Source organism: Oncorhynchus gorbuscha, linkage group LG15, assembly GCF_021184085.1.
Source record: "Oncorhynchus gorbuscha isolate QuinsamMale2020 ecotype Even-year linkage group LG15, OgorEven_v1.0, whole genome shotgun sequence".
Classification (NCBI taxonomy): Eukaryota; Metazoa; Chordata; class Actinopteri; order Salmoniformes; family Salmonidae; genus Oncorhynchus; species Oncorhynchus gorbuscha.
The window spans coordinates 23,870,710-23,942,798 of NC_060187.1; the positions used below are offsets into that span (position 1 = coordinate 23,870,710).

Sequence of the window (72,089 nt, forward strand, 5' to 3'; positions counted from 1 at the left end):
TTAATTTAAAATGTTATCAAGAATATGCATATCCTTGCTTCAGATTCTGAGCTACAGGCAGTTAGATTTGGGTATGTCATTTTAGGAGAAAATTTAAAAAAAGGGTCTGATCCTTTATTCTAAAATGGGTTAAAAAAATAAAAATACTCTTCAATCTACACACAATACCCCACAATGAAAAAGTGAATAAAGGTTTTTAGACATTTTTACAAATGTATTAAAAATAAAAAACAGAAATACCTTATTTACAGAAGTATTCAGACCCTTTGCTATGAGACTCGAAATTGAGCTCAGGTGCATCCTGTTTCCATTGATCATCTTTGAGATGCTGCTACAACAAGATTGGAGTCCACCTGTGGTAAATTCAAATGATTGGAAATTATTTGGAAAGACCCAGTGATCTCCATCATTCTTAAATGGAATATTCTTGGAACCACCAAGACTCTTCCTACAGCTGGCTGCACAGCCAAACTGAGCAATCGGTGGAGAAGGGACTTGGTCAGGGAGGTGACCAAGAACCCGATGGTCACTGTGACAGAGCTCCAGAGTTTCTCTTTAGAGATGGGAGAACCTTCCAGAAAGACAACCATACTCTACAGCACTCTACCAATCAGGCCTTCATGGTAGAGTAGCCTAGTGGTTAGAGCATTGGACTAGTAACCAAAAGTTTGCAAGATCAAATCCCCTAGCTGACAAGGTGCAAATCTGTTGTTCTGCCACTGAACAAGGCAGTTAACCCAGTGTTCCTAGGCTGTCATTGAAAATAAGAATTTGTTCTTAACTGACTTGCCTAGTTAAATAAAGGTTAAATATAAAGAGTGGCCAGAAGGAAGCAACTCCTCAGTAAAAGGTGCATGACAGCCTGCTTGGAGTTTGCCAAAAGGCACCTAAAGGACTCTCAGACCATGAGAATCAAGATTCTCTGGTCTAATGAAACCAAGATTGAACTCTTTGGCCTGAATGCCAAAAGTCATGTATGAAGGAAACCTGGCACCATTCCTACGGTGAAACATGGTGGTGGCAGCATCATGCTGTGGGGATGTTTTTCAGCGGCAGGGACTGGGAACTAGTCAGGATCGAGAGAAATATGAATGGAGCAAAGTACAGAGAGATCCTTGATGAAAACCTGCTCCAGAGCAGCCTCATACTGGATTCTGTTTTTCCAAGATGCAGAGAAAGTTTGTTATCTGAAAGCCATTTACTGGTATTGGATAACTCTGCACTAAGGATCTATTCCACTGAGGCTTGGTTCTTATGGGACACAAGTAGAGCAGCATCATCTGCACACAGCAGGTAGCCTAGTGGTTAGAGTGTTGTACTAGTTACTGAAAGGTTGCTAGATCGAATCCCTGAGCTGACAAGGTAAAAATCTGTTGTTCTGACCCTGAACAAGGAAGTTTACCCACTGTTCCTAGGCCATCATTTTAAATAAGAATTTGTTCTTAACTGACTTTCCTAGTTAAATAAAGGTAAAATAAAATTCAAAATTCAAAACTATTTACAAGTGTTGAGGGCTGGGGCTGCCCGCACGCACGCACACACACACACACCCAAAACCTCACAACCTTCCACCCAGGCCGTACTGCCTTATTAAAAGCAGTGAGCAGTTTTGAGTTCAGGGTCGCTGTGAGAGTACAGAGTATAAATATCTGATGGCGGCAGCACTATCAGCCGGTCAGTTTACGGAGTGTGATCGATGATAGCCCAAGCCGACACACTCCCTACAAACATCTTAAGCGGATGCTGTTTTGCCTAATTGGGAGCTTTGCAGCACAGATCAGATTCTGCCTTTTTTGTTGCTGATGATGTCCCAGGAAACAGCCTGTGAGATTTCTGCTGGCTGCTTGCTGTCTTCATTTGTAGGCCGGTTACAGCTCTAACCTGCCAATTTGACCTACATAGTATTATACCTGAAAGATAATTATCTCCATCCCCTCCATTCTAGAGGGGTTATGAACACAGGCACACACACACACGCAAGCAAGCGGGAGTGCACACACATATGCTCTCTCTCTCACCATGGGGCTGAGCTTCTATTTTAATCCTGGCGGCTCCCTGTGAAGGGAGGAGGAAGTTCCAATTAAAATTAAAATAAGCTCTTTTAACGGTCTCTTAAATTGACAACTGAACAATGATTTTCGTATTGGTATCTGTCAAAGGTCTTGGAAAATCCTCAGTTGATAAGGCCCAACGCATCCAATTAGGACCGGAGCAGGGCCTCAGCCAGTAATGATTTCCTCCATGTCCCTGAAGATGTGGCTCGGACACTTATTGCAAATTACTGACAAAAATGCCTGCTGTATTGATGAGGGGGAGAACAGACTGTTCACCATGTTCCCATCAGGTAGAGTAGGAACTAGTTTACAGAGAAGGACTGAGGTGCTTGATGTTCGCCCCCTAGCCTCTCGCCTGTCTCACTTTCTACAGTAACTATTACTCTCTCCCCTTTGCTCTCTCTATCTCGGCCCTAGTATCTCTCTCTCTCTCTTTCACTCTCTCTCTGTGTCTGTCTTTCTGTCTGTCTGTCTGTCTGTCTGTCTGTCTGTCTGTCTGTCTGTCTGTCTGTCTGTCTGTCTGTCTGTCTGTCTGTCTGTCTGTCTGTCTGTCTGTCTGTCTGTCTGTCTGTCTGTCTGTCTGTCTGTCTGTCTGTCTGTCTGTCTGTCTGTCTGTCTGTCTGTCTGTCTGTCTGTCTGTCTGTCTGTCTGTCTGTCTCTCTCTCTCTCACTCTCTCTCACTCTCTCTCACTCTCTCTCTCTCTCTCTATATATATATATATATATATATATATATACTGCTCATAAAAAGGGAACACTAAAATAACACATCCTAGATCTGAATGAATTAAATATTCTTATTAAATACTTTTTTTCTTTACATAGTTGAATGTGCTGACAACAAAATCACACAACAATTATCAATGGAAATCAAATTTATCAACCCATGAAGGTCTGGAATTGGAGTCACACTCAAAATTAAAGTAGAAAACAACACTATAGGCTGATCCAACTTTGATGTAATGTCCTTAAAACAAGTCAAAATGAGGCTCAGTAGTGTGTGGCCTCCACGTGCCTGTATGACCTCCCTACAACGCCTGGGCATGCTCCTGTTGAGGTGGCGGATCGTCTCCTGAGGGATCTCCTACAAGACCTGGACTGAAGCATCCACCAAGTCCTGGACAGTCTGTGGTGCAGCGTGGTGTTGGTGGATGGAGCGAGACATGATGTCCCAGATGAGCTCAATTGGATTCAGGTCTGGGGAACGGGCGGGCCAGTCCATAGCATCAATGCCTTCCTCTTGCAGGAACTGCTGACACACTCCAACCACATGAGGTCTAGCATTGTCTTGCATTAGGAGGAACCCAGGGCCAACGGCACCAGCATATTGTCTCACAAGGGGCCTGAGGATCTCATCTCGGTACCTAATGGCCGTCAGGCTACCTCTGGCGAGCACATGGAGGGCTGTGCGGCCCCCCAAAGAAATGCCACCCCACACCATGACTGACCCGCCGCCAAACCGGTCATGCTGGAGGATGTTGCAGGCAGCAGAACGTTCTCCACGGCGTCTCCAGACTCTGTCACGTCTGTCACGTGCTCAGTGTGAACCTGCTTTCATCTGTGATTCTCTCAACCAGCTTCACCTGGAATGCTTTTCCAACAGTCTTGAAGGAGTTCCCACATATGCTGAGCACTTGTTGGCTGCTTTTCATTCAATCTGCAGTCCAAATCACCTCAAACCATCTCTATTGGGTTGAGGTTGGGTGATTGTGGAGGCCAGGTCATCTAATGCAGCACTCCATCCCTCTCCTTCTTGATCAAATAGTCCTTACACAGCCTGGAGGTGTGTTTTGGCTAATTTTCCTGTTGAAAAACAAATGATGGTCCCACTAAGTGCAAATCAGATGGGATGGTGTATCGCTTCAGAATGTTGTGGTAGCCATGCTGGTTAAGTGTGCCTTAAATTCTAAATAAATCACTGACAGTGTCATGAGCAAAGAACCCCCCACACCATCACACCTCCCCCTCCAAGGTCCGTTCACCTACTCTGCGTCTCACAAAGACACGGCGGTTGGGACCAAAAATCTCAAATTTGGACTCATCAGACCAAAGGACAGATTTCCACCGGTCTAATGTCCGTTGCTCGTGTTTCTTGGCCCAAGCAAGTCTCTTCTACTTTTTGGTGTCCTTTAGTAGTGGTTTCTTTGCAGCAATTCAACCATAAAGTCCTAATTCACGCAGTCTCCTCTGAACAGTTGATGTTGAGATGTATCTTTTACTTGAACTCCGTGAAGCATTTATTTGGGCTGCAATTTCTGTGGCTGGAACTCTAATGAACTTATCCACTGCAGCAGAGGTGTCTCCGGGTCTTCCTTTCTTGTGGCGATCCTCGTGAGAGACATTTTCATCACTGCAGTTGATGGTCTTGCGACTGCTCTTGAAGTAACTGTCTTAAGTCTTAAACTAATGATGGACTGTCGTTTATCTTTGCTTATTTGAGCTGTTCTTGCCATAATATGGACTTGGTCTTTTACAAAATAGGGCTATCTTCTGTATACCACCCCTACCTTGTCACAACACAACTGTTTGGTTCAAATGCATTAAGGAAAGGAATTCCACAAATTAACTTTTAACAAGGCACACCTTTAATTGAAATGCATTCCAGGTGACTACCTTATGAAGCTGGTTAAGATAATGCCAAGAGAGTGCAAAGCTGTCATCAAGGCAAAGGGAGCCTACTTTGAAGAATCTCAAATATAAAATATATTTTGATTTGTTTAACACTTTTTTGGTTACTACATGATTCCATATGTGTTATTTCATAGTTTTGATGTCTTCACTATTGTTCTAAAATTTAGAAAATAGTAAAAATAAAGAAAAACCCTGGAACGAGTAGGTGTGTCCAAACTTTTCACTGGTATTGTATATACAGTTGAAGTCAGAAGTTTACATTCATCCTAGCCAAATACATTTAAACTCTGTTTTTCACAACTCTTGACATTTAATCCTAGTAAAAATCCCATGTCTTTGGTCAGTTAGGATCCCAACTTTATTTTACAAATGTGAAATGTCAGAATAATAGTAGAAAGAATGATTTATTTCAGCTTTTATTTCTTTCATCATATTCCCAGTGGGTTAAAAGTTTACATACACTCAATTAGTATTTGTTAGCATTGCCTTTATGTTGTTTAACTTGGGTCAAACTATTTGTGTAGCCTTCCACAAGCTTCCCACAATAAGTTGGGTGGATTTTGGCCCATTCCTCCTGACAGAGATGGTGTAACTGAGTCTGGTTTGTAGGCCTCCTTGCTCACACACGCTTTTTCAGTTCTTCCCACACATTTCCTGTATGATTGAGGTCAGGGCTTTGTGACGGCCACTCCAATACCTTGACTTTGTTGTCCCAAAGCCATTTGGCTACAACTTTGGAAGTATGCTTGGTGTCATTGTCAATTTGGAAGACCCATTTGTGACCAAGCTTTAACTTCCTGACTGATGTCTTGAGATGTTGCTTCGATATATCCACATACATTTCCACCTCATGATACCATCTATTTTGTGAAGTGCACCAGTTCCTCCTGCAGCAAAGCACCCCCATAACATGATGCTGCCACCCCCGTGTTTCACGGTTGGGATGGTGTTCTTCGGCTTGCAAGCCACTCCCTTTTTCCTCCAAAGAAACAACGGCCATTATGGTCAAAGAGTTCTATTTTTGTTTCATCAGAGCAGAGGACATTTCCCCAAAAAGTACGGTCTTTGTCCCCATGTGCAGTTGCAAACTGTATTCTGGCTTTTTTATGGAGGTTTTGGAGCAGTGGCTTCTTCCTTGCTGAGCGGCCTTTCAGGTTATGTCGATACAGGACTCATTTTACTGTGGATATAGATACTTTTGTACCTGTTTCCTCCAGCATCTTCACAAGGTCCTTTGCTGTTGCTCTGGGATTGATTTGAACTTTTCCCACCAAAGTATGTTAATCTCTAGGAGACAGAATGCGTCTCCTTCCTGAGCGGTATGGCAGCTGCATGGTCCCATGGTGTTTATACTTGCGTACTATTGTTTGTACAGTTGAACGTGGTACCTTCAGATATTTGGAAATTGCTCACAAGGATAAACCAGACTTGTGGAGGTCTACATTTTTTTCTGAGATCCTGGCTGATTTCCTTTCATGTTCACATGATGTCAAGCAACGAGGCACTGAGTTTGAAGGTAGGCCTTGAAATACATCCACAGGTACACCTCCAATTGACTCAAATGATGTCAATTAGCCTATCAAAAGCTTCTAAAGCCATGACATCATTTTCTGCAATTTTCCAAGCTATTTAAAGGCACGGTCAACTTAGTGTATGTAAACTTCCGAGCCACTGGAATTGTGATACAGAGAATTATTAGTGAAATAATCTGTCTGTTAACAATTGTTTGAAAAGTTACTTGTGTCATACGCAAAGTAGATGTCCTAACCAACTTGCCAAAACTATAGTTTGTTAGCAAGTAATTTGTGGAGTGGTTGAAAAAAAATGAGTTTTAATGACTCCAACCTAAGTGTATGTAAACTTCCGACTTCAACTGTATAACATAACCGTGGCCTTGCTCATATGTGAAATCCCCTGCTGGCTTCGACCCTGCCAGACTTGTCTCTGTTGACGTGTATCTCAACCCTGCCAGACTAGTGTCTGTTTACGTGTGTCTCAACCCTGGGAAATGCTCATGCCAAAAGGAGGGCCTTGAGTGGCTCATCAATAACTTCTGCTAATGCATTTCTAACTGAATGTATCAATGTGTGTGAGATGGTGTGTTTCAACGTTGATCATATCAGGGAGCTATTGAAGGCCATTGTGCTCTTGCTAGCTAGGGGGTTATTTCTATCATTTAATCTCAGTGCTTAAGCTCCGGTAAACCAATGCTGTTTTGTTGTACTATGCTTTGCATTGTATGAAGTCCAGTCTATATCAGTCATTTCCAAAGATTTACATACTGCTTTATGCAACATCACATAAATCCGGAAATGTAATACACTAATCGTAGAGTCTTATCATTTGAACTCATTTGAATATGTATCACCTTATTAAAACCGTCATCAAATGTGCGCCAACACTTTGCTTTGGCTACTAGTAGCTAGCTCAAGCAGAATGTACGACCAAAGATACTGAAAACCTTTCATCTGTGGTGTGACTGTCAGCTAAGCTACTTACCAGCATGCCGGCAAAAGCACACTGTGTTGTGACTGGATGCCATAGTGTAAATTTGACTTTACACTATTAACCCAAATAATGAAGACATCTGAAAGCAGTGGCTTCTTTTCGTACCTGTGTTTTTTTATTCCATCCCTAAGCCCCCAACATTGAATCTGAGAACTGTCAGTGCATACAGTTGAAGTCGGAAGTTTACATACACTTAGGTTGGAGTTTTCAACCACTCCACGAATGTCTTGCTAACAAACTATAGTTTTGGAAAGTTGGTTAGGACATGTACGTTCTGCATGGCACAAGTAATTTTTCAAACAATTGCTTAGAGAAAGATTATTTCACTTATAACTCACTGTATCACAATTCCAGTGGTTCAGAAGTCTTCATACACTAAGTTGACTGTGCCTTTAAACAGCTTGGAATAATTCCAGAAAATTATGTCATGGCTTTTGATGCTTCTGATGGTTAATTGACATAATTTAAGTCAATTGGAGGTTTACCTGTGGATGTATTTCTAGGCCTACCTTCAAACTCAGTGCCTCTTTGCTTAACATCATGGGAAAATCAAAATAAATCAGCCAAGACCTCAGAAAAAAATTGTAGACCTCCACAAGTCTGGTTCATCCTTGGGAGTAATTTCCAAATGCATTAAGCTGCCACGTTCATCTGTACAAACAATAGTATGCAAGTGTAAACACCATGGCACCATGCAGCCGTCATACCGCTCAGGAAGGAGACGCGTTCTGTCTCCTAGAGATGAACGTACTTTGGTGCGAAAAGAGCAAATCAATCCCAGAACAACAGCAAAGGACCCTGTGAAGATGCTGGAGGAAACAGGTACAAAAGTATCTATATCCACAGTAAAACAAGTCCGATATCGACGTAACCTGAAAGGCAGCTCAGCAAGGAAGAAGCCACTGCTCCAGAATTGCCATAAAAAAGCCAGACTAAGGTTTGCAATTGCACATGGGGACAAAGATCAAACTTTTTGGATAAATGTCCTCTGCTCTGATGAAACAAAAATAGAACTGTTTGGCCATAATAACCATCGTTATGTTTGGAGGAAAAAGGGGGAGGCTTGCAAGCCGAAGAACACCATCTCAACTGTGAAGCACGGGGGTGGCAGCATCATGTTGTGGGGGAGCTTTGCTGCAGGAGGGACCGGTGCACTTCACAAAATAGATGGCATCATGATGAGGAAGGAAAATTATGTGGATATATTGAAGCAACATCTCAAGACATCAGTCAGGAAGTTAAAGCTTGGTCACAAATGGGTCTTCCAAATGGACAATGACCACAAGCATACTTCCAAAGTTGTGGCAAAATGCCTTAAAGGACAGCAAAGTCAAGGTATTGGAGTGGCCATCACAAAGCCCTGACCCCAGTCCTAAAGAAAATTTGTGGGCAGAACTTAAAAGTGTGTGGTAGCAAGGAGTCCTACAAACCTAACTCAGTTCCACCAGCTCTGTCAGGAGGAATGGGCCAAATTCACCCAACTTGTGGAAGGTTTGTGGAAGGCTACCCGAAAGGTTTGACCCAAGTTAAACAATTGAAAGGCAATGCTACCAATTGTGTAATTGTGTATGTAAACTTCTGAAACTTCTGAATGTGATGAAAGAAATAAAATCATTCTCTCTACTATTATTCTGACTTTTCACATTCTTAAAATAAAATAGCCATCATAACTGACCTAAGACAGGGAATTGTTACTAGGATTAAATGTCAGGAATTGTGAAAAACAGAGTTTAAATGTATTTGGCTAAGGTGTATGTTAACTTCTGACTTCAACTGTAGCTGGCACCAAGGAATGCTGTACACAAAAGGAGTTGCATTGTGTACAGTACTTGTAATTTACCCCTGAAATCCTATTTGCCTTTCCATTGTGTGGGTTGTTGTCTTATTTGAGGTAGTGTGTCATTGGAGCTAATCATGATAATTAGGTTGTCTTCCCACTATCATTAAGCTGTAATGATAGACATTTTTGAAAATTCAACATCTACTCTGTCTGCACAGTTTCCCAGGCAACCACCGGAATGATGTGATGCAAAATTAGCTTTCCCAAGGCAAAGAAGGGGGATATGCTGTGAAACTCCAACATACAGCAAGACATAGTTATTAATTTCAAATCTGCATCAATTAAGCATTTCAGGCATCCAAAAATTCCAAATACAATAATTCACAATAACGTGTGTAACCAAATATTGCATATTTCGAATTGAGTACTTGAAAAACACCAGAAAACACACTATAGAATGAGTAGATCACTACATCAACGAATTGATAGCATCATAACTCAGAACAGGAAATTAAGGAAATACAATTCTCAGCCCATTACAAGTTGTTAAATTTGAACAAACATTTCCATTTTCATTAACATTACAGGCTACATAGACAAGCTCCTGGATCTCCTTTTCAACGAGGTCACCCTTGATCCAGCGAAGCTGTGTGAGATGTCCATCCCAGGACCATTGTCTACCCAGTGAGACAGGCCTGACAAGGAGGAGGCCATAACTGGATTTGTCTTGCTCTTACATTTTGGGGGTGACTGAAGCCAAGTGGATGACTGAAGCCTGCTTGATTGAATTTGGGTACATGGCTCCCCTTCCTCTAGTTGGTTGCATTTCCTAAAGCCTAAGTAATTCACTTTTACGTGATATGATATCACATTTTATTACATTGTATAGTTTTTTAAGAACCATTCGGGCGGGAGATGAGCATTGCAAATTGTACGAATCAATGGGACAGTAAGCAATGAGTGTTCATCTTGATATATTTTTTCCGCTATGCTGGCCTATTGTAAATGATCAAATAAATGTCTGATCAATACATACAATTCTAAGCATATTGTCATTTATAATGCGAATACAGAGACACCAAGAAATTGTCCAGTACACTTATTGTTTGTTGTTTTCATGTACATTCCCTTATGCCTAAGCTTGCAAGGTTACTCACTGAACTGGATTTTGTAATTAGCTACAAAACAATATAAATACAATTGTGTATTGCTGCTGTTTTTCTGACATCCAACCGTTCATGATCAGCTCTGTTGACCAAGAGTGCATTTTGCATAATGACATGTGGCCCATTGTTTACCTTGTTACCTGGCAACGACCACAAGGGCTTTCAAAGAGCTGTCAGTCAAGGTGAGCTTACGAATATAAGCTCCCCGCCTGAAAGTTAGAGATGAGAGAAGACACCATTTTCAATTCTGAGTGTTTTAATAGTGTAAAAATATAATGGGTGATGTTTTGGTCATTCAAAGGCTATTATTACTTGGCAATAGGATGACTGTGAGGGACCTTTAAGATTAGGGAGGACGTCATTTTTTTATGAGCATGAATTTATTTATACTGAACAAAAGATTTTATACAACATGCAACAATTTCAACAATTTCAAAAAATAAATCAGTCAATTTAAATCAATTCATTAGGCTCTAATCTATGGATTTCACATGACTGGGCAGGGGGGGCACCCATGGGTGGGCCTGGGAGGTTATAGGTCCACCCACTTGGGAGACTGGCCCAACCACTGGGGAGCAAGGCCCTGCCAATCAGAATGAGTTTTTCCCCAGCAAAGAGATTTATTACAGACAGAAAAACTCCTCAGTTTCGTCAGCTGTCCAGGTGGCTGGTCTCAGATGATCCCGCAGGTGAAGAAGCCGAATGTGGAAGTCCTGGGCTGGCATGGTTATACATAGTCTGCGGTTGTGAGGCTGGTTGGACGTACTGCCAAGTTCTCAAAAAACGACGTTGGAGGCAACTTATGGTAGACAAATTAACATTACATTCCTTCTCTGGCAACAGCTCTGGTGGACATTCCTGCAGTCAACTTGACACATCTGTGGCATTGTGTTGTGTGACAAAACTGCACATTTTAGAGTGGCTTTTTATTGTGGCCACTTCTGTAATGATAATGCTGTTTAATCAGCTCCTTGATATGCCACACCTGCCAGGTGGATGGTTTATCTTGGCAAAGGAGAAATGCTCACTAACAGTGATGTAAACAAATATGTGCACAAAATAAGAGACATGCTTTTTGTGTGTATGGAAAAAATGTGAGATTTTATTTCAGCTCATTAAACATGAGACCAACACTTTACATGTTACATTTATATTTTGGTTCAGTAAATATGACAGCATATTGGATGACTGTCATTCATATTCCATTCACCCAGCTAAATGTAACATCGATAGGTTTAGGTTACTACCTGATGCCTGAATTTGCCATATACCCATCCTGTTGCTAAAACCTAGCCTACACATGAATGTTCATAATGTAGGTGCACAGGTTGAGAGACAAATTGGAGTAATTAAGGTAACAAACAGTGACACATTCAATACCACCTTGCACACTCTTGCCTGCGTCTAGCTGATCTAGGATGTAATAATTGTTCAAACAGTTCCAAATGTTCCGTTTTCTTACTAAAATAAGTGTTTCTATTGGGCAAATTCAGGTAGTTCCCGCACTGTTACCTTCTGTTTGCTTCTGTTTAAGAAACTTTTTGTCACAGAATCAGCAGAATGAATACACCCATGATAACCCGCATACACGGTTTACTTTCACCCCAATCCAATCCATATGTACAATCACGCAGTACAGTGTACAGCAAACAGTTTAGCAGTTACACCGGCGGGCCCTGGTAGCAATGAATTAATAAAACTGAAAGCTTATCTTGACTTCGAAGAATTCCAGTGTTGGCTATGCCAGCTAGCTAATATAAATAGCATTCCTCTCTGAGTCAGGTTGTTGAGTAGGCTAAATTTACTGCATTAGCTAAGTAAGTAAAAGGTAAACTAAGAAGAAGGAAAAATACAACTCTCTCTCCTGCTCTCTTTCTCTGTGCTGCTTTTCCTTAATTTTTGAAGAAATTGATTTGTTCAAAAACTGTTCAACTTTTATATTTCTCTCTCTCTACTCACCACACTTTATGGACTGCAGGGCTAGCTAGCTGTAGATTATGCTTACAGTACTGGATTCATTCTCTGATCTGATAGGTTAGAGGACATCCTCCGGACGTCGTCATAATTACTGTGTTAGTCTATGGAAGTGGATGAGAATCATGAGCCTCCTAGGTTTTTGTACCTACTGTAGAGGAGGATGGAAAATAGCTGTCCTCCAGCTAAACCATGGTGCTACTCTAGAGGGTGCTGTTGAGGCCACTGTAGACCTTCATTGTAAAACAACGTGTTTTAATCAGTTATTTGATGGCATATTTATTAGTGTAGTTTTATCTAAAATGTCAATGTTATACAAATGTTATTTGCATGAAATTTACTGAGTAGGATGGTGTGTGCGTGTGTTTGTGTGTGTGTGTTTAAGAAACACACCTCTGTTCAGTAAACCACCATCCACCAACTTTTCTTTCAATAACAGGAGTTGATAGTGAGGTAAGCAAGCACGTTCCACACAACATCCAGGAGCAACATTGATGGTCATTGTGCATTTCCTACATACTAATTCTTTGTCTGTATGGAGTGCAGCTGCAGGGATGATTACAACAGAGCTCTCTGGCCATGTCAAGTCCCTGTCAAGTCCCTCGGTCTGCGTCCCAAATGGCACCCTATACCCTAAATAGGACTCTGGTCAAAGTAGTGCACTATGTAGGGAATAGGGTGCCATTTGGGACACATGCTATGGCTCTCCCGCTCTCCCTTCATGTTGCTGTTGTGTAGCATCACGCTGTAGGCTGGGTAAGGAAGGTGTTGACCTCTGGTGACCTGCAGCTTGGCTTCCATTGGAGGAGAGAACGTTGCTTCATCCTCACTGCGTCAGGGTCAAATAATTGGTAGTTTGTAGTTTCCTGCAGCTTCAGTCAGATGTCTGCTGGTGCACTGGAGATGATGAGGTGATAAAGGAGAATTCAGGTTTGTGTTCAGGAGGAAGCTGCCGTTTGAAGAATTTCATATGTGTTGTTTGATGGTTTAAAGACCACAGAAAAAAAATCAGTTTTGAAAAATTGGACTGTTCTCTTTTCCTAATGTTTATCATTTTGTTTTGCAGCCCAGAATTAGTTGAAGTACATGATGTAATACCAAGGTTATTTTGTCTTATTTGTATTGTATATTTACAATAGCCTACATGTCCAATTGATTTAGTGAAATACAATCTGTTTGAAATTGTCCTGTGTCCTCTTTTGATTCCTACAGATTTAGGATCTTAATTTGAGGCAGTTTGCTGTAGCAGGAAATTAATCCTGTAGCAACAGGAAACATGAATTATGTGGATTATAATTAATGGACATTTTTTTAGGAGTTGCTACATTTCAAAGTGGAAATTACAAACTTCAGAAGCCTTTTAAAACCTCAAATTTACACTACAACTTTAACATTTTCTGCATTGTAGGAAAGTTCTCCAGCAATGAAGATCCTACATCGGTATGTGTCACTGACTGACACACTCTCTGACTAACACGCTTTCTGACAGGTGTGCTTAAAATTGTGAAAATTGTGCATGAGAATCTAGTCCGTCTCAATCTCTAGCCCAGGGCAGTAGAACGCCAGAGACAGAAGTCAGTCTCAATCTCTAGTCCAGGGTAGTAGAATACCAAAGACAGAAGTCAGTCTCAATCTCTAGCCCAGGGTAGTAGAATACCAAAGACAGAAGTCAGTCTCAATCTCTAGCCCAGGGTAGTAGAATACCAAAGACAGAAGTCAGTCTCAATCTCTAGCCCAGGGTAGTAGAATGCCAAAGACAGAAGTCAGTCTCAATCTCTAGCCCAGGGCAGTAGAACGCCAGAGACAGAAGTCAGTCTCAATCTCTAGCCCAGGGCAGTAGAACGCCAGAGACAGAAGTCAGTCTCAATCTCTAGCCCAGGGCAGTAGAACGCCAGAGACAGAAGTCAGTCTCAATCTCTAGCCCAGGGTAGTAGAATACCAAAGACAGAAGTCAGTCTCAATCTCTAGCCCAGGGTAGTAGAATACCAAAGACAGAAGTCAGTCTCGATCTCTAGCCCAGGGCAGTAGAACACCAGAGACAGAAGTCAGTCTCGATCTCTAGCCCAGGGCAGTAGAACGCCAGAGACAGAAGTCAGTCTCAATCCCTAGCCCAAGGCAGTGGAACGCCCTATTTAGTGCACTACTTTTGATGAGGGGGGCCAGGGACCATAGGGCTCTGGTCAAAAGTGGTGCACTCTATAGAGAAAAGGGTGCTATTTGAAAAACATAAACATAAACCCCACCAACTGATACAGAAAAATGACACTGATAATGAAGATAGGCTACTGCGCTGAGGTGTCAGGCAGGCAGCAGAGAGAAACCTCTGACAAACCAGGCAGTGTCTTAAGCGAGCATGCCCTTTGTTGTCACGCTAAAGAGACACAGACGGGCGGAGATCTGTTGTTGTTCTCACTTTCCTCTGTCTTCAACCATTCACTCTTTATTTCCCTCTTTTAGCCAGAGGTGATAAGCCTGGCCTCCTTTACTCCTCCTCGGCCGACTTGCTTCTTCCCTTCTTCCTCTGGACATTTGTTATCTCCTCTTTGGGTGCATCCTAAATAGCACCCCATTCCCTATATAGTATGCTACTTTTAACCAAAACCCTGTTGCTTAGAGCCCAAAAGTAGTGCACTATAAAGGGAATAGGGTGCCATTTGGGAGTTGGACACAGGCTCTGTTGTGTTTCAAAAGGGCAAGGCGGCTGAGCAGTCTCTGGGTTGGCTGAGCAGTTTGCCCTGCAGTGCCACGCCGTGCCACGGGCCATGCCCGCCTCAGCTGCTCCATCACCGAGGGAGTAGGCTAACGCCGTCTGACTGCACTTAGCTGTGTTTCTCTGAGACAGTCATATCAAATCAGCCTGGACACTGGGACATCACAGATCACAGATCACATGCCCCTCACTACTTTAAAGCAGTTTTGGATGCATCCCAAATGGCACCCTATTCCTTATATTCCCTATTCCCCTATGGGTCCTTTTCAAAATGTGTGCACTACATAAGGAGTAAGGTGTCATTTGGGACATAGGCTTTGTTGCCATCTTGCAACATTTTTTTCTGTTATCGAGTGATGTTGTGATTTGCTGCAGTATTTTCCATCAGCTCTGCTGCCACATTTGTGTCGGGTAACAGGGTCCTATTACAACTTATGGTCTCCCTCGATCTGGAGTTTTTTTTCTTCTTTAGGCCTCCCCCTCCCCTCCTTGGTTTTGTCCATCCTCTTCTTCATCCTTACCCCTGAATTTGAATCTTCCAGATAATAGGCTTTGACTTCTGGCTGCACGTTTATGGGTCTTTTCATGTTATCAGCTTAGCTCATAGCGTGGAGCTGCTGAACACAGAGTTCTAGTGACAGGCCAGCCAGTCAGCAAGGCCGGTCTGTCAGGCAGGAGCTCTCATACGCTAATGATTTCCCTTTAGTCTGTTTTCTGTCTCATTGGCCGTTTCCTTCAAAAACAAATTGCTCATTTAAATTCTCATGCCTGGGGCATTTTGGTCTTCAAATATTGTTGGAAAGTGAAAGGATTAGGCAAAATATGCTTTTTTTAAATGTTAATATATTTTCTGGTTCACTTTCTCCTCTGAGGCCAATTAGGGAGTTTCTGCTGGCTGTATTAATGTCAAACTGACATCCCCCTGCTATAATTACACAGAGCTTGAAACCTAACTTTCACTGGCTGGGAGATGAGGAGCACACCTTGCAGTGACACACATTCTCTCTGCCAGCTTTTGATCATTTAATCATTGCTTGCTTTCTTTCCCTCTTTTCTCCCCCCCACTTCCTTCTACTCGCTGGATGATTTCACCTTTATTCTCTCTCTCTCTCTGTGTGTTGCAAAATGCAGTGTTATTTCATTATTCACAGTTGTGTTTTGCCTGGGCTTATTAGTGACATCGTCTCTCCACTTTGCTTCTGCCTGGTGAGGAGGAACCGATAGTCCCTTCAGGTGCAGATACCATATGTACATTGTTTACTTACTTTATTCACAATTTACATTGTGTTTGTGTTTTCCCCTTGTTTTTACAACAGCAGCCAGCATGGAGTGAGCGTGCTGTCAGTGAGTTGAGGGATGGGGAACGTGTGGAGCGATGACCCGCCGATCCTCCCTCATTGTGCTGGCATTGTGTGTCAGGAGAAGGGAGGCTTGTAATGATGGTTAACACTTCTTTTCCAGGAATATGAATGCTCCCACAATGCACCCCTGTACAGCTACAGGATGGCAGCTCCATTAGTGATGTGTTGATGCTCTATCCTCTCCTCTCTCCATCCCTGCCAGTTGCCATGGCTCCACATACACAGCCAAATACGCATTGAATCAAATGTAGACATATCTATCCAGATTGGTGACTTCATTAAGGAGTTAGGGTCATCTTAGTCAAACAAGGTATAAATGCGCTAACTACCACTGAGAATTATGGGATTCTGCTATTAGACACTAATTGGACAACTGGACCCGGCTAATAAAGAAGAAGAAGCTATGTTAAGTTATATTCATTTGTTTTATGTCTGTTTTAATTTAGACAGTTTTTGAGCAGACGTCAGTTTGTCCAATATTTGTATTTATTTTGTCATTTATATTGAATATATAAATACATAAAGACTATGGCTGGAATTCACTCACACTCACCATAGCAATCTTTAAGCAGTACTGTTAATTTCTGCATTAAATATTTACTTGAACAGCTTAAACAGCATTGCTATGGTTATAAAGTAATTTGTTATTAGTTAATTTACAAGTAATTACACATTACTGTAATTTATAAGTGCATATAAATCAATGATGTAGAGCCCTCAAATTCAACTCTGGACCTCAAAACCTTTTCTAATGCTTGTTTTCATTGTTCCAATCTCATCAGGGTCCAGGACACGAAGTAGGGACAATTAATTATCAGGTAGAACAGAAACCCATCAGGCGCCGAACCTCGTAGAGTAAGAGTTTAATTACCCTGGTGTAGAAAATAATTTGAAGACAGTTTTTTTCTTATGGATAATGGAAACCTGTCCAGTTCTTTGTATGTTTCCCAGAGAGCAGTGCAGGCTGTGAAGGCAACACAACACACTGAGAGCAGTGCAGGCTGTGAAGGCGACACAACACACTGAGAGCAGTGCAGGCTGTGAAGGCGACACAACACACTGAGAGCAGTGCAGGCAGTGAAGGCGACACAACACACTGAGAGCAGTGAAGGCGACACAACACACTGAGAGCAGTGCAGGCTGTGAAGGCGACACAACACACTGAGAGCAGTGCAGGCTGTGAAGGCAACACAACACACTGAGAGCAGTGCAGGCTGTGAAGGCAACACAACACACTGAGAGCAGTGCAGGCTGTGAAGGCAACACAACACACTGAGAGCAGTGCAGGCTGTGAAGGCAACACAACACACTGAGAGCAGTGCAGGCTGTGAAGGCAACACAACACACTGAGAGCAGTGCAGGCTGTGAAGGCAACACAACACACTGAGAGCAGTGCAGGCTGTGAAGGCAACACAACACACTGAGAGCAGTGCAGGCTGTGAAGGCGACACAACACACTGAGAGCAGTGCAGGCTGTGAAGGCGACACAACACACTGAGAGCAGTGCAGGCTGTGAAGGCGACACAACACACTGAGAGCAGTGAAGGCGACACAACACACTGAGAGCAGTGCAGGCTGTGAAGGCGACACAACACACTGAGAGCAGTGCAGGCTGTGAAGGCGACACAACACACTGAGAGCAGTGCAGGCTGTGAAGGCAACACAACACACTGAGAGCAGTGCAGGCAGTGAAGGCGAAACAACAAACTGAGAGCAGTGCAGGCTGTGAAGGCGACACAACACACTGAGAGCAGTGCAGGCAGTGAAGGCAACACAACACACTGAGAGCAGTGCAGGCAGTGAAGGCGAAACAACAAACTGAGAGCAGTGCAGGCTGTGAAGGCGACACAACATACTGAGAGCAGTGCAGGCTGTGAAGGCAACACAACACACTGAGAGCAGTGCAGGCAGTGAAGGCGAAACAACAAACTGAGAGCAGTGCAGGCTGTGAAGGCGACACAACACACTGAGAGCAGTGCAGGCAGTGAAGGCAAAACAACAAACTGAGAGCAGTGCAGGCTGTGAAGGCGACACAACACACTGAGAGCAGTGCAGGCTGTGAAGGCGAAACAACAAACTGAGAGCAGTGCAGGCTGTGAAGGCGACACAACAGACTGAGAGCAGTGCAGGCTGTGAAGGCAACACAACACACTGAGAGCAGTGCAGGCAGTGAAGGCGAAACAACAAACTGAGAGCAGTGCAGGCTGTGAAGGCGACACAACACACTGAGAGCAGTGCAGGCAGTGAAGGCGAAACAACAAACTGAGAGCAGTGCAGGCTGTGAAGGCGACACAACACACTGAGAGCAGTGCAGGCTGTGAAGGCGACACAACACACTGAGAGCAGTGCAGGCGACACAACACACTGAGAGCAGTGCAGGCTGTGAAGGCACAACACACTGAGAGCAGTGCAGGCTGTGAAGGCGACACAACACACTGAGAGCAGTGCAGGCTGTGAAGGCGACACAACACACTGAGAGCAGTGCAGGCTGTGAAGGCGACACAACACACTGAGAGCAGTGCAGGCTGTGAAGGCAACACAACACACTGAGAGCAGTGCAGGCAGTGAAGGCAACACAACAGACGGAGAGCAGTGCAGGCTGTGAAGGCAACACAACACACTGAGAGCAGTGAAGGCGACACAACACACTGAGAGCAGTACAGGCTGTGAAGGCAACACCACACACTGAGAGCAGTGCAGGCTGTGAAGGCAACACAACACAGAGCAGTGCAGGCTGTGGAGGCATCACAACACACTGAGAGCAGCTTAAAAGATTGAACATCCCATCGGCAAAGCTGTTTAACATCTTCCGGCGCCGACAGAGATGGCCGCCTCGCTTCGCGTTCCTAGGAAACTATGCAGTTTTTTGTTTTTTTACGTGCTATTCCTTACATTAATACCCCAGGTCATCTTAGGTTTCATTACATACAGTCGAGAAGAACTACTGAATATAAGATCAGCGTCAACTCACCATCAGTACGACGAAGAATATGTTTTCCGCGACGCGGATCCTGTGTTCTGCCTTACAAACAGGACAACGGAATGGATCGCATGCAGCGACCCAAAAAAACGACTCCAAAAAAGAGGGAAACGTAGCGGTCTTCTGGTCAGACTCAGGACACGGGCACATCGCGCACCACTCCCTAGCATTCTTCTTGCCAATGTCCAGTCTCTTGACAACAAGGTTGATGGAATCCGAGCAAGGGTAGCATTCCAGAGGGACATCAGAGACTGTAACGTCCTCTGCTTCACGGAAACATGGCTCACTGGGAAGACGCTATCCGGGGCGGTGCAGCCAACGGGTTTCTCCACGCATCGCGCCGACAGAAACAAACATCTTTCTGGTAAGAAGAGTGGCGGGGGCGTATGCCTCATGACTAACGAGACATGGTGTGATGAAAGAAACATACAGGAACTCAAATCCTTCTGTTCACCTGATTTAGAATTCCTCATCACAGCCGTATACATCCCCCCCCAAGCAGACACATCGATGGCTCTGAACGAACTTTATTTAACTCTTTGCAAACTGGAATTCATTTATCCGGAGGCTGCATTCATTGTAGCTGGGGATTTTAACAAAGCTAATCTGAAAACAAGACTCCCTAAATTTTATCAGCATATCGATTGCGCAACCAGGGGTGGTAAAACCTTGGATCATTGTTACTCTAACTTCCGCGACGCATATAAGGCCCTGCCCCGCCCCCCTTTGGGAAAATCTGACCACGACTCCATTTTGTTGATCCCTGCCTACAGCCAGAAACTTAAACAAGGGGCTCCCACGCTGAGGTCTGTCCAACGCTGGTCCGACCAAGCTGACTCCACACTCCAAGACTGCTTCCATCACGTGGACTGGGACATGTTTTGTATTGCGTCAGATAAAAATATTGACGAATACGCTGATTCGGTGTGCGAGTTCATTAGAACGTGCGTTGAAGATGTCGTTCCCATAGCAACGATTAAAACATTCCCAAACCAGAAACCGTGGATTGATGGCAGCATTCGCGTGAAACTGAATGCGCGAACCACTGCTTTTAATCAGGGCAAGGTGTCTGGTAACATGACCGAATATAAACAATGCAGCTATTCCCTCCGCAAGGCTATTAAACAAGCTAAGCGTCAGTACATAGACAAAGTAGAATCTCAATTCAACGGCTCAGACACAAGAGGCATGTGGCAGGGTCTACAGTCAATCACGGACTACAAGAAGAAACCCAGCCCAGTCACGGACCAGGATGTCTTGCTCCCAGGCAGACTAAATAACTTTTTTGCCCGCTTTGAGGACAATACAGTGCCACTGACACGGCCTGCAACGAAAACATGCGGTCTCTCCTTCACTGCAGCCGAGGTGAGTAACACATTTAAACGTGTTAACCCTCGCAAGGCTGCAGGCCCAGACGGCATCCCCAGCCGCGCCCTCAGAGCATGCGCAGACCAGCTGGCCGGTGTGTTTACGGACATATTCAATCAATCCCTATACCAGTCTGCTGTTCCCACATGTTTCAAGAGGGCCACCATTGTTCCTGTTCCCAAGAAAGCTAAGGTAACTGAGCTAAACGACTACCGCCCCGTAGCACTCACTTCCGTCATCATGATTTGCTTTGAGAGACTAGTCAAGGACCATATCACCTCCACCCTACCTGACACCCTAGACCCACTCCAATTTGCTTACCGCCCAAATAGGTCCACAGACGACGCAATCACAACCACACTGCACACTGCCCTAACCCACCTGGACAAGAGGAATACCTATGTGAGAATGCTGTTCATCGACTACAGCTCGGCATTCAACACCATAGTACCCTCCAAGCTCGTCATCAAGCTCGAGACCCTTGGTCTCGACCCCGCCCTGTGCAACTGGGTCCTGGACTTCCTGACTGGCCGCCCCCAGGTGGTGAGGGTAGGCAACAACATCTCCTCCCCGCTGTTCCTCAACACGGGGGCCCCACAAGGGTGCGTTCTGAGCCCTCTCCTGTACTCCCTGTTCACCCACGACTGCGTGGCCACGCACGCCTCCAACTCAATCATCAAGTTTGCGGACGACACAACAGTGGTAGGCTTGATTACCAACAACTACGAGATGGCCTACAGGGAGGAGGTGAGGGCCCTCGGAGTGTGGTGTCAGGAAAATAACCTCACACTCAACGTCAACAAAACTAAGGAGATGATTGTGGACTTCAGGAAACAGCAGAGGGAACACCCCCCTATCCACATCGATGGAACAGTAGTGGAGAGGGTAGCAAGTTTTAAGTTCCTCGGCATACACATCACAGACAAACTGAATTGGTCCACTCACACTGACAGCGTCGTGAAGAAGGCGCAGCAGCGCCTCTTCAACCTCAGGAGGCTGAAGAAATTTGGCTTGTCACCAAAAGCACTCACAAACTTCTACAGATGCACAATCGAGAGCATCCTGGCGGGCTGTATCACCGCCTAGTACGGCAACTGCTCCGCCCTCAACCCTAAGGCTCTCCAGAGGGTAGTGAGGTCTGCACAACGCATCACCGGGGGCAAACAACCTGCCCTCCAGGACACTTACACCACCCGATGTTACAGGAAGGCCATAAAGATCATCAAGGACATCAACCACCCGAGCCACTGCCTGTTCACCCCGCTATCATCCAGAAGGCGAGGTCAGTACAGGTGCATCAAAGCTGGGACCGAGAGACTGAAAAACAGCTTCTATCTCAAGGCCATCAGACTCTTAAACAGCCAGCACTAACATTGAGTGGCTGCTGCCACACTGTCATTGACACTGACCCAACTCCAGCCAATTTAATAATGGGAATTGATGGGAAATTATGTAAATATATCACTAGCCACTTTAAACAATGCTATCTTATATAATGTTACTTACCCTACATTATTCATCCCATATGCATACGTATATACTGTACTCTATATCATCGACCGCATCCTTATGTAATACATGTATCACTAGCCACTTTAACTATGCCACTTTGTTTACTTTGTCTACATACTCACCTCATATGTATATACTGTACTCGATACCATCTACTGTATGCTGCCCTGTACCATCACTCATTCACATATCCTTATGTACATATTCTTTATCCCCTTACACTGTGTATAAGACAGTAGTTTTGGAATTGTTAGTTAGATTACTTGTTGGTTATCACTGCATTGTCGGAACTAGAAGCACAAGCATTTCGCTACACTCGCATTAACATCTGCTAACCATGTGTATGTGACAACTAAAATTTGATTTGATTTGTTATGACCATTAGAATACATTTGACTGTTCGGAACACAAAACAGCTACGCTTTCTATTCGAGTAAAGTATGGTCCGAATATACAGTACCAGTCAAATGTTTGGACACACCTACTGATTCCTGAGTTTTTCTTTATTTTTAAAATGTTCTACATTGTAGAATAATGGTGAAGACTATGAAACTATGAAATAACACATATGGAATCATTTAGTAACCAAAAAAGTGTTAAACAAAATATATTTATATTTGAGATTCTTCAAAGTTGCCACCCTTTGCCTTGATGCCAGCTTTGCATAATCTTGGCATTCTCTCAACCAGCTTCATAAGGTAGTCATCTTGGTTTTTTATGTAACTTAGTGCGGAGATCCAAGCGGGATCAAATTCGACAACATCTGGTGAAATCGGAGCACGCCAAATTCAAAATACAAAATTGTAATATTAAACATTCATGAAAATACAAGTGTCATACATGATTCTTTAGCTTAGAATCAAACTGCATTGTCAGATCTCAAAAAGACTTTACGGCAAAAGCATAGCATTCGATTGTCTGAGGACAGTGCCTCACATTAGCATATTTTCCAAACCAGCACAGGCGTCACAAAATAACAAATAGCAATACAGTAAATCACTTACTTTTGAAGATCGTCCTATGTTTGCAATCCCAAGGGTCCCAGCTACACAATGAATGGTCGTTTTGTTTGATAAAGTCGTTCTTTATATCCCAAAAACGCTGTTTAGTTGGCACCATTGAATTCAATAATCCAGTCCTTCAACATGCATACAAAGGATTCCAAAAAGTTACCAGCAAAGAGTCAAACTATGTTTTTTATTAATCCTCAGGTTGTCTAATATCTAAATAAATGATAATATTTCAATAGCAAAGGAAAAGAACGAAGAGCGCGCCCACGTTCATGCCCTGGCGCTCAATTTGGAAAGACTACAAATACTTCTTCAATTTTCAAAAAACACGCCTAAAACATTGTATAAAGACTGTTGACATCTACTGGTAGCTATAGGAACTGCAATCTGGGAGAAGGAAATTAGATCTTTCAATAGCATTGCATTGAAAGTCATTCGGAGCTCAAATTTCTGTTTTTCCAGATTGATTTTCCCAGGTTTTCACCTGCTATATCAGTTATCTTAAACTGACAGACATTATTTTAACAGTTTTAAGAAACTTCAGAGTGTCTTCTATCCAATTCATGCATATCCTAGCTTCTGGGCCTGAGTAACAGGCAGTTCACTTAGGGCACATCAGACAGGCAGAAATTCAGGAAACTAGCCTTACTCGCAGAGAGGTTACGCTTGCTTTAACTAGGCAAGTCAGTTAAGATTAGTATTTACAATGACAGCCTAGTGGTTTAACTGCCTTGTGCAGGGGTAGAACAACAGATTTTTACCTTGTCAGTTTGGGGATTTGATCTAGCAACCTTCTGGTTACTGGCCCAACACTCTAACCACTAGGCTACCTGCTGCCCAGTTAATTGAATGCATTTCAATTAACAAGTGTGCCTTGTTAAATGTTATTTTATGGAAAGTCTTTCATTCTTAATATGATTGAGCCAGTCAGTTGTGTTGTGACAAGGTGAAGATGATATACAGAAGATAGCCCTATTTGGTAAAATACCAAATCCATATTATGGCAAGAACAGCTCAAATAAGCAAAGAGAAACAAGAATCCATCATTACTTTAAGACATGAAGGTCAGTCAATCCAGAAATTTCAAGAACTTTGAATGTTTCTTCAAGTGCAGTCGCAAAACCCATCAAAGTGCTAAGATGAAACTGGCTGACATAAGGACCGCCAAAGGAAAGGAAGACCCAGAGTTACCTCTGCTGCAGAGGACAAGTTCATTAGTTACCAGCCTCAGAAATAGGCAAAAGCCCAAATAAATACTTCACAGAGTTCAAGTAACAGATACATCTCAACATCAACTGTTCAGAGACTGCGTCAATCAGACCTTCATGGTAAAATTGCTGCAAAGAAACCACTACTAAAGGACACCAATAAGTAGAAGACACTTGTTTGTTTCAAGAAACATGAGCAATGGACATCAGACCGGTGAAAATCTGTCCTTTGGTCTGATGAGTCCAAATTTGAGAATTTTGGTTTCAACTGCCATGTCTTTGTGAGAAGCAGAGTAGGTGAACAGATTATATCTGCATGTGTGGTTCCCACCAGGATGCATGGAGTCGGAGGTGTGATGGTGTGGGGGTGCTTTGCTGGTGACACTGTCTGATTTATTTCGAATTCAAGGCACACTTCACCAGCGTGGCTACCACAGCATTCTGCAGCAGTACGCTATTCCATCTAGTTTATGCTTACTGGGACAATCATTTGTTTTTCAACAGGACAATAACCCAAAACACATGTCAAAGCTGTGCACTGGATCAGATGACCTGGCCTCCACAATCACCTGAACTCATTCCAAGTGAGATGGTTTGGGATGAGTTGGACCGCAGAGTGAAGGAAAAGCAGCCATCAAGTGGTCAGCTTATGTGGGAACTCCTTCAAGACTGTTGGAAAATCATTCCTCATGAAGCTGGTTGAGAGAATGCCAAGAGTGTGCAAAGCTGTCATCAAGGAAAAGGTTGGCTACTTGAAAAATCTAAAATGAAAAATATATTCTGCAGGGGCAGTACTGAGTAGCTTGGATGAAAAGGTGCCCAGAGGTGCCCAGAGTAAACTGCCTGCTCCTCAGTCCCAGTTGGTAATATATGCATATTATTAGTAGTATTGGATAGAAAACACTCTGACATTTCTAAAACTGTTTGAATGATGTCTGTGAGTATAACAGAACTCATATGGCAGGCAAAAACCTGAGAACAAATCCAAACAGGAAGTGGGAAATCTGAGGTAGGTTGATTTTCAACTCAGCCCCTATTGAATACACCGTGGGATATTGGTAAAGTTGCACTTCCTAAGGCTTCCACTAGATGTATACCGTCTTTAGAAACTTGTTTGAGGCTTCTACTGTGAGGTGGAGCCGAATTAGAGGGGAATGAGTCAGGTGTCTGTCAGAGTGCCACAGGCTGGTCACGCGCATTTCACATGAGAGGGAGCTGAGTTCCTTTGCTTTTATGAAGACAAAGGAATTCTTCGGTTGGAACCTTATTGATCATTTATGTTGAATACATCCTAAAGATTGATTCCATACATCGTTTGACATGTTTCTAAAGGACTGTAAATGGAACTTTTTGACATTTCGTCTGCAACTAGTGAATGTGCTTTGTGAGTTTTGATTTGTTTACCAAATGCGCTAAGAAAGGTAGCAATTTTGAAATAAATGAAAGATATTATTTAACAAATCAAACATTTATTGTGGAACTAGGATTCCTGGGAGTGTATTCTGATGAAGATCATCAAAGGTAAGTGAATATTTATAATGATATTTCTAACTTCTGTTGACTCCAACATGGCGGATATAATATAAATGTTTTCTGAGTGCCGTACTCAGATTATTGTATGGTTTACTGTTTCTGTAAAGCTTTTTTGAAATCTGACACAGGGGTTGCATTAAGGAGACGTATATCTATAATTCCATGTGTAACACTTGTATTTTCATCAACATTTATTATGAGTATTTCTGTAAACTGATGTGGCTATGCAAAATCACTGGATGTTTTTGGAACTACTGAACTTAACGCGCTAATGTAAACTCAGATTTTTTAATATGAACTTTATCAAACAAAACATACATGTATTGTGTGACATGAAGTCCTATGAGTGTCATCTGATGAAGATCATCAAAGGTTAGTGATTAATTTTATCTCTATTTGTACTTTTTGTGACTCCTATCTTTGGTTTGAAAATGGCTGTGTTTTTCTGTGGCTTGGTGGTGACCTAACATAATCGTTTGTGGTGCTTTCGCTGTAAAGCTTTTTTGAAATCAGACACTGCGGCTTGATTATCTAGAATTTTATCGTTAAAATGGTGTAAAATACTTGTATGCTTGAGGAATTTTAATTATGAGAGTTTTGTTGTTTTGAATTTGGCGCCCTGCACTTTCACTGGCTGTTGTCATATCGATCCCGTTAACGGGATTGCAGCCCTTAGAAGTTTTAACACTTTTTTGGGTTACTACATTATTCCATATTTGTTATTTTATAGTTTTTATTTCTTCACTATTATTCTACAATGTAGAAAATAGTAAAAATAAAAAACTCTTGAATGAGTAGCTGTGTCTAAACTTTTGACTGGTACTGTAATTGGTCTCGGTAACATGTAGCCTATTCTTTGTTGTCATTATAGGACATATATACACGATTACCTATAGAACTACTTGCTGAGTGAATTCCATCATGTCTAAGCACTAGCATCCAGGTTGAATGTCTCAACTGGTTTTGAAAAAGCAGATTGTTGCTATTGGTGTCTGTCTATATGACAGCAGTTGAGACAAATTTCTGGTAAACTAGACAATCTTTCTGTCAAGCTCTAACACCAATCTAGATAATAACCCACAGGGAACATTTTAAATTTGACTAAACCTATGTTGGACAATATCAAGCTGCCATTTGGTGGCTTAGGTGAAAAAAATCACCTGCTTTGACGAAGTGTGCATATGTGGCCCTCCAGCAATCCTTAATCTCCTCAACCCACACCACCTCCTCCTTGTCCTTCGCTCCTCCTCCTCTGTCATACTTGCCTTTCTCCTCTCGTTTGCGTTGTTTGATCCTATTGCTTGGACTTCAGGTAATAGGAAATGGCACTGACCCCTTCTGATCCCCACGATTACCTTTGTGAAGCGTGAACGTGCTATGGAATCACACATCAGGAGGCGTGCAGTAATTATTTTGCGATGCCATCAGCATGGATCAATCAAGCGGGGAGGCCAGTAGTGGGATGGCGCTCGCAGCCATGGCCGGGGCCAGCCGAGGCCCTCTCTGACTGACAGCTTACGTAATTAAGTGATTGTATAGACCCCTCCGACTGTTCTAACAACCTTGTCAGGCGGCAGGCCCAGGCTGCTGTGGCTGTGGAAATGATGCAGGGCGGAAAGGAGGGACGGGGGCTAAACTCACTCAAATCAATGTGCCCTCCACTGCTTGAGCGTCTCTGACCATTGAACATCTTGTACCTCAAGACTGGATGGATGAGGAAAACTAACCAAGAGGAAAAGGGTAAGAACATGGCCCACATGTATTTTGATTAGAGGGACAGTGACGGTGTCCGAAACAAAAACTGTCAAGGCAAAACTGTTGGAGCAAACACTCACGCGCACACACAAGTAATCCACAAACACACACACTCAGGAGGCACACAGCTTTAACATTTTATTTTGGAATCGGATTTAAAATGTGCATGATGTCTGTTTCATACATGAGCCTAGTTACAGCACAGTATCTCTTCCCTGTCTTATAATCTCTGTTCCATGTGTGCCTTAGATTAATACTGGGCCGCTCTTCAAATTAAACTTGAATGCCACATGTTTTATTACACAGTACATTCAGGCAGAGAAAAGACTGGTAGGCCACAGCATGAAGAAACATATAATATTGGGATTTGGAAAGAACCCATTGTAAATGTCACATTGCACTGAAAGCTCAATACCTTTAATACCATAGCTCCTAAGATAGGATTTCATGTTGAATTTTGCGGCACATAACAATTTCATGTTAGCTTTTTCCAACCTGCTCAAATGGAGGATGTACTGCATATTTTATAAAAAGACAGGTAATTTGTCTATAGTGTGGTTACCGTGATAATCTGCCCACTAATAATACTTGTATAAATTAGTAATTGGTGTGTGGATGTCTGCCAAGCCAAAAACTAGCTCAGCTCACGGTCACACAATACCCACAGATCCACATTAGACAGTGTTCCTTCCAATCGGCTGTAAAGCCCACAAACAAGTTCATGTTTTAATGAGAATCAGGGGTCAAAAACATTAATGAGGAAATAAAAAGGCTGTAAAAGTCTTTAGAGATTTATTGACCGACCCTTGACCTTTCCCCCTCTGTTGGTAATTGGCCCATCTGAAAGTAATGTCTCTGACATCTAGTCAATGTCACAACAACACTAACCACACAACTGTCACATCATCCCCTCCTTCATGTCAAGATGATGTCATGAGTTGGCACTGAGAGATTGTTTTATAAAGGAAACACTCATTAAATAATCAAGTTGTGCTGGAAATGTAATCTATTTCAACTGTCATCAAGTAGTCATAGAGTGCCACTTACTTTATGCCACTTAACTATTACAAGTATTATTAATCACTTCATTCACGAATTAACCCTACACTACTTCTAACTACTTCTAATTACTGTAAGATTACAGTAGCACTCACTGGTGGTAGCAATTAAATTGTTATTTTCCATAATACTATCACACCCACACCCAAACATGTATCATCATCAAGCTATCAGGTCTCCTGTAAATCTGATCGACAGATGTATCTTTGAGGTCTCAATCTGTCCACTGTCAGTTTGCTTTATGATTATAGTATTGTATCCAAGGGACACACTTGTGTTACATATTATCCTGTTAAGAGTGTGTTGTGGCTACTCCAGCTACTTATTCAAGTTCGTAGAGCTATTTGAATATCATGTTAGTACTTGTGTATTTATTTTTCTATAACTTTTACAATGCATATCTTATCACAATATCCATGCTTATTTCAAACATTATTTTCATAGTCTCTTTACACTCCAAATAAAAATGTAAGAAGACATATACATTAACTTATGTGTGTGCTGCTGAAAATCAAAACATTATAGGAAATCATTTAACCTGGCAACAGAAAATGGGTGTTAAAACTTGAATCAGTATAAAATGTCACTCTGTTCACAGGATTGATCCATTTCACTTTTCATTTTGGGAGACAATTAAATTAAATGTATATGTATTAACCTAATGAATTGTTTCAGTCCCATAGGTATCATTCACTAGTTGCGTTTCAGTTTAAATAAAATATGTGGGCCAAAGGTGGAAGAGTCAATTTGGTGAGTAGGCCTATTTGATATCTAAATGTTGAGCTAATTTCTGCTGGAGGGATTGAAGCTGTTTATTAAAAATAATCTGTTTGACTTTTCTAATAGAGTGGCCTATACTTTAACATAATGCAGATGGTTAAAGGCATCATTTGTAATTTGACCCTGCATGTAAAGTGTGATATTGGTGACTGGACATTGATCAACTGGAAGTGAGTTAATAGAAAAGATAGGCTACATAATGTATCATCATACACACACCTAATGTATACTGTCATGTGAATTGTTAAAGGTACAATATGTCATTTCAACAGTCTGACCTTTCCACTTTATTTGGGAAAGGGAAAGGAAAGGGGGATACCTATGCCATTGTACAACTTCATGCCTTCAACTGAAATGTGTCTTCTGCATTTAACCCAACCCCTCTGAATCAGAGAGGTGCGGGGGCTGCCTTTGGTAAAGGCTACTGAGGGGGCTGGGGAAACGCAAGCCCTCTAAATAAATTATAACAAAACATTGTACGCTAAGATAATACAGTTATATGAAGGTTGTACTCTCAAAGTACACCTTTCCCTAAAATCTAAGGGTAATGTGTCTATAATTTAAATGACAATTGGATAGGGGGAAATCTTACAGATTGTCAACACACACATGTTTGTAGATCATTTGTTTGAGTTTGAAGCAATATTCACAACATAGCTAGTCTACTGTAAATTTAAAACGTATTCCTATAACCGACATTATGAAAGTATGCAATCAAAATGTTTGCTTTAGTTAGTTGGCCTGGCTTTGGTTGACCTTATGTGCCTGCATTGATTGACCGCCTAATGTGTCTTGCCTCTGTATAAAGGCTGCAACTGGCCAAAGCAAAGGTCGACCGATCGGCAGTGGACTGGAGTGACAGCTTCGACGCGGAGCAGCGAGGTAATCAATACGGTGCAAACTACTATTTCACTGTCCGATCATCGACCATCAGTCGCGGCTAATAAGATGATACCTTAACTGGTAGTATTCAATTTGTTCCTGCTGCGACCTTAAACCTAATAAAGCGATTGATTATTGCTCAAAGAGCCGTTTCAATTAGTTGGCTGTTAATGAACATGCAATGTCCACTTTAACAGACTGACTGGCATGCTTCACCATCGCTTTGATCGTCTGTAGTGATTTGTACTTTAGAGAAAGGTAAATAGAAAAATTAATTGCGTATAGATTGTTCCCTCTCCCACATTGTGGTGGATTTAGACACGCGAACTATGTGTTCTGGCACATCATTCCTATTCTAATCTTGTTTTGACATAATGTTATCTATTTTGGACTTACCTATAAACTGAAATCAAGGTAACTTAAACCTGAGTTAGGCTAATAAGAATTTTCTTGTTTATTTTCTCACCTGTAGCCTAAATGTACGCTTGATAGATAGACCTGTGTCTACCATTCTTCATAAAAGTTTGTACAGGCCTACCACGGTTTAAAACAATTTAATATTGTTATTAAAATCGATAAATCACAACAGAAGCTTCGTTAATGATCGCATTTTATCAACTTGAAATTCACCTGACATATAGCTTTATTGTGCATAATAATCTAGTAGGATATCTTTGTCGCCGCCTTGTGTGGAGAATTCGTCTGATCAAGCCTGAGCTGTCTGTGGTGCACCAGAGGAGCGCATTCCAAAAGAGCCCCTCAAGGAATCACTTTTGATATTCTATTTAATAAAAATATGTGTAAATATTACATTTTACTTTCCACATCTTTCCATTTTATTTGAGACATCTCGTAAATTTGTCATGGTAAATTATTGTTAATTCCACCTACACAACATGTTTAATTGTGTCTTGGAAAAAATATATGCAACATCTATAAAAGGTATATAATATAGGTTGTAATTATAGGCTATTCAACCACAGATCACCATTGCATGTCTATGTTTATATGAATGAATAGCCAGCAACAAAATATCACATACTGAATATAGCAATAGAAAATATGTAGCCTAATATGGGACTTGGATTGGATAGAAATAGCTTAAAATATTGAAAATGTTAATAAGAGCTTAGTTTCCAAAGATGTCCATTTTGTCGATAACCTGTCTGTGTCGGTGAACAACGTTAACTGATTTCCATCGAACACCGTCTTTGCCATTATCGATAATATTCATAAGCCGAGCAATTCATCAATTCCCTCAAAGTTTAAGCCGTTTCAGGATGAAATGAATAAATGTATGATATTAATTGGCCTAATTAATTAAGAAAGACATTCATTGATTTTACGAATCATTAATGTTTGTAACAGTGTACTTTTTACAACTTACGTGCTCGATGTTTTTTTAATTAGACCTAAGAACTCTCACAATAAATCACCTTGTAGCTTCGAATGAAATAACAAAAGTATAATCATATGTTGGTTTAAAATGTCTATATCCAAATATTCCTAATAAAATACAATTAACAAATAACAACGAGTAAAATCAATGATAATTCAATGTTCTCAGTTTAATTGAATTTGAAGTCAGAAAACGGATATCAAAGGACTACCAACCTAGGATGACTAGTCCCACGCCAGTGTGTCAGTGGAACCCGACCCAAAGACCAAATCTCAGCTTGATCCGTTGCAGAATAACGTTTCTAACAGGTATAGTACCGCCGCCGCCAGCTCGGGAAAACACCATCACCATCATCACACTACAAACCTGCTGTAGTGAGAGAGAAAGGGAGAGGAAGAGTGAGGAGAGAATCTGCAGGAAAAAAATGCCAATGTTGATATCTCCTCCTCAGACCCAGGTGTAGCGTGTGTCGCACAATCAGGAAAAATACCAAAACAAGAAATTCAGGAATCTTTTAGAGCACCAATAAACCGCATAGAATAGACTAGAAATATATAGAGCCTGTACCCACAGCATGCCATTCTGTCAAAGAAAACTAATTCCAGAAAGGAACGTAACGTTACCATCTGTCCTTCAATTCCTCATCAGAAAGTAGTACAATTATAATACTTTTGATCCTTCATTAGTGCCTCATAATTACTGTACTAATTAGAGTGGAGAGCTGTGTGCTGTCATGACAGTTACCACTCCTCCCATTTAACAAGATATGTAATGCTAAATCTCATCACTCCTGTCTCCGTTCACATCCCTGCAATGTATTACCGCTGGTACAATCCATACATGATAGGCTAGACATGGTTTAGGATTATAGAAAACCTAGCAATGCAATACACAATTGATCAAATATGATTACAAATAATAAGGAAAATAGGCTAAACCAAAATGTGGTTTGGCAAATGCACAATATTCACCCCACAATTTCCCTAAATGACGCAACTCTGTTAACAAAGCCTGACACAAAAAAAAGACAACCAAAGATCATTCTATGTAACGGAGATAAACCACTGACATACTAGAAACGTCAAGCATGTTACAATTTAGCAGAAAGATATTGCAATGCTATTTCGAAAGTGTTGAATCCATTCTTGCAGTTAGAAAGTGTAAGATAAAAGCAAATCAACACGTGCATAAAACAAACTCTGTATAAAAACAGACTGATGCAAGTGAATTTCCAGTGCTGCGTTTTAGTTTCTTCCTATGTAACACTCCTTTAAAACACAACAATTTAGTTTTTTTTTCCTGCTTACATGAAGAAGGCTTATGTCAAGGCACAGTCCTATAGGCGACGCATGGCTCAAACGAGCATCAAGAATTCAATGGCTGGCTCGAGATTGTCAAGATGAAGAAACAACTCCCTGATTGGTGAGGTGCGGGGCACGTCACGCTGTAACCAATGACAGGAGAGGAAGAGAGAAACGCGGAGAGCGTTATGATAAGGAGAAAATATTAATTCCCCTCGCGGTGGGCCGTGACGTCAGTATAGGAAGTCAATGTAGAGCAACACTAGAACGATTACAAGCAAAGGGGGAGCGTGATGTCCAGGAGTTATCCCTCCGAATCTCCACACCTCAACTTAGAGAGAAAGTTCAATAGCCATAACAAAAGGACGTGGACTACACAGACAGACCCACTGCTCATTTACAATCGAATGTAACAACATCTTCTTGGACCGTATTTTTTTCTTACCATTTTATAGAAATATAAAACGTGGATTTTGGCTTTGTTTATTTTCCCTACCATTTCAACTCATAAATTCGTTTGACTTTTAGGTGTACATGTGCCTCGGTTTGTGTTCTATTATAATTTTCATCGGTTTTGAATAAAATGGAGCATATAACCGGTGTCCTAATGTTGTTATGAAGACTTAAATATCCATCTCTTTTGCTTTTCTTACTATGGAATCCTCCAGCGGCTCTAACTTTGGAATAGACACTATTTTATCCAACCCTACTAATTCTGTTAACCCTGCGCTAATGAACGGAGATTTCCGCCTCGGTGACAGCAGGACAGCGGATTTCAGTCGGAGCCAGGTCACCCCGTCCCCGTCATGTTCGGACATAGATACGGTGGGAACGGCCCCCTCTTCCCCAATCTCCGTCACCATGGAGCACGCCGAGCCGCATCTGCTCCAAGACAGCTTACCGCACCACCACCACCACCACCACCACCACCTGCAGCCAGGGAGTTTGCAGCTATCGCCCCAGCCACAGCAGCTAGGGGCTGGAGCCGGTTGTGCCCCCAGGACTGCCACCTCTTCGTTTTTAATCAAAGACATTTTAGGCGACAGTAAACCTCTAGCAGCGTGCGCACCTTACAGCACCAGCGTACAGTCACCCCATCACATCCCCAAACCAGAGAGTGCCAGGGACAGTGGGGACGGCTTCAGGGCCAAGTTGGAACAAGATGAAAACAGGAGCAAGTTGGACAAAAGAGAGGATATGGAAATGAAATGCAACGGTAAGTGAATATTTAGGATACATTTACATGGAAATATGTTTTTATGGTATAGTTATTGGATGGAGTAAATTAGGTTTTAGTGTACACAAAACCTTTTTTTATTGGGTAGGCTGTCATAGTATAAGCTAATGGTGTGTAGCATACATTCAAAGCATATTTGTGTTGAATTGTCTGTGCATAAAAAAAGTTGATAGCAGCCTGTAGAAATATTTTCCTGGAAGATAACCATCAAATTGAATAGGCCAACTGCGCAAATAATAGTCTAACAACAATAATGTGTTGGTAGTAGCCTACGGTTATTTGTAAACTAATACATATCTATTGTACAGCATAACTGCCTTGAATGTAGACCACGTTGAAAACTAATTCCAGAAAGGAATATAATATAATATATAATATTATCTGTCCTTCAATTCCACATCAGAAAGTAGTATAATTATAATACTTTTGCATTTTCTGTCCATAAATAAGTTGATAGCAGCCTATAAAATATGTTTCTGGAAGATAACCATCAAATTGACTAGGCCAACTGCGCAAATAATAGTCTAACAACAATAATGACAACAATAAGAATAAGACTATGGACATCTTAAATTCAAATTAATGGTGTAGGCTAGTTGGTTATATGTTGGTAGTAGCCTGCAGTTATTTGTAAACTAATACATATCTATTGTGCAATATAACTACCTTGAATGTAGATCATGTTGTGTGTTTATTTGAATTTTTTACGACATTTATCAAAGGCTGTCTTATTAGACAATGATATTTAAGAGTTGATTTTCATTTTCCCTTTTTAATTTAGCATAACAGAACCGAAAACAGATGTAAGGCTGGCTAGATATGTTCCCCGTGCGCAAAACTCCCTAGTGGGTCAATTAGAGAGATTATTGTTCTTCCTAGAGGGGGGATCACAAGCGGGCAGAAACTGCTACAAATATAGATGGATTGACACATCGATTTCCCAGTTTTACTGCTAAAAACTTAAGTTGACAAATACAGTCCGAATTTCTTATAGGCTGTTGATTTTCCCCCTAGCTGTCTGACAGGTGCAGTCAGTGACTGCAGTGCTTCAGTTTCAACTGGACTGCTAATCTTTATGAAATAATAGGCTATTGTGAGAGGTTCAACGTTTAAAACCACTTGTTTAATTCGATTGGTTTATATTTTTCCTTGTTAGAATACGTAGAGGCCTATTTGACCTTATTTTGATTCAGGACTAATAGACTATGTATTTGTTGCGAATTTAATTTTCATTGAACCATTAAGGCTTTAATTATTTAAAAACTGAAATGATTGTCCACTAATGAATATGTTCTATAATTTTTCACATTCAGGAACAAAAGAAGAGAATGAACGGGAAATTTCAAGTAGCAGAGATAGTCCTCAATCACGGTCAAAAAAACCTCGCAAAGCACGGACGGCCTTTTCAGACCACCAACTCAACCAGTTAGAGCGAAGCTTCGAGCGCCAAAAATACCTCAGCGTGCAGGATCGCATGGACCTCGCGGCAGCACTCAACCTGACCGACACACAAGTAAAAACCTGGTACCAAAACCGACGGTATGTCACACCTACTTCAAAGCATCATTATCTTCATCATTTAATTTAAATGTAATTTAATTTCTACAATTTCTATTATTATTGGGCTATTTTAATTAGCCTATTATTATTTTTTGTTATGCCTATTTGATGGTTTTTGTTGGTGGTGACTTTGGTATTATTATTTACATTAATATAATACTATTATAACATTGTAATAACAGTAGTAGGCCTATGCAATTTCAGACCATAATAACACGATTTAAGGTGGATGCATGTGTTGTTTAGTTAATTTCGTTCCTAATTAATAGTGCAGTTTGGTGTATTTTTATATTTCACGTGTACTGCCTTTTCATGCAGACCCATAACGTGCATGGATTGAAGTTAATTAGGCCTACTGAACAGACAGAGTAGAATAGAATAACTTAAGAACAGATCAAGGGGAATAATTAAACAGGCCTAATGAAAATGGCTGTCATGGAACAGACAAGGATATATTTACAAGATGAACCCACACCGTTTTATTCCATGGTATTGGTTATTGAAATACACGTCACACTGGGACTATTAAAGTCTGTCTGAACAACACATGATGTTGGCAATGCACAATTTGCCTCTCTGGCGTCATTGTTAAGATTTCCCCAATATGTCAGCCAAGATTAGTGTTAGCAGCGCCCACCTAGTAAGACAAAGACACAACCCAATATAATGACGAAATATGTTATGACTACAATCATTTTTTCGATCCTGCAGTTATCGTTCTCGTTGAATGTAGCAGCCTATAGTACAACAACCCATACGTTTTTATAAATTATTTAGGTATAATATAACATCTTCAAGTAAATCTGCCAATGTTCACAGCATACTTGGTTAGTTTATGCAGAGTCCTAACGAGAAGGACCAATGAGCGAGTAATGACCTGAAATTAATCTATGATCTTATCAACCAAATATAGGCATTGCACTGTACACTTGAAATACATTTTCTGGATGTAGCTACAGGTCCTTTGCCTGGGCTAATTAAAGGCATAACCACCGATTCATGCTGCAAATAATTAGGCCTCACCAATTAAGGGCCCGTTTGGGGAATTCTCGGAGCCTGAACCGGTTAAATAATTGATTTGTTGTATTTTGATCTGATTTCAGGACGAAGTGGAAAAGACAGACAGCGGTCGGATTAGAGCTACTGGCTGAAGCCGGAAATTATTCCGCCTTACAAAGAATGTTCCCGTCGCCCTATTTCTACCACCCGAGCTTGTTGGGTACCATGGACAGCACGACAGCAGCCGCCGCAGCCGCAGCAATGTACAGTAGTATGTACCGGACTCCGCAGCAACCACATCCCGGTCTCCAGAGACCCCTTGTCCCGAGAGTACTCATCCATGGCCTTGGGCCGGGGGGCCAACCGGCATTGAACCCGCTGGGTAACCCCATGCCCGGCACGCAGCATCAGCGGTAGAAACTAGAACAAGACGATTCCTGTCAGAAAAACTGTTTTAACCACATTTGATGTGAGTAAATGCGTTGACCGATGAACAATACATTTGAAGATGACAATATATGACAGACAATTTTACAGAAGGAGAAGGAGGTAATATTTAATGACTGAGAGACAGTTCTGACGTAACCACGAACTGTCTGCAGCATCGAGTCGAGGCCATGACAGAAAAAGGACTGTTCATATGTATGATTGTTTGTTTTTTGTACAAATTCACTTATACTAGCAAATAAACTTATAAAGTTTATTAGATGGAGAAAAGGGTTGAATAAAGACGGAATGATACTAAAATGAATATTCTTGGATACTTCTATTGGGTCAGACGTCCGGGGCTGCCAGTCTGAACTTGGAACTGCATTGCCATCCAAACATTCAAAACCCCATGTGGCATTAAAATGTCTGCAGGCTAAAAGCGTATGGTGTTAATATGAGATAGGCCTACAAAGACAAAATAATATGTTTATATTTTGATAACGTGCAGTCAATTAGGTTATCAAGGAGCCAAAACGACAACTCCTCGATAATATTCGTTTTAATTTTTCATAATGAACATACATCAAATTTTCATTTTTTTATCTAAAGCCTAATCTTAATCTCGAATCCCTATAAATTTAAAAGTCACCTACAGATTCAAAGTTATGAGTACATTTTTATTTCATCGAACTGTACCCTTGTGGCCTAAATGCAAATGCAGCAGGCTGTTATCTCTCCCTCTCTCTATGATGGTGAGAATTAATGGTTTGATTAGCTGTGATGCTGGGTTGCTGCGGTGGGAACCGGGAAGGTGGTCCTCGCGCAGCAGCTGTTCTATGGGAGCACAACGCTCGAGACAAGCGCTCCGGACAGACAGCAAGCGGGAGGGTTCTCAGCGTGAGCGATCAAAAAGTCCACCAACACTAAAACTATACTTTAAAAAAACAACAACACATCGCTGCGCATTATCCGTTGTTCATGGTCCTTATTTTAGCCACCGTTATCCGTTGGCTTCACGGTGAAAAGATAACATTTTAATACATTTTCTCGAAGAAAAAAATAACGTTTAGCCTACCTAATCCAGATTCAGATGTATGATCATGCCTAGTAAGCGAACCCATTTGACTTATACGAACCAGGAAGGGCAGTGATTTATGAGATATAAACAAAACAATATTAGAGCTACTGCGCAAAATATCAGAGCCTAACCTTTTTCCTTAGTTTATTGCAGTGGGTTATATCAGGGTCACACAGTGTTTATTGGTAGTCTAAAACACATCTATTTGATGCAAAAGTATACACCTCACACACATGGTCATGGGCTTACAAAAACGATGTTACCTGTACCATGTCAGATATAGAGCTGAAACGTATTCCATTTTGAGTTTGCTTCCCAATATTATACTTTATATACATCACAGAAGACTGAAATATAGCACAACTGTTTGACATAGAAACACCAGATGTTGTTGTTGAAATCATGTTAATTAATTACGAAATTATGAAAAATATCAATAACATTCAACCCATGAGGCTACTAGGTCATTTGACTGCATGATAGGACTACAACATAATTCAGTTGGCCACAGTCTTTTGCACCTGTCTTGGGTCTTGGATACTCTTACGATTCTCTATCTAGGACAGCGTGTATGTTGCTATCTGTGACAGAGCTAAACCAATGCCACGCGGGACTATAATTAAATGAACATTAGAATAGTTTCTTTTTTAAGTATATTCACGTCCTCTGGAGAATAGTGGTGAGGGGGCGCTTTCATGTGAATTGACTCTCGAATGGAAGCGCCTCGGGGCACGTTTGTTTGCGCTTCCCTAATTGGTGAATCGTTTGCTGATTTCTGTGTTATTAAATTCCTGTTCAAGCCAAGTTGACCTCTGCTGGTCTCAACAGTGACAAGGGAACGCTATAGGCTGCTTTACGCAGGCTGTAGCCCTATCGCAGTTTCTTCTCAGTTTATCAACGAAAGAAGATTATAACCTGGCCTTTTGTCTTTATGGTCAGGCTATGAATATCCAGATAAAACTTAAACGGCAAAACAAAAGGTAGCTATTCAAAGCAACGTTGAAAAAATAACGAAAAGCAATAGGCTGTACATCGAAGGGCACTGAAATATACGGATCATGTGTCCCATAAACCAATATTTTTTTTTGTCATATTTCCTGCAGCGTTATTTGCTAAATCATGAATTGGTATTCTCAATAGACTGGAAGAGCCGGCGATTGGTGAAGTTCATCACAAGAAACATCAAACGTTCTTTCCATTCGAGGATAGAAAAACGGCATAGTTCAGTCGTCCACCATTAGATTTCGTAATTAAAAGCTAACATACAGATAAAACAATGTATGCTCCCTCAGGCGAGGGACTAAGGAGGTATTCGCACAGCCACCGCATGGCAAATCATTTATTAAGGGGTTGGATTGAATAGCATAGTGAAGAGCAGTGATTTTTATTGGTGCATATCATCATTATTACTATTGCAACATTTGGATGAGTTAGGCTAGTATTAGGGTTTACATTTCCCTTTTCGTATAATTTATTTGGAAATAGGGAAAATAGAACATGTATTAGGAACACATATATTGCATCGAATTACGCAAAGTACATTTACATTGTTTAAAAAAACTTTAGGACTAATTGATCATTGTTATTGTATCTTGCCCTACGTGTGCTCTGCTGTTTCAGCTATATGCACATCAACAGTATTGCAAACAGCACCCATGTCCAATTTAGCACCAATAAGGAGACATTTTATTGTATGCATGGATTCTAAACATGATTTATTTATCGCTCTGTGCACAGAATGGGAGTGCCATTCTAATTCCCTAATAATAAGACGTTCACCCCTATCTGAATCAATAGCCTGTTTCCTCTCATAGCCTATACTTAGCCATTGCCCCCTTTTTCTCATGTCGGATCATGCAATTGTGATTATCCTAACATTGACCAAATATTCATAATTTACAACAAATAGCAAGACATAGTCAACCACTTATGCTGGCCTGACTAAAATATAAATCAATGTTGATTAAAATGCTTCCTTTTTCGCATTATTATTAAATTGACCTACACATGTTCACAAGAACTTGAGTATAACATCCCTAGTGGCCATGCAGACAAAATACAAAGTTTGCAGCAATAAATGAACTTGGCGAAGTTCCCCGTGTCGCCAAGAAAAAAAGTTTCAAAGATAAATCTGTACGCTCAACATTTGTATGGCTCAAGTAATTTTGCTCTGTTGAAACATTCAGTTTTATTATTCATCTAAAAGCATTGCACCCGAGGCCGTACACCCATATGAAATCAGCTGCACAGGGGCATTATAAGCCAAACAGAACTGCATTGCATATTAATACCAATTATGATATCCACATAAATAATTGGAGTATTAGCTGATTTATAACCTATAGTCGTGGTAATTTCGTTCATGTAGCTTTTGACAAAGGTAGCCTGGACACTTTTCTTGAGAACGTATTGTTGAGAAGGCCAAGCGGTTGGTTTGTTGGTTGGAGAGGGCCAAGGGAACGGGTGTTACAAATTAAACGAAGATGTTCAGGCCTTTCATTGCCATGAAACACATTGGTCAGAACAGAACAGACGGGTTACAGAAGGCTGGTTTGTTCTCGTTGCCTCCAGGAACCAACAGCGAAGGCCCTCTTTAATTGCTGCTGTATTTGCCAACTGATGTAATGGCGGGGATATCTTAGTCATTATCTTAATGAGGTAACACTTACGCTCTCTTCGGCCCTCTCATTACCACGCCACGTGCGTCACTCTCTTAACACGAATATCACCAGAACGTTTTTATCCCAAATAATACAAACACTTCTCCAATAATTAGGCGCCCGAGACGAGCGAGGTGACTTAGTTGGATCTTGGATCGTGGTGTGGTTGGCATTGACTATTTACGCGCACAGTTCAACAAACAGACTAGGAATGGATTGTGTGGTGATTTTTTAAAAACTTGTCCTGTTTTTTTGTGTCCTCCCTCAATTATCGTTGGTTGGATCCTTAATCTTGCCCGGTGGTGATGGCTGGGTGTCAAAGTGATGAATGTAAGATGATGGGTTGTCAACATGTGCGTTTTCAAAGCTGGTGGATTTGGGAAAATAGTAATAACAAGGTTAGATTCAGGCGAAGTGTGAATTGGGATTTATGCAAAGAGGCTGTTATTGTTGGCAGTCGCTGTGGTGTAGGACCAGGGCCAGCTCTAGCCTTTTGGGGTCCCTAAACTAGATTTTGTTGGGCCTCCCCCTCCTGGCAAAACATTTTAGTGGCCCCCCTTTTGACAGCGGAGAAAAACATTTACTTTTTAATTTAATTTCCTGCAGTTCTGCACATTTTGCCATGGGGCAGAGAGAGAAAAAATGTGCAGTTTACAGAAAATCTACAATTCTACCATTTTTGTCATGGGGTGGAGAGATGTTTCGTAGTTTTAAAGCTAATTTCCTGCAATTCTACACATTTTGAAATTATTTATGCTATCTTAATATGATATCTGGGTGAGAATGACTAACAAAATCAATGGGGGCCCCTGGAGGTTAAGGTCCCTGGGCATATTGCCTGCAGGTCTGGTTCGTATTGGGCCATGATTACTACAAGTTTAGATCGTTGGCTAGACTAACTACCAACCTAATTTAAAAAAAAACTTACATGGCTAATTTAGTGACATGACAAGAGAAAAACTGCTAATGCACAACCAAATGTCAAAATTGCACCCGGTGTATTCTACTATTGTTACTCTCGACAATAAATTGAGATCCCGACTGAGTCCCCCCCCCCCCCCAAATAAAAAAAAACAATAAAAACAATAATTGGACTTTGGGCCCCCTGGCGGCCGGGCCTAAGCGAAAGCTTATGTTGCTTATGCCTGGAACCGGCCCTGTGTAGGACCTGTTGCATACACTCAAACCATATAGGCCTACTGCTATAGGTGTGAAATGAACCAATATTGTCCAAGTGAATAATGCAAATATTCAGTTTTTGTGTATAGGGTATGTAGCCAATATAATCATAAGTGGCAAGAATCTGCACATTGTAGGTTATGTCATTTGAAATATGATTTAGGCTGCGGAGGGAATATTTAGGCTACTGTTCAACAGGTGCAGTTAGACACACACCAGACATCCAGTACATCTTAATCATGTGTGTTCCTTTGCCATTGTTAATCTATGATATTACCAATATTGATGTTTTCAGAAACTCCAACATTGTCAAATTGTGTCAGACTGATAAGCATTGTTGAAAAAAATACATCTCCAAATGTTTTTTTCTATGGACTACTTTACAATGTAACCTTAGTCAGAAAGGAATAAAAGATTGATTAGGAGCAGCGGTATATCTATACCTGAGCTTTCCCTGTCAGCTTCGTTCAATTAGGCCTGAATTTGATTGTGCTTCGGCTAATACAAATTGACAAGCAGGTGTTTTAAGTGCAACATAATAAGGTGCGTTTCAGTCTATTAGTGTGCTATTAGATTTCCACCCCCATCAAGCAGTCCTTCCATCAGAAACGGATTGGTTGGAAATATAATAGGCTCAAATTTAGTTGAAGCCTGCTTGTAATATGACCTTCTGCTGAAACTGTACAGTTTGTCACATTGAGTCAAGTAGATTTTTAAGTAGACTACAATACAGTCAATTGTAATTCGTATTTAAATGGGTACATATCATAATTACATGGAACTTGTTTATCTGCAGATGGCATATAGCCTACTGAATATGAGTGCGTTAGTGTCTTCACTATGGTCATAGACATGTAACACACAGGTTGCAACTTAGTCTCATGAGCTATACGTTCCATTTCAATGCTTTGAGAAAGCACGTAAGTCCTCCTCCAGCCCATAAACACAACCTAGTTTCCTGATCTATTCGTTCCATTTCAACGTTTTTCAACATCAATAGGTCTTCCCCAAATCAGTATGGACGTCTCTGACAGTCCTGTTCAATGACGCTGTAGCCAAGTCCTATCATGAGGCTTGAATGGCCTCACTCATCATTTCAGCACATTTCTTTCTTTCTTTCTTTCTTTCTTTCTTTCTTTCCTTCTTTCCTTCTTTCTTTCTTTCCTTCTTTCCTTCTTTCCTTCTTTCCTTCTTTCCTTCTTTCCTTCTTTCCTTCTTTCCTTCTTTCCTTCTTTCCTTCTTTCCTTCTTTCCTTCCTTCCTTCCTTCCTTCCTTCCTTCCTTCCTTCCTTCCTTCCTTCCTTCCTTCCTTCCTTCCTTCCTTCCTTCCTTCCTTCCTTCCTTCCTTCCTTCCTTCTTTCCTTCCTTCCTTCCTTCCTTCCTTCCTTCCTTCCTTCCTCTCTCTATCTCTCGCGCGCGCGTGCTCATGACAGCTGATGGTGGTGAATCTCTGCTACCTTTCATGTTTTCAAACCCAACCATGCTGTCACATGCGACCGGATGAAGGGGGAAGAGACGAAGAGAAAAAAGTCTGTCAGCAGTGATGTCAAAAGCTTCAATTTTCTCCGGAGCAATTAAGGGTTTCATCACAGCGGAGTGATGTCAGGATTCATTACAGCTCAACAACAGCTAATTGGTTCAAGGTTAAAGAAACGGATCTGACAGCATTATATTTTAAGTGACAGACTCAGTTTCTGGTGCTGGCATTTTCACAGAGCACCGCACTGGCATTAAGAAAGAGTGGGAGGGTGGGATGGAGGGAGGAGAAGGGGGTTGAGAAGCAATTGAAATTACTGCACATTAGGAGTGTGATCGGTTAGAACTAACATACGGTATCTACGTAGCTCTCAAAGGGAAACTGCACAGGGACTGGTGGCTGGGTCCTCTAACGGGAAAAATGACTAATACTGTAGCATGAATCATGCACCACTTTCATGGCCAAGTAGCCTACAAGCTAGATTTACATTGGATGGATGCATGACTACTAACTACCATCTCACATGTGAATTAGAATCCAGAGCAGTTTGACCATGTGTCTGGTGTCTTTCTATCCTATTCGCCCAGAGAATCTTGTCACTCGACCTGCTATCACTGTTGGCCATCTACCCATGTCATCCAAAATGTCAAACTTTTGACTCATCTGTCCATATAACATTCTTCCAGGATTATTGAAGATCATCCAGGTTCTTCCACTTGCTTTTTTGGCAAACACGAGTCGACTTCTTAGAAAGACATGGGTCCCGTTTTGTCTGATGAAAACACTGCATACCAAACACTGCATTCCATAGTAAGAACCTCATACCAATGGTCAAGCATAGTGGTGGTAGTGTGATGGTTTGGGGATGCTTTGCTGCCTCAGGACCTGAATGATTGCCATCCTTGAAGGAACCATGAATTCTGCTCTGTATCAGAGAATTCTACAAGAGAATATCAGGCCATCCACCCAGCTTGGTCATGCAGCAAGACAATAATCCAAAGCAAACAAGCAAGTCTACATCAGAATATCTGAAAAGCAACACATTTTAAGTTTTGGAATGGCCTAGAAAAGTCCAGACCTAAACCCAATTGAGATGTTGTGGCAGGACCTGTTAAAGTAGAAGAGTATGCAATTTGGGGTGCATACATTGTTACAATGTTCCTTGCCTCTTTCCTTCTTTCCTCATCAGCCTTATTATTATTATTATTATTATTAGCTCAGCGCTATCAGCCAGACAATATCATTTAGATTTTTCTTTAAATTAGGGGGCCCCAATCTGAGAAGAGAAATGGAATGTTATTGAGTGAAATTAATTATAGATTGGATCATCCATAATGTGGAGCTGCAGGAACCGTTTCTTTCAAGTGAGCAGTTGTCTACCCTTTGCCTTTCTTTCTTTTCTTTCACTCTCCTCTTAAATGGAAAACCTGATCCTTTGAACTGATTGTTTGTTTAACTGCTATAGCAGGTTCCCCAAGGTCTGATCAAGTGTTGATCTAAGATTGGATTTCAAATCGCCTAATGAGAAACTCTTTGGATAATTAGTGGTAGCTGGAATGCTTGTGGATAATTTGAGTACTTCGCCACCGCACAGCGGTACGAAGAGGAGGGTGGGAGGGAGACGGGGATGATGATGAAAGAAGAGAGAGATCAGGGTTAATGAACATTATCACGTTGACTTGCTCTCTACCTTTCTGTTTTTATCCTTTGTTCTTCCCAGGGCTGCGTCATTATTGGTGTAACAGAACAATTAGCTGTATAGTTCATAGCGGGGATAGATGGAGGGAGGGAGGGAGTGGAGGGGGAGAAGGGGGAGAAGGGAGGGCTGTTGTTGGGACTGTGGTGTCTGCTGGGGAGGTCCAGCAGGGAATGAGGAGATGACAGTGGGCCTATGGAGAGACGGGGACTCTCTCTCCCTCTCCCGCTTATCTCCCTCTCCACCATCTCTCTCTACTCTCCTCCATCTTCCCTGTCTCCCCCCTCTGTTCTCACTCAACAGTCAGCAGGAGACTATAAACAAGAGCTGTGTCCAGTTTAGACAATCATACAAGTCCTGACTGGTCCCCTTACTCCCCTATAAACCGCCTGTAATAAACTGTGGCTGCTATTTTGCTTCCATGATTGATCCATCAGGACTGTGTGAAGATGGGTGAAGACTACTACCCTTGACTTGTGTGGCTAAATTCAATTTTTTTATCAGGTTTATAGCACAAAGAAAGGATCCGCATTGAGAGGTTTGTTTGTTTCTACATAGTGTTATACAACATTATTAGCCATTAATTCAGAGGGTAACGGCACCATTCCGTCATGATGCATGAGTTGGTGATGCTGCAAGATTTTCTGTTTTGTTCAATGTGAAAAACGACAACCCCATGTTGTTTATCTCATTTCTATCCCGTCATTGTCTGTTTTCAGGCTGGAACCAAAGTAGTGAGAGAGATGCCCTTTACTGAAACTAGCCTGTTTTGTGTTAGATTTAATTACATAAAAAATGACGGTTGACTCCAGTCTCCAGTCCAGATCCATTTCTGGCAAGGACAGAGTGACAAAGCCTGGCTATTAAGTGCAATGAAGGTGTGAAGAGATGGGTGATAAGACGTTAGCAGATACCTGTGAGGTATACAAGCCTGGGCCTGCCACATGGTGAAAAGTGATTCGCGGCTAGCTGGGCTAAAGCATTATTGGCCATGTCCACTTCCCACTCCTACTGCTGCTGTGGGCATCAGGACGGAAAACAAGTTGTTGATTAGTGCTGTATTGCCAGCTTGCAGCTTTTTCATGACATGCAACAATCAAGGCCTGTAAAGACTAGCAGAGAGACGGTTTCTTTTAATAAACTCACTCATATAAGCTTTGCACGTCGAAGACACACACACACACACACACACACACACACACACACACACACACACACACACACACACACACACACACACACACACACACACACACACACACACACACACACACACACACACACACACACACACACACACACACACACACACACACACACACACACACACACACACACACACACACACACACACACACACACACTAGGATATGGGCAGAAAGAATGGTACATCCAATGAAGGACCAGGGTTTACAGACTTCAGAGTTTATGTGGAGCCATAGCTCTGCCCCTTGAGAGGCTCCTGCCTCCTAATACAAGGCACAGTAGTAAACTTGATCCTCATTATGGTTCAATGTACTAGTAAACACCAGAGCATTTGTTCCTATTTCTCCCAGCCAGTGGGAAAGAGGACTTACCTCCAATAGACTAGCCTGGAAACAAAACTGGTCTGTCTCTCTGTAAACTATGGGGATGCTCTTTTTATTATGAGGTTTATTATCTTCTCTGTAGCCACACACACAAAGCAATCCCCCTCAGTTGAAGCGATTTGCTGTTCACAATACGTCAGCTTAACCAGCCAGGTCAGGTCAAGTTGACTCAAAGAATAGAGACTTTAGTGTCCCACCCACCCAAGACTGCACAACTAGATTGCATCCCAAATGGCATCCTATTTCCTACATACTACCCTACTTCTGTAAAGTAATGCACTATACAGGGAATAGTGCCATTTGGGACACAATATGTACAGCTTTAAGGCTCACTGTGGTGGATACCAAGCCAATGCACAAAGTGTCACAGAGACAAAGCACCTCTTGCTCAGTGTGGAGTAAACATCTCATCAAGTGGCTGGTTGCTCATTATGTGCTTCAGCTTATGTCCTTCCTCTTTGTGTTTTTTTGTTCATAGCTTTTTTATAACGTTAAATGTAGATGTTACTTTTCCATAGGCAACATCATTGTTTAATGAGATTTCCCTATTATTCACCATTCAAGTCTAGCAGTTTTTTTGCATTGTCCAAATGGGGTCCCAACTGTGTCAACACTTACACCTATCACACAAGGATACTCAGTCATAGATATTCTATGCCAGAACACTCATATACCATCATTGGTACACAAACACATACTTTATGGATGCGCACACATGCTCACGCAAGCCTACTCAGACACGGATCCTCGCGGCAAACTACCCACAATGGCGTCGGTTGAGCGGGATGCAGGGAAGGAAGACGAACATCTGATTTGTCACATTTGAAACGCTAATGTTTAAACCAAAAGGAAGAGCACACAGTAATGTGTTCATTCATCTGCATAAACACCACCTGTCCCGTCGCAGACAGATCCTCAAGCACTAGAAAGTTTACAGGCAGCCTGTGCAGAGCCAATCAGAGTGGGCCCAGCTGTGGTTTCACGAAACCACATGGTTTTCAAGTGTCAGAACGCACTGTGAGGACTGCTGGTGGTGCTGGAGAGAGAATATTTTCATTTCATGTCATCCACCAACGTGCAGCGAGTTGAAGAGGCTACACGATAACAAAAAGAAAACAGGGCGCGCTGCGCATCACGATTGACATCCACCAGGTAATTTATGCTGCCCCTTTATTTTATTTAGTCACTCCAGCGGCTTCAGTATAGACGCTGAGGAGTTGTTCTTGAAGGGTAATTTGGAGAGCATTTGGCATATTGGAGCCACTCTTCGCTCCAGAAATTCCCTCATTTGTCTCAGACACAAGCATTCAATGACGAAGTTATCAAAATCCCCAACAGCATTGATCAGTTTGCCTTTCTTTTATAATGTTATCTCTGGAACAGCTCTTTAATGCCAAAGACCTTGTTTATGTTGTTGTTGTTGTTTGTCTTATACTGAGGCTGGAATAACACTTTGCCAGTTTTCTTTCTTAACTTCATTTCCAGGAGTTGAATATGTGAATATGCCGTGTTTGGAATGAAAAGTAGAGCTTGACTCACGACAAACGCTCTTCAATACTCCTCACCAACACAGAATGAGGAGCAGATACTTTTGCACAGGGGACTTTCAGGATGGCTGAACTCTTCCTTTCTGTAAAACTGATGAATAGCTGGGTTGCCAGCTTGAAAGCAGGACCCAAGATAGTTAGGAAATCTCATGGTCTCCTTTACATGAACAAAATATGAATGCATATGCTGAAATTAAATCTCTTAACACGTTTCCCCATTTCTAAGGGAAGTTGTATATTGTCCATCATTTTCTGTGTTGTTTTCAAGTGATCAAATATAAATAAATAAAAATAAACATCCAAAGTTTTTCCCTATCTAGCTACAGTATCTCTGCTATTGTCGACTCCAGATCAGGCATTTTGGGGCACTGCATCCATTGCCTCTGGGTTCTGCACTTTGTTTTTCTGCCCTTCAAAGACATCACATCAATTACCCATTGCCTTTGATAATAATAATCCAACTAGGACAATCATCTTTTTGTTGTCATACAAGTGTTGTTAAGATAATAGGTCTCTTTCAAGCTGTCTACTTTCAAGGGTAGTGGCTTTTAAAGGTAGAAATTGCGGCGGGCTAAGTAAGTCATCCTCCCGTCGCTGCAGAAATCATACGAGTGATCCGACAAGGAAGAAAGAGAACAATTAGAGATCATTTGGCAAAGAAGCTTTCCATTGCTTTCACTCTAGACCCCTTTGTCTTTTGTGACCCGTTCTTTAAGAGCAAGGGGGGCGGGGGACTCGCAGAGAACCAGGATAGGGGCCTCAGTCACAGCCTCATGGCCTCGTCTTTCATCTAGCATCACAGTGAGAGCAGCACAAGTGCCAGTGTCTGCCAAGCCAGCCACTTTAATCAACTTAATGCAACAGATGCTGACGGTGGTGGCGGCTCGGGAGGCCCCAGGTCAGATTCAAAGAGGCCCACCGATGGATGGCGATGATGACACTGAGTGGATGCTTTTACTTTTCACTGCATAGGCTCTGTCTGTGGCTAGGGAGTACATGTAGTAAGAGTCAGGGATGGAGGGATATAAGGATGGAGGGATGGGGGAGATGAGGGTTGGGTCGTTGGACATGCAGTCAGACAACAGTCAGACAACCTGTCAGCCAGGCCAGGCCATGCTGGTCCCTTATCCTCGTCTGTACAAGGGGATACACAGTCCTTCTGATATGAAGTGTTGGTGATGGACCTTTGTTTAGTTCAAAGGTTTATACCTCTTTATTCCAAAATCTCTTTGTTGAGCCTTGGGCTTGAAATATGTATCACTGTCCCTTTCATTCCAGCCCTCTGAGGGAAAAGTCTAAGCTTGAAGTTTCTCTCCGAGAGTCGGTTTGAAATGGAGAGTCCATCCACACAGTGTCATAATCTGGCTAACCTGATTCCCAGTTTTAGGAAGAGGTGGGAAGGGAAAGGCCAGAAGTGATGCCTGACCTTCGGATATGGAGATACACCAGACCTTTACCACACGATGATACTATGGCTGGTACCATTATTGGACATATGCATTATTATATTGTTGTTCGCTTTTTTGCTATTTTGATGTATTGCTGAATGTTTTTTCTCCATTTAAGCTTCATGCTGAACTTAGTTTATGCACTCCAGCATATTTAGCATTTATCTTTCAACTCAACCCTTTCCATTTATACAGACATTTGTGTCAGATAGTGCATCAGTGTGGTTAAGTGTGTGGTGATGTGGTGAGGTGAAGTGCACCATGTTTTGTAAACTGTTCAAATCTAGGCCAGTGTCGGGATCGTTTTTAAGGATTTGAAGTTTGATCCCGCCTTCTCAGAAATCTTAGTTTAATGTAACATTCTGTGCTAACGGAAAATGCAAGAATATTAAAACATTTCACAACCACATACAATGGAAATCACTTTTCTGCCTACCATACCTTCAAAAGCCCACGGCAAAAATCCCTGAGCTGTGTAACGTGACATCGGCATCTCTTAGAAAACTCTTCTAATTGAGTCATAGAGAGCTAATGGTGTTTCTGCCTGTCTGTATCTCCTGTTGTATATTAGACAGACAATTGAATCGAGCGGTGTTAGCTGCCATAGGAGAGGACAGAGAGACATGCAGAGACACGCTGCTCCCAGGCATGACATTGTTTTGGACGTAGCAAAGTGCTGAGCTCTGCACCTGACCGAACACAGAGACAAGGAGACACTCGACCCCTGAAGGAACTGGGAACTAGCTACCCAGACAGACTAGTGAGAGGACTCCCCTTCCCTTATCCAGTAATAACATAAACACGACCGCACTGAGCCGAACCAAGCCAAGCCAAGCTGGCCTGGATCCACATTCACCTTACCTTCTCGAATAACATAGTGTAATCATCCAGAGAGGGACCAAGACCTTGATATTCTAACACAGGGGGAGATCTTTTCTCTACTTACACAGTTCTCATCTATTGTATATCAGTACAGTTCTTTAACAACAACATCAACTAAAAGGTAAAGACATGTGTCTTATTAATAATGAATCATTCATATTTTTTTGCACTTCAGCTTTATAAAGTCATATTTTCTATTCTCTTGAACTGGCATTTAGTTTTGTTGTTCCTGGAACAACACAATTGAAGGTTTGTTTTCATCTTTAGCTAGGTCTTCTTTGGGGAGTTTCTCTCACAGGGGTCAAACCACAGATTAATAGGGCTGGGTAATGAGTTCCCTGGAGTAAGTGTCTGGGTCTACACCTCCACCCCCCCCCTTTCCTCATCCTCCTCTCCAGTATCTCCTTCTATCCTCCTGTGATGGATGAATGGATGGTGGCAAGTATCATTCACACTCACACATTTCAAAGAAAAATGGATAGGATGCTCCTTCTGTGGAGACATCAGCTATACTACTGCTGTATTTGCTCAGAGGCTGCATTGTTTTTCTTTCTATTTGTGTTTGTTGTCATCCATGTTGAACTGTCACAGCTGTCGCTCTCTTGTTGTTCGGTGTTTCAAATACTGCATCCCAAATGGCACTATATTCCCTATTTAGTACACTACATAGGGGAAGGGTGCCATTTGTGACACAAAGTAGGAAGTACGAGCAACAGGAAGGAATGTGAAGTTGCTCCTTTGTTTTTCTCAGGTACTTAAAGCAGCAGCTTAGTGTAGTTCCATATCTGGTAGATTCCCACCAAGTCTTTGATGTAATCAAAGCCCTTGATGCTCAGACCAGAACGTTGAGATGAATATGAAACCCATCAAGAGCAATATGAATGACAAGGCATTACGCTTGCAGATTGATAAGGCCTAATGGAAGTACAGCATTATGCAATGATACAAGGCTCTATTCCTGGAGGAGCAATAGTCTTCCAGGAATCTTCTATGCAGGAACACTAAATATGTTCTTTTGAAAGTGTAAAGGCCATGCTGAGGTTGTACTGTGAAATCTTCGACAGGCTATTGATGATGATGGAGATTGGGATGCTCAGTAAGGCTGACTGAAGTTAGTGCTTCTCTCTTTTTAGACTGGGAGAGCTTGGCCCATTATGAGATAGCTATATAATGGAGAATTGTAGATCAGTAAGCAAGTAAGCTACACAAATAATGTATTGAAAAAAAGGTTACGGTAGCCTCAAGGAATTTCAGTGATCCTGTTTAACACTTGACCATGGACTAATTTATATAATGGACCAAGTAAACACCCGCTTTCTGCCCCATTGCACTATACTTGGATTGATCAGCAAAATACTTCACACATAAATTATGATTCAAATGTAAAAAGTCACCCACACAGTAATGGTAACTTAACATGTAAAAATCTCTCTGGCGAGCAATGCTGTCCTCTGAGATATGTCTAGAATCCTAAACAGTGTAAGATTAAGAGGTTTGGAGAATGAGGTTATAATCAGAGATGTGGAGTAGACTCCCGTGGTCAGACATCTTTGTCCGGCATCATTAGCTGACCTTCCACGTGTAGTGAATAACCACAGGGAGCAGGACAGATAGGCCGGTCTTCACAGGAGATACAGGAGACAGATACTGGAAGGTGATTGCTTTATGCTAAACCATGGCGAGATGCTAATGACCTCTGTGCTTTTGCATTAATGGGGATTGGGCAGAAAGGCTGCAGACTACGCCACCTGTCCGTCATAATGTATGTGTCCCAAATAGTACTTTATTCCCTATGTAGTGCACTGTGGGCCCTAGTTAAAAGTAGTGCACGACAAAGGGAATAGGGTGCCGTTTAGGACACAGACATTACCTTGCAGTAGAGGTAGAGGTCTATGGAGAGGTTTCTACAGCGCTTAGACAGTTTAACCAGGGAATGGGTGGCGATTGGTACTCTGTAGAGGGAGAGTTAAGACAAACCAGTATATTAATGAATATAGCGTTGATCACAGATGTTTAAAGTCATCGGTTCATCATCATATTAGAACTGAAACAACTCTTTGTCATGTCATTGTTTCTACCCTTCCTTCTGTCTCATCCATTTATGTGAACCATGGAACTTTTTGATCTTTGTGACAGGGCCCTTGGTCTTGTCATTCCTCTCTCATGCAATGGCTACTAAAATGTTCAGTAGATAGTTCAGTAGATAGGAATAACTTAACACTACCCCTCACACAATAGACTGTTCTTAATTCTGCCATGTTCACCTCATTGAAAGACCCAATATATGTCCTGCAGAGATGCAAAGCCTTCTGTATAATAGCTTATGACCCTTTTTTCTGTGTGTGAAGGGAGATAGCTGATTGTCAATGGATCATTGGAGCCCATCACCTTTCTCTCCCGTTGAACCCCTGATAAAGAGAATGGAGCCCATCACCTTTCTCTCCCGTTGAACCCCTGATAAAGAGAATGGAGCCCATCACCTTTCTCTCCCGTTGAACACCAGATAAAGGGATTAGAGCCCATCACCTTTCTCTCCTGTTGAACCCTTGATAAAGAGAATGGAGCCCATCATCTTTCTCCTGTTGAACCCCTGATAAAGAGAATGGAGCCCATCACCTTTCTCTCTTGTTGAACACCTGATAAAGAGAATGGAGCCCATCACCTTTCTCTCCTGTTGAACCCCTGATAAAGAGAATGGAGCCCATCATCTTTCTCTCCTGTTGAACCCCTGATAAAGAGAATGGAGCCCATCACCTTTCTCTCCTGTTGAAATCCTGATAAAGAGAATGCAAATCAAGGTAGATACTGTATATTAATGGTCATCTCCCTCGCACTTTGAAACTGGCACCCAACATTCTAATAAATTGTTTGTCTTCTGCTCCGAGCTGATCTCTTCATTATACGACTCTTGGAGGACTCATCATTTCTCATTTCTTTCTGACTCATAATTTGAACGATGAAGCCCAATCTCGGTGCAATATTTTCAAGTGTCATAAGAGCAAATAGCACGGCACTATGGGCTTTAAGGTATTCTGATTCGAATCACTTCACTTATCCAATTTATGGTCCACTTTCTCTTATGGTGTCACGTTCGTTATAATAAGTGGACCAAAGCACAGCGTGATCTGGGTTCCACATCTTTTTTTATTAAGAAGTGAAACTCACAGCAAAACCAAAACAATAAATCTCAAACGAAATGTGACGCTAACAGTAGTGCTAACAGGCAACTATCCATAGTCAAGATCCCACAAAGCACCAAGGGGCAATGGCTGCGTAAATATGATCCCCAATCAGAGACAACAATAAACAGCTGCCTCTGATTGAGAACCATACCAGGCCAACATAGATGTATAAATCACCTAGATAACCCACCCTAGTCACACCCCGACCTAACCAACATAGAGAATAAAAAGTTCTCCATGGTCAGGGCTTGACATATGGTCATATACTCCAAACTGTTCTGAGGGATTGAGTCTATTTAAAAACCGGCTAAACATTACTTAATCGGCCAAATATCATTTGTGAAAATATCAATTTAACATGCATTTAATAAAATGTTAATGGTGCTGGTACCAAGAACGATAATGATTAGATATTTGGGTATTACTAAAGTTTTAAAATGAGCTCTGTTTTACTTGTTTTTTTGTAATCATTTAGAATATGCTACTGTTTTTTTTCACTTGTGTAACCTTAAAGGCAGATAAGCTATATTGTCTGTGCATCATTTCGTTTCACACTTTCCAATCAAGTGGGGTCACAACTTGTGTGTATGGGTTGACCAAGGTTCGGCCCTACCGATGTTGATGTCAACACGGCTCTGTCCCTGTGCTTGAGTGTGTGTTGTTTGTGTTGTTGTGTGTGTGTGTGTGTGTGTGTGTGTGTGTGTGTGTGTGTGTGTGTGTGTGTGTGTGTGTGTGTGTGTGTGTGTGTGTGTGTGTGTGTGTGTGTGTGTGTGTGTCTGTGTGGAACCATCAGGCCCTAAGGGCGGTTGTGCCCGATGTGCCCTCTCATTCAGGGGGTTCAACGGCCAAGGCTTTCTGGGTGCATGGATCTGATGTACACACAATTCAAGGAGCGTTGCAGAAGAGAAGGTTTTTTTAACCATTTCTTCAGCTAGGTTTTTACTCAGATGTGTTCAGTGTGGACCCACTGTATTAGAGTGATGTGAAGTGTTTCAAACACACTACACATATGCTAGTTACAGTACTTCTTTTCAATGTATTTTTCTCATTGCAAGGATACCCACAAATTCATTGATTAAACTACATTTGTTGGACTGTGGATTGTAATCATATTTTATATTTTTGTTAGAGACAGACTGGCGGTAGAGAGGACGTCTTCCCGGGTCTCTCTTCATACTTCTCTCTATCCCTCCATCTTCCATTCTCTCCACGTCTCAGTGGAAGACAGTAGCAGCAGTTAAATGACCGTCGTGTGATTCCTGCATCGTTAGCAGACCAGTCCAGACCCCGGCCTGAAGGAAAGTGTCGCCTTTGAATTCTACTGCCGAGACACAGGCAGGCTGAGATTGAAAGACTCATGCCCCCTTTCTCCTCCTTCTCAACTCCTCTCAACTTGCCCCTTGAAGTTTTATTTTTTTCTCCTATGGTGAAAAGAGAGAGCAGGATCGTGCTTTAAAAAAAAGTTGTGTTTTTTTAATCTGGGGAATGAGTGCTTCACCATGGAGCGGGCTCAACAGAGAGTGCCAAGCAGGGCCGCAGAGTGTATTAATATTTAAATTCCTGTCCAGATAATCAATAGAAAGGGGTACTTCTGTGTGCTGTTACCCTCAGACGGGAGGCGATAATAGGGAGAAAACCTGCTGATTAGCCTCCTTAGAAGCTTTCTGCTCTGTGTAGTACTCAATACTTTAGCAGTGATTATAACCTATTGAGGCAGAAAACTTGATCGAATATAACCTCTTTTGAATTCCTTGTTCCCTCAATGGTGTGTCCAAAAGAGCATTCAGCGGTTCAAGAAACAAAATCACCGCCTGTCTAAATGATTCTCATTTCGTCATTGCATATGGTGTGCAAGAAGAAAATACAGCACCTTTTATGTGGTAGCATAATGCTTTGATATGGGTTCCATTGCCATAACGGGCACCAATAGAGAACTTATATTTTACTCTTCTTTTCAGTGTACATAAAAAAATCCCAGCTTAGTCCTTTTTGTCTTTTGAATGCTTTGAACTCTTTTCAGCCTTTAGGGGGACTTTTTGTGCTTTGGACTGTGGTGTGCATTCACTGTAAAAGCACTCAATGACGCAATAAGACCACAAGCAAAACTGTGAGTGTCTTAAGCGGGACCACACATCTAAAGCATTTGCATAATTTAAGGAGAAAAAAGAAAAAGAAAAAAAACCCAACCCTCTTCATTTAAGATTTGAAGAATTGAGGCAACGTTGCATACCTCTCTCGACCTATAGGGTTAACCGCTCCTTCGACGGTCAAACTCTGACCACAAACTTTTGGTCCAAAACATCTTGGTGTTTCACATTTTTTAGAACGCTAGTTTGATTCAAAATAAGCCATCAATTTATATACATTATCCAAGATATGAAATGCATTAAAATGATTGAACATCTTAATAAATCCTAAATGTTTGAGAGAGAAAAGGGTCAGGATTTCGGAGTTTTCGGTCTTTGTCTTGGCTTAGTTAAGGAGTCGTAGATAAAGAAAGATGGAGGGGGCCCTATGCTTGAGTCTGGGGATAATATCTTGTTTGAAGGGCCAGTGGAAAGAAAAGCAGAAGGAGCTGAAGTAGTGGTGGTAAGGATCTTGAAAGAGATGCAAGGCCAATTCTGAACTGCTCAGTTCATTTTCCACCTGACTGGCTGGCGTAATCCATTGCGGCCAGCTGCTAACAAGATTGGGTCTGAAGTTTACCTCCACAATGACATAATCAGATTAAATGCCACAAAGATCAAATAATGACCTGGCTTCAGGGCAAGTTCACCAGGCCCTTGATTGCAATGTGTGGTCCTTGAGATTTATTAAAGAATTAAGTGTGGGTTGTCTCAGAAATGGTATAATGAAATCACCATAGTGGTGGTAAACTACAGTATCTCAATTTGTTGAGGTTGGCTCATGTGGTTGGGGCATCCAAAATATCTGACTAAACTAATTTGCTTTTTCCAAATCGGTAATAGATGTTTAGGATGGGAAAAAGTCTTGAAGTAATTTCTGCACAACAATTTAGAGTGATCAAGCCGTTAAATGTGGGGAAGTGTCTGGGGAAGTAGAAAAAGCACATTTGGCAATGTTCCTATAGACGAGCGGTATGCTAGCTGTCTCAGATTGTGATTTAATGATTTTGATTTTTTTCCTTGTGATTTCATCTCTCTCTCTCTCTCTCTCTCTCTCTCTCTCTCTCTCTCTCTCTCTCTCTCTCTCTCTCTCTCTCTCTCTCTCTCTCTCTCTCTCTCTCTCTCTCTCTCTCTCTCTCTCTCTCTCTCTCTCTCTCTCTCTCTCTCTCTCTCTCTCTCTCTCTCTCTCTCTCTCTCTCTCTCTCTCTCTCTCTCTCTCTCTCTCTCTCTGCCTGCCTGCACAGCCCTGTGCTTAAATTGAGTAAGGGGATTATAAGGAGAGGCATAATAATGTGATTGTCTCCCAGCAGATGGTGCGCACTGCTTCACCTTTGAGAGAAGTTAATTAAGCCCACCATATTGTGTCTATCCAGGGGAAAAATGTAGATGAATATTGAGCAATCGAACTTTGTGTCTCCTTTTCAAGCCTCCGTGCAGGGACAGAGGAGGCCATTGAGGCAGAATTATGTACAGAATTAAATTAATCCACGTCCTGCCTCCCAACTCCCTACAACTCCTTTCCCACATCTCCACGGTGCAGCGCAACAGGACTCAGGGAAGTTCAGCCTCCACTAAATGGACCACACCACGGAGTCTGCCAAATTAAATTAATCTAGAAATTATATTTGTGTTATATATATGTGTTATATATATTTCCACACTATGAGGTTGGAATAATACTGTGAAATTATGAAAATTATGATAATGCCCCTTTACTGTAAGAGCTGTTTGAAAAGGTCACCTGACATTTCAGCCTGTTTTAGTGGAATTTTTGGCCTGCCTGGTGACATCACCAGGCGGTAAGCTAGTTAATAGGCCAATAAGAAAGAGGGCTCCAAATCTCGCTGCAAAATAACAGCTAGTTTTACCCTCCCCACTCAGACCACTCCCAGGCAGTCCTAGCAAAATTCTTGCTTGAGTAATTGCTTTGCTAGGAAGCCATTTTTGTTGACTTTTGACCTTTTTGATTGAAAACAATCACAGTAAGGTAGCCAGAAATGCTTTAATATTGGTAGGAGGGGGGTTTGAATCGTTCGAAAGGGCTCTCACTCTGTCGCCGCCGTCAACAAAGTACTTTGTAAGTACCTGGCATTAAACAGAATTTTCACGCTAATATTTATTTGAAATATTGTATGTAAAGAATGAAAATACAAATAAAGATAGACTTCCGTTGACAATATCAACCAAAACCACAACGACGAGTAACAAGAAAAATAGCCATTTCATGTATTCTAAAAAATATCAAAGAAAAAGTGTGCCTTAGATTTCTGGAAAGAGACCGGTTCAGGGGAGCGCCGGTCGGATTACAAAACCAAGTGGAGTCAGAATTACAAAATAGTGTTCAAAGTGCACAACATGGAGGGGAAAGCCAGCTGGGCGCAATATAAAAGTAGGGGTTAAGCTTATTGTAAACTCCCTCTGCTACGTTCCAAAGGTAGATGTTACATATGATTAGAGAGCCCTACTCTGTGGCGGTCTCAGCGAGGTACTTCCGTTCCAGTTGAGCATTGCTAATTTTCTTAAACCCTTGACCACAGCTACGGCTACTTGTGGCTCTACTTTTTCACTCTATCCTTTTTTTCTTCTTCTTCTTGATCTGTTTTGGGACTGGAGGATGAGGATATTATGGTAAAACTCTTGAGTCGTTTCCTCAAATATTTAATCCTGCTTAGCCGCACACAACATGTGTAAGGAAATTCCAATTTGTTACGAATTCTCACGTTTATGTGGTAATTGAAAAGGAGTAAAACCATTTTTTCCCCTAAACTTAAAGGTTATTCAATCAATTCTTCACAGTTGACTAATGATATTTTTTACAACTGCACTTTCCTGCAAAGTCCTTCAGAGTTTTGGTAATTTTGAAAATATGCCTATCAATTACTCTGTTTTCCAGTTTTTTTGTTGATATCCCGCCTAAAATAGAGAAGTCAAACAGGTTATTGTGGGTGTGTGTAAGGGGGATTGATGTTAACCAAGTCACTCGTTCTCTTCATTGAATGCTACTCATCCCTTTGAATGTGTTTAAGGAAAGCTGCTTGGCTCTTGGTCTATCTGTCTGTTTGTGTGCACAGTCTATTGAGACCCACAGTGGAGGTGTCATAATACCCATAAAACCTAGCGGTCAAAGAGGGAAACGGTTCTAATTGTTTTTCCACCATTCATTTTTCCCATAGGGAATTTAAAAAACATAAATTAAGGGCTGTGTATCGCATAGGCTTACCCTGTGATGTTTTGATAACCATGTAAATCTCTCTCGGACAAGGTGAATAGTGGAAAACAATAGGAACCATTTTTTTGTTTGATCACTAGGTTTTATGGGTATTATTACTTATACTGTGGCACTATACTCCATAAAAATGGCCTCCTGGCAGAGATTGAATTATTCCAGACATAAACATATCTTTGGAATCTATTTTCCATAACACTTTAAGAGGATAGTCCCAAATATATGATTTGTAGAATTCAGTAGATGTTCAACTGTCAACATAGTTTAAATGAACTAACCCTATCCTTAGCTCTGCTCTGTTAGTTTTATAAATGATTTTAATCTCTTTTATGTTAATACCTATTAATACCTATCTATGAACTAAAGCTGCCTATTTTCAGTGTCTTTTTAGCTTGCTAGGTTCCTTCAGGAATGTGTAGTTAGCTATCACAAGTGGGGTGAATGTGACCTTTCCATGTTTGAACATTACAACATATGCTGTCTTACCTAAACCACATAATTCAGTCCAATTAAAACATGGTATCACACAAAACGTGATTATTTCATTTTATTACCAGTAAATACATAGTTTATACCAGAACACTTCAGTAATTGTAGGGAAGACAAAAAAGGAGTACAGACAGTAACGCTTGACCAGCTGTCTAGCAAATGTTATTGTCCCTCTTTTCTTTTTTAGCTATGGGCATAAAATACACATGAAATGAAGAGCAAAGGCCGGGGGAGCATAGAGGGCTAGGCTAGATGGTGAGATAGATAGGCTAGATCTCAGCAATGACCATCCTATTTGAGTCATTGAGTCACGCTCTCCTCAGTCCCAACCCTCATTAAAACATAGAAGGTGAAGAGGTCTACAGGGTGGCCGTCCCAGGTTAGACATCATGCTGCTCTGTCAGCAGTAAATTGACAACATGGAGTTATCCAAATCTCTAATTGAAGTTCTGTTATCTTCAGTTACTCTGGCTAATGATAGAGGAGAAACTTGAAGGCTGGTCTCTTGGCTGTATAGTTTTAATGAGACCCCCTTTTCCTTTAAAGACCACAAAATGCCACCAATTTAAGTTCTGCCAATTTCCTCAACTTCTCTCTTGAGAAGCACCCATGGAGAGGATGACATCACATTGGTGGCCGGTAGCAGATCAAGACTGCAGACTCAGACGGCTGCAGCTAAAAAGGACCCCAGCATGGGGGACCCTCCTCCCTCTGTGAAGGAAGAGAACACTAGATGAAAATCATCCAGGAATAATGGCTTTCTGTCATGTGTTCATCTCATCATGATGTTCAAACTTTTTATTAAAATAAAAAATAGTAACTTTATATGGCCACCATAACACTTAGTTTGAGAGGAGACATGCGTCCCAAATGGCACCATATTCCCTATATAGTGCACTACTGTTGTACAGTGCTCTGTTAAAAGTAGAGCACAATAAAGGGAATAGAGTGCCATTTTGGATGCAGACAGGATTGTATAGAAGACAGGAGAAGATAGGAGAAGACTAAATATGATATATGCCACTTAACAGACGTTTTTATCCTAACTTCACTTGATTTTGCAACAACAGGGCTGTTGGTAAAAAGGCCATATTTTTTGTTGCACTACAATCTCATTCTGTATCCTGTGCATACTGCCTCTCTCTCTCTCTCTCTCTCTCTCTCTCTCTCTCTCTCTCTCTCTCTCTCTCTCTCTCTCTCTCTCTCTCTCTCTCTCTCTCTCTCGTTGCTCTCTCTCTCTCTCTCTCTGCTCTCTCTCTCGTTGCTCTCTCTCTCTCTCTCTCTCTCTCTCTCTCTCTCTCTCTCTCTCTCTCTCTCTCTCTCTCTCTCTCTCTCTCTCTCTCTCTCTCTCTCTCTCTCTCTCTCTCTCTCTCTCTCTCTCTCTCTCTCTCCAACCCCCTGTCTATCTCCAAAAATGAACATTTTGCAGAAAAAGTAAGCAGCTCTTTAAATACAAAAAGCATGATGTTGGACAGCTGGACCGATTTGATTTATGTTGGATTCAAGAGAGCAATTAAAATACATTTTGCACACATCACCAGGGTGGGGTTCACTTCATTACTTACATTTATTATAAATGCAAATTTTAATTAATATTTTGTGTGGTGGTCTAAAAAACTCTCCTGTTCAGAAATAAAAGAGGCATTGCATTGTGGGAATTGGCTTTGCCATGTTAGCATGTTAGCGTATTAAGGCTGCTTCGGTATTCACCCATGACAGCTGTTCTTCTACCCAAAGCTCTTCTCGCTCTCCACTACTGAAACAATAGGACCGAGGAGAACTTCCCTGAACACTGCCCAACTGTCTAGCCAAAGCACCATGAGGGGATGAGGTGAGGGATAAATCCCAAATGGCATCCTATCGCCTAATGGCACCAAACACAAATACACACACAAATACAAACACACACTCACTCACTCACTCACTCACTCACTCACTCACTCACTCACTCACTCACTCACTCACTCACTCACTCACTCACTCACTCACACACACCTTTACACTCATCTTATGCTGCTTATCTTATTATCTATCCTGATGTCTAGTCAGTTTACCCTGCCTTCAAATACCTCATACTCCTGCACATTGATCTGGTACTGGTATTTCCTGTATATAGCTCAATTATTGTGTATTTTATTCCTCTTGTGTTACTAGTTTTCTTTTTCTATTATTTTTTAACTCTGCATTGTTGACAAGGGCTCGTAAGCAAGCATATCATGGTTAAGTCTACACCCATTGTATTTGGTGCATGTGATAAATAACATTTTATTTGATATTGTAACTTGCAGTATTCATGTTTGTGAATTTATATTTGCCCAACAAACAGTACTTAGAGGACTGTTTTGTTGGCAGCCATGTTTTGAGAATCAGAGGACCCCTGGTTTTGATATTATATATTTCTGTTGTTCAAAGTGCTCCTGAGTAGTCAGATGGGGGTGTCATGACATTGGCCTGGGGGATAGGTTTGTGACAGTCATAAATACCTCTTCCCCCTTTTTCCTCTCTCTACCCTACTGAGGTTACATTTGCAAAACCCTTGGTTAACATAGAGATTCTGGGAACATCAGTAGGTGGGGGGAAATGAACTATATTATGGTAATCCGACCAGTTGAACATATGCGGTGGTACTTAAGGAATATGATGTCAGTTCAGTTGTCATCTGAGAAATTCTCATCAATGATAAGATGACATAAACTCTACAGTGGAAAGTCTACACATCAGAGTTATTGTATTCACATGGAATTGTTGTTCAATTTACATTTTTGAATATGAAATTATTTGTGAGGGGATGAAATGTGATTTTAGCTTCTAATATGTGAGATGTGGGTTTTCATAAGATAGGGCTGCTCACTCAGTGGCCCGCCCACGTGAAGAGACAGAGGTTGTAAACTATGAAACACACCCCTTTTCTCCCTTCCTATATAAAGCCTTGACGACAATAGAACTTCTGTTCCGGGGATGTAGGACGATGGTCCTATGTCAGAATGGTTCAGATAATAACTGCAGAACGAAGCCAACATCAGTGTGAGCTTTGGTTGCGAATGGTATGAACTTTAAACTCGTATTCACTACAGAAGTGATATCTCCTTGCCGTTGAGTTAGCAACCGCAGCTGCAAATGCAGGTTAGGAAGGAACAGACAGAGTAGTCCCGTCTACCACACAACGACGTTACTACAATGTATCCAATTGACCACCAGAGACATTCTTCAAAGGACTTGGTTGGGCAACACGGCCTTCCATCTACCACCAACCTACCAAAGCGCAGCTCAGGGTAAATATTTACTGCATTTTCCTTTTCCAAATGGGCAGTAATTTAGAATGCATAAGATACTGTATTTACGATAGCACAGCTTCTTCCCGTTGTTCCTCAGTCTTCCCGCTCTTTCACTCAAACCCAGCCCCTTTTCTTTTGTGTAACAAGCTGTCATATCAGTCCCGCCCACTAGGGACATTTTCCTTTATGACATAATTTGTAATCAAGTTATGATTAATTGTGTGTATGTGTAATTCTGTGTGATTAGTAAGGTATTTAGTAAATAAATAATTAAACCCAATTTTGTATTGCTGATTCAACTTGTTAGCCAGGGTTCGTGCAGATAAAATAATTTACAACTTTCAGATGAGACTGAATTAAGATGACGATTGATATTGATTGATATTGATGTAAAATATTAAAATATAAGAGTTTATTCGGAAGATAACAGCTCTATAAATATTATTTTGTGGTGCCCGACTCTCTAGTTAATTACATTTACATGATTAAGCTCAATCAGGTGATATTATTTACGGAGAAATTATTTTATAGAATAGCATAGAATAGTCATATCACTTAATCTGGCATAGCCAAAGATACGACAGGGGGATATTGTAATACAATGTTTTTGAATTACATAATGTAGTATTTTAAGGTTGGGAAGTTGTAGATAAATAGAATAAATGCAGAGCTATTTGGCTTTCAGATCACAACCTCCCTTATCGCACTTCTCCCTGTCTCCCCTTTTTGCAGAAATGGCAAGAGAAGTGCACATTTGTAGCTTGCAGGTTGTAGTGGACTGGGGGTACAGATTGAAGCTATGATATATGACATGTGTTGCAAGCAGTCTGTGTATGTTTCTCAGGGACCTGTCACAGCTCCAGCCTATGCTGCTAAAGACTCGGTTATACTCAGCATAGTTTAATCCTCCATTTAAAATGGGGTGTATGGGCTAACATGCAGTGCCTGATATTATTCTTGCAATAATCACAACCTTTTTTCAAATTAAAGTTGAATCTCGGTTCTTTATAAATTCAGTTCCAAATACTAAACGAGTTAAAGGACAAATGTAGTCGCTTTTATCTCAATATCAAATCTCCAGGTAACAATTAAGTACCTTACTGTAATAGTTGTCCATTAAAATGGTCAACATTTAAAAATAAAAAAAACATTTCTAAAGAAATAATTTTGCTAGGACTGTCTGTGAGTGGTCTGATTGGGGAGAGGGAAGGCACCAAAGCTGTGGATGGGCATAATGGGAGGGATATGTAATCTGAAAACTAGCTCTTATTGGCAGAGATATTTGTTATTGGTTTACTAATACCGCCTGGTGATGTCACCAGGCTAGCCAAAACTCCACCCATGCAAAACCTGCTGATTAGAAGGTCCTGTGGTGATTGTATTTTCAACCAGCAACTATTAGGAAATAACAATTATCACATTTTTTCACACTATTACAGTGTTAGTTTCATTAGCTGTGGTACAATATGATACAAAACAAAGGAAAAATCGTATGTTTATTGCATCGGGCCTTTTAACATTGGTCAGTAGTAATGTTATATTGATATAATTAATCTCTGGGTAACAATTAAATACCTTATTGTAATAGTTTTCCATTAAAAGTGACAAATGTATTTTTAGCAAAACAATATTTCTCAAGCAAGAATTTGCTAGGACTTTCTGGGAGTGGTCTCAGTGGAGAGGGGAAAATGTAAAACTAGCTGTTATTGGCGGAGAGGTTTGGACTCTCTTTGTTATTGCACTATTAACCAATTTACCACCAGGTGATGTCCCCAGCCGCCCATGTAAACAGGCTGATTAGAAGGTCCTGTGTAGATTGTATTTTCAACCAGCAACTATCAGAAAATAACACTGATTAAATGTTTTCTGACTTTTACAGTGTTAGTTTCATCAGCTGTTGTACAATATTTTTATTTTTACTAGGCAAGTCAGTTAAGAAGAAATTCTTATTTTCAATGACAGCCTAGGAACAGTGGGTTAACTGCCTGTTCAGGGGCAGAATCACAGATTTGTACCTTGTCAGCTCAGGGATTTGAACTTGCAACCTTTCAGTTACTAGTCCAATGCTGTAACCACTAGGCTACCCTGCTGCCCCAATATATATGATACAATACACAAGAAAAACATAATTTTGACTCCACTGGGCCTTTAAAATGTTATAAATATATTTTTATTTACCTATTTGCATATACATTTTCTACTTTGAAATAATTTAGCTGAAAACATAAGGATATCACCATATACATATATAGCTGTACTCTCGAGTGCATTAGCCATACACAATTAAGCAGCCTAATTCTTCTCTGTTACATGTTAAGCAGGTTCTGATTGTCCTCCAGGTTGCTAGCCCTCTGATCCCATCTGATGGCTGATGATTGGGTTTGTGTTAGTCATCCAAGGTCGTGTCATTGCTAGGAGCCTCGTTGAGCTTAAACCTTGTCCAACTAACTCTAACTCAACAGTTAAATGCACATGCACACACATTAAACAGCAGATTATTTTTTAATTTTTTATTTTACCTTTATTTAACCAGGCAAGTCAGTTAAGAACACATTCTTATTTTCAAGATGAGTGAGTCTTGGAGTCGCTTTGGAAAGTGTACACACACACACACACACACACACACACACACACACACACACACACACACACACACACACACACACACACACACACACACACACACACACACACACACACACACACACACACACACACACACACACACACACACACACACACACACACACACACACACACACACACACTCTCAAACAGTGGTTCCTTCCTCATAGGCTCAGATGTGATGAATTCCAGAACTTCTGCGAAATAAACAAAGATTTTACAGCACACCATCTCTTCCCCTGGTGCTGCCAGCCTAGCCTAACCTATATTTTCTAGCGACACCCGGGTCCTGGCTATTTATAAAAAGCAAGTCGGGGCCTTTCTCTGTTATGGCACGGCAAGTTGAAAGGAAGGGAGAGGGGGGCACAGTCTGAAGGTGTCTGACGTGACTCTGAGGGTACAACGGGCTGTGTCCCAAATGACACTCTATTTCCTTTGTAGTGCACAACTTTTTATGGGGCCCTGGTCAAAAATAGCACTCTATATAGGGAATAGGGTATTTTTTGGGGATGCACACAACCTGTATACATGACATTCTACCAGGCTATCTCCCTCCATGTTGGCACGGCAACCTCTAGGCTGGGGGGTTATGGGGATAAGAGGTTTGTGGGTTAGTGGTGGAACTGGATGAGGGCATAAGGCTCTAGATCTCCTCTGCACCACCATAGACTCAGGTCCATCTTGGAGGAGTAGCTACAGTAAACAGAGATCTAGCAGAGCGTCTTCTTCCTTTCTCCAGAGCCCCGGGCCCGCTGATGCTGAGTAAGACCAAGCAGCAGTAGGATGCCCTGGCTCTAATACTCTCAGACAGTAAATGTCATCTGAATTTAAATTACACTAGGCCTGCTCGCTCTCATAACCATGAGAGGCTTCTTTCTTAACCTATATTGGGATGCCAACATGGCCAGAGGAGCCTGTGGGGGGGAAATGTTTTTGCTCTTCAGCCAACCAGGGAGGAGGGCTCTGATGGAGTTCCAAATACACCATATTCCCTACATACTGCACTACTTTTGACCAGAGCCCTATGGGAATAGGGTGCTGTTTGGAATGCAACCTCTGAAAGCGACCAGCTCAGTATTTCTGGTGGCAGATCTGGAAACGTGCGAAGGATCCATCAGGCAGGCATACAAGGTGGCTAATTTAGTAGGATTCAATTAGGATGATCATTAGCGTTGTGGACAGATGTGTCATACACCCTCCCCTCTCCTCTCCTCTCCTCTCCTGGCCAGTGGAGCGTCTCAGTATTCATTAGAGTAGGGAAGAGATGATGGAACAGACTAGGCTGGCTGTGCTGTTATGCTTCATACCCACAGCAGCTGTGTCAACATCACAATTAACTTTCATTTAGAAGAACATCGGTTACACTGATAACAACACTGTTTGGCTGTATGGGAGAAATGTGCATTTTGTGTTCACATAATTGGAGAACTATGTACATAGACAAAAATAAAATATATGTCATACATTTACGTAGATGACAAATATAAAGGTACAGTATATTATACAAATCTCATTCAGACATTTGTAAAGAGCATAGTCCATAGTCCAAAACGAACAAATAGAAAAGATGTACTAAAATATTACGATATGTACAACTGCATTCAAATCAAATGTTATTTGTCACATGCTTTGTAAACAACAGCTGTAGAGTAACTGTGAAATGCTTACTTATGGCCCTTCCCAACAATGCAGAGAGAAAATGTAAAAAAAAAAATACATATGTACAACACCACTACACTTATATTACAAATGATGTAGACATGTTGTAAAATAGCACAGTCTAAAGTCTAACAGTGTCAATGTGTTGACCTTTATTACCCATTTCCTGAGGTGTTTCTTCTTCTCTGGTGTTTTTAGCCTCTCCTCCATTCTCCTCCACTCTTCACCTTGCCATGACTTATCCCTGGTATGTCACACTATTTTGTAGTAACCCAGATAACATGGATTCCATGAATGCCTAGAAAGCCAACAACTGTTGTGTAAACTGCCTTTTCTATCTGAGTAGGGGAAGAGTCCCACTTCAGATTGTAAATAAAACACAGGTACATTTTCAGGCCTTACATCCACTTAAAAATGCCATAAAATATGTTATGATTCATTGCCAATATCAGGGCCTGTTATAAGGGAAGGGTTGTAAATGTCTCAGTTTTACAGTGCTTATTGGCTATTGTATGTGGTATGATGAATTAACCATCACGTTTGGCATTAGCACCAAAATACAAACCAGCTACTCGATGTCGGTGTTAGGGTTCGATTTGGCATAATGTAAAGTTTGAAGATAAGCTCCAATTTGAAAATGATTCTGGAGCAGTCAGAGATGGGAGAGGAAATGGTATTAGATGTCAGCAGCATGGAATCACCTTTAGCTGAATGAACAGTAATAAGCTGAATGACCTTTTCTCACTGACTACTCACTCGTCCAAGGCATTTACAGAGGGAATCTGCAGAAGTATAGTAGATGCATTTCTCAATGTCAACTGTCTGTTTGTAATAGATAAACAATAGCTGACGTGGAGTTAAGGGCAGATGTTTCGTCAAGCGTTTCAGACATGGATGTCTAAATGAGCAAGTTTCTCTTATGGTGCATTCATTCAGTGTGGGGGACATTTCTCAAGTCTGGATTTATTTTATCACAGGCCATCCACATCAGATGCCATTCCTACACAAATAAAACTTTAATTCCTCCATCTGTGCTCGCAGGAGATGGAGAGAAACGTCTCTCCTCATAATGCTCCTCAGTAATAGCAATGTGGAGTGGGAAAGAGCGGAACATTTATTAAGCTATTTATAAATGGAGCTGGAATATAGGAGCGTCAGATGGGATTCTATTCCTATTCCATGTGTTCCAGCGGTGTTTCACAATGTTCTACAGGAAGGCCATATTATAACCTATAAACATCAAAAAAATATTTCAAGAAGGCTTCCCGAAGCGGTTGTGTTCAGGAAAATGCATTCGTGACACCCTTTGGTTTGAATTCCAAAATGTATTTGCTTAAGCCTTGTCTCTGGAGGTATTCACATCTGTCCTAGAGTTCCCCATCCTACGAAAATTGTGGCGCTAGAAATGTCAAGATGGATCTGAACTCCCTGTCTCCTCCCCCCATCCTAACCCCCTCTAAAACCACTTATCCATGCTGAAGTGCACTCGGTCCGTAACTAGATGTAAAAGCTGTTGTTTTGCTCCTGCCGTTTGGAAGAAGAGAAGCCGCGATGTCCGAAGCATTGAGTGTAAAGCTCACTTCTCCTTGTATTTGTAATTTTCTGTGCAAATATGTGTTTTGCTTACAGAAGGGGAAAATGTTCTTTGGCGATCCAAGCATGAAGTGGAAAAAATATGATTCTGATGGAGCATGAGTGGTCAGTTAGAGATGTGTGTGTTTTCCTTTCCCCATTTAGACTACTGTGTCCTCAGGTCATTTCTTTATTCTGTTGACTTCCCTTCCTCCGTCTTCCTTCCTCCACACCACGCCATGATTTCTGATCACGTTAAGGTCTTCTTTGTGAGCAGACACATAAGGAAGACTAAATAAATGTGGTATTGGATATCAACACAATAGTTGGCTCACTTTATCTTTGCGTCTTTGACATGGATTCCTTATGCTTTTTTTGGGAGGGGATTGGACAGATCCATACTTTACAAAGTATTTGCAAATTGACCGCCCAGGGTGGAAAGGATGATGCCAGCACGTAATGGAGAGCTATAGTGTTGTCATCGTACATATGTTTTATGTAGCATACAATCTGGTGACTCCAATGGCACTTGATATGTTCCTGTATGTACAGTATGTAGGTGGCGTATAATCTTCTTTGCCAGTGTGGATGCAATGCAAACACTCAAACACAATGCAAACACTCGAATTGCTGCAAAGAAACGACAACTAAAGAACACCAATAATAAGAAGAGACTTGCTCGGCCAAGATACTCGAGCAATGGACATTAGACCGGTGGAAATTTGTACTTTGGTCTGAATGAGATTTTTGGTTCTAACCACCGTGTCTTTGTGAGACGCAGAGTAGGTGAACGGATGATCTCTGCATGTGTGTTTCCCACCGTGAAGCATGGAGGAGGAAGTGTGATGGTGTAGTGGTGCTTTGCTGGTGGCACTGTCTTTGACTTAATTAGAATTCAAGGCACACTTAACCAGCTACCATAGCATATACGCCATCCCATCTGATTTGCATTTAGTGGGACTATAATTTGTTTTTAAACAGGACAAAATTCCAACACACCTCCAGGCTGTGTAAGGACTATTTGACCAAGAATAAGAGTGGTGGAGTGCTGCATCAGATGACCTGGCCTCCACAATCACCCGACCTTAACCCAATCGAGATGGTTTGGGATGAGTTGGACCACAGAGGGAAGGAAAAGGAAAAGCAGCCAACAAGTTCTCAGCGTATGTGGGAACTCCTTCCAGGCTGTTGGAAAATAATTCCAGGTGAAGCTGGTTGAGAGAATGCCAAGCGTGTGCAAAGCTGTCATCAACGCAAAGCGTGGCTACTTTGAAGAGTCTCAAACCTCAAATATATTTGGATTTGTTGAACATTTTTTTGGTTAATACATATTTCCATATGTGATATTTTATAGTTTTGACGTCTTCACTATTATTCTACATTGTAGAAAATAATACAAATAAAGAAAAACCCTTGAATGAGTAGGTGTGTCAAAACTTTTAACTGTATGTGTGGCATGCAAGAAGAGTATCCAAACACCCAATGCAGAGATGCACTGTAATGTTGAGTTTTCAACTGTGTGAATGTGAAGGTATTACAGCAGTAAAGTAGGTATCAGAGAGAGTAAAGTCCGAAAAACAGGGTAGCAGTAGCTTTTATTCTCTGTCCTCCTAATGCGACAGCCTGGCTACGTCTCAAATGGCACCCTATTCCCTATGTAAGCGCACTACTAGGACTCTGGTCAAAAGTAGTACACTATAAAGGGAAATGGGTGCCATTTGGAAGGCATTCCTGGTGTCGTGTCGTGGTCGTCTCTGATTACCTGAGAGCCTGGTGGTATAGGTGGATGGTACCCTGACTAAACAGCTCCTCTCCGGCAGGCCCTGGCAGCTGAGACAGGGGATGAAGACAGAACAAACACACTGTGACAATCTCGTCCTCCTTTTCTTCCCTTCTGGAGCTTTCAGTGTTGCCGTAGCATTGGTTCTGCAGGTTAATGCCCTCATACAGCATGACACACACACACACACACACACACACACACACACACACACACACACACACACACACACACACACACACACACACACACACACACACACACACACACACACACACACACACACACACACACACACACACACACACACACACACACACACACACACACACACACACACACACACACACACACACACACACACACACGCACACGCACGCACGCGCACACACGCACACTCACAGCCACACAGACACACGCACCACACACACATGCACACGCACTTACTCCCACACAGACACACACACACCACACAGACAGGCACACACACACACCACACACACAGGTTAATGCCTCTGTACAGCATGTAAGCAGCAGCAGCTTCTCCTGAAGAAGGGCGCACGGCTGTGACTTGCCTCTACGCGACGCCCGGCCTGTTAAGTTTGGAAAACGTTCTACTAGATCTGTACCAGAGGAGGAAAATATACCCTCCTTTCTAATTGTGTCAGATGCTCACAGGTATAGGTTATATTGCTCAAATGCGCAAAATGACACATTAAGGTTTTTGTGTACATAGGACACATAATGTGTAAAAGCAGGCAGCTTGTATTACACTGTAACAGTATGGCGCCATTTCCTTTATTATTTTCTTGTCTTTCCTCTCAGTGAGCTGATGTCAAACAAGGTCATTGAGATTGTGAAAGGCCATTATAATCCCACACCATCAGCATCACATGGTTGAGGAATTGAGCTCCTTTCACAGGTACTTACAGTAGTTTAGTTCAGAGCAAACAGAGGGACCTTTAGAGAAATCAAGGAGGGAGAAGGGAGTTGTTAATCTAGGGAGAAGGGAGTTGTTAATCTAGGGAGAAGGGAGTTGTTAATCTAGGGAGAAGGGAGTTGTTAATCTAGGGAGAAGGGAGTTGTTAATCTAGGGAGAAGGGAGTTGTTAATCTAGGGAGAAGGGAGTTGTTAATCTAGGGAGAAGGGAGTTGTTAATCTAGGGAGAAGGGAGTTGTTAATCTAGGGAGAAGGGAGTTGTTCATCTAGGGAGAAGGGAGTTGTTTATCTAGGGAGAAGGGAGTTGTTCATCTAGGGAGAAGGGAGTTGTTCATCTAGGTGGAAGGGAGTTCATCTAGGGAGAAGGGAGTTGTTCGTCTAGGGAGAAGGGAGTTGTTCATCTAGGGAGAAGGGAGTTGTTCATCTAGGGAGAAGGGAGTTGTTCATCTAGGGAGAAGGGAGTTG

General features: G+C 41.6%; 1 protein-coding gene across 1 annotated transcript; it reads left to right on the forward strand.

The window, feature by feature from the left end:
- Positions 1-33,227: 33,227 nt before the first annotated feature.
- LOC123997952 (barH-like 2 homeobox protein) lies at positions 33,228-37,497 on the forward strand. The gene is made up of 3 exons (XM_046302702.1): positions 33,228-34,187; positions 35,522-35,747; positions 36,872-37,497. Exons 1-3 carry the CDS (start codon positions 33,626-33,628, stop codon positions 37,182-37,184), a joined length of 1,101 nt encoding a protein of 366 aa, XP_046158658.1. The 5' UTR covers positions 33,228-33,625; the 3' UTR covers positions 37,185-37,497.
- The last annotated feature ends 34,592 nt before the right edge of the window (positions 37,498-72,089 follow it).

Excerpts from the sequence above, each read along its gene's own strand:
- LOC123997952 (XM_046302702.1), top strand. The coding sequence starts at position 33,626 with ATGGAATCCTCCAGCGGCTCTAACTTTGGAATAGACACTATTTTATCC. Across the intron at positions 34,188-35,521 it reads TATGGAAATGAAATGCAACG|GAACAAAAGAAGAGAATGAA; the intron begins GTAAGTGAATAT and ends TTTCACATTCAG. Across the intron at positions 35,748-36,871 it reads ACCTGGTACCAAAACCGACG|GACGAAGTGGAAAAGACAGA; the intron begins GTATGTCACACC and ends ATCTGATTTCAG.